Source organism: Cupressus sempervirens, chromosome 7 (genome assembly GCF_028749045.1).
Source record: "Cupressus sempervirens isolate cs-2001-9-10 chromosome 7, ASM2874904v1, whole genome shotgun sequence".
NCBI lineage: Eukaryota > Viridiplantae > Streptophyta > Pinopsida > Cupressales > Cupressaceae > Cupressus > Cupressus sempervirens.
In genome coordinates, this window is record NC_143124.1 from 515,784,285 (window position 1) to 515,856,373 (window position 72,089).

The following is a 72,089-nucleotide window of genomic DNA, read 5'->3' on the forward strand; positions in this document are numbered from 1 at the left end:
TCATATGATGACCTTAAAGCTTATAGGGAGGACCTTTTCCAACATGTCATACTGTTGAAAGAAAATGTAAAACCTTTTAGGCAAAAACAGAGGCCAATCAATCCTACCCTTGCCCCAAAAATGCAGGAAGAACTGACAAAACTGAGAGATGGTGGAATAATCAAACCAATTAGGCATTCCACTTGGGTTTCAAACCTTGTTCCTGTAAGAAAAAAGAATGGATATATTAGGCTTTGTGTGGATTTTAGAAATCTAAACATTGCATCTCTAAAAGATAATTATGGCTTACCTAATATGGAAGCCATGTTGCAACAAGTGACCGGCTCTGAATTGATGTCAATGATGGATGGCTTTTTTGGATATAATCAAGTTCTAGTAAAAGAAAGTGAATAGTTCAAAACAACCTTTACAACCCCTTGGGGAACGTATGTGTATGTGAGGATGCCTTTTGGCTTGATTAATGCAGGAGCTAATTTCCAAAGAGCCATGGATGTAGCATTTCATGAATATATTGACAAATTTATGGTTTTGTACCAGGATGATCTTACAGCGTATTCTAACAAGGTTGAAGATCACTGCAAGCATTTGGAAAAAAAATTTATAAAAGCCCTGGAATATGGGGTATCCCTAAACCCAAAGAAATGCTCGTTTGGGGTCACAGAAGGAAAGTTATTAGGACACATAGTGTCCAAGGATGGGGTAAAAATAGACCCAGAAAGGGTAATAGCTATTGATAAAGTCCCTAAACCTAAAAACGTGAAAGGTATACAGTCCTTTTTTGGCCAGGTTAATTTTCTGAGGAGGTTTGTTACCAATTTCGCTGAAATCAGTAGACCCATTTCAAAAATGCTCAAGAAAGGAGCTGTTATAGATTGGAATGGTGAACCTTCACAGGCATTTTAGGATATAAAAACTGTGATAAAAAATGCTCCAGTGTTGAGGACCCCAGATTATACAAAACCCATGCATATTTTTTATTTTGCATCATTCCATACTGTAGCTGTAGTTTTATTACAGAAAAACCAAGAAGGGTATGAGCAGCCTATTGCCTTTTTTAGCAAATCCCTGCAGCATGCTGAACTGAAGTATGAAATAAATGAAAAACAAGCATATGCTTTGGTAAAGGCTGTAAAAGCATTCAGAAGTTATTTGGTAGGTGCTACTATTATTGCCTTTGTACCTAGTGCTGCAGTTAAAGATATTTTCTCTCAGCAAGAAGTGTCAGGAAGGAGATGCAGATGGATCAATAGAATCCAAAAATTTAACATTGATATGCAGATAACTAAGTTAGTAAGAGGTCAAGGTTTGGCCAAACTTATGGCCGAAACTAACCTGGAAGCTAATCAGATAAACCTAGTAAATGATGATTTCAGAATTGATTTATGCGACATGGACCAGTGTGACTGGTACATTAATGTTATACATTACTTGCAACATATGGAAGTTCCTCCCCATCTGCCTGATAATGAAAAAAGGAATATTAAATTGCAAGCCATCAGGTATGTAATTGTTCAAAATAACTTATGGTGGAGAAACTTTGAAGGAGTTCTGTTGAAATGTGTTGACAAAGAAAGGGCAAAAGAGATTTTGAAAGAAATGCATGCTGGAGTATGTGGAGGACATTACATGGCCAAGACTACTACACATAAGATAATGAGAGCTGGTTTTTGGTGGCCTACTTTGTTCAAAGATGCTCAAGTTATGGTTAAGAAATGTGATCCTTGTCAGAGATTTGCTGGGAAGCTGAAATTCTCAGGAAATACTCCACTGAAGCCAGTTGAAACTAAAGCACCTTTTCAACAATGGGGTTTGGACTTCATAGGAGAAATTTTTCCCAAGTCCAGTACTGGCTATGCTTGGATTCTGGTTGCTACTGACTACTTTACAAAATGGGTAGAGGCTATCCCTACCAGAAATGCAATGAGTAAAGTGGTAAATAATTTCTTATTGAATAATATCATTTCCAAATTTGGATGTCCACAGAAAGTTGTCATAGATAATGCTATGTGTTTTAGGTCAGAGGAATTCATCAAGTTTTGTGATAAATATGGAATGACAAGAACAACATCTGCCCCATATCATCCACAAGGGAATGGACAAGCTGAGTCCACAAATAAAAGCCTGTTGAAAATCATTAAGAGAACCTTGGACGATAATAAAAGGGCATGGGATTCCAAGTTACAGTTGGCAATATGGGCTGACAGAGTAACTGTAAAGAAGGCAATTGGGGTGGCTCCATTTGATTTAGTGTATGGAATTCAAGCTAGAATGCCCCAGAACAATTTGATGGGATTATACAATTACATCCAGTCATATGATGAAGATACTACTGATGAAATGAAAGAAAGAATGAATGAATTGGTAGGATTGACCGAAGCCAGAAGAGAAGCATCTCTAAAAAATCAAAAATTGCAGTTAGAAGTCAAAACACTCTATGATAAAAGAACTGTAAACAAGAAATTTGAAAATGGAGACCTAGTCTTAATGTGGAACGCCAGAATTGAAGATAAAGGAAAACATGGCAAATTTGATCCCATTTGGTTAGGCCCATATCTCATTGAGAATGCTTGGGGTGAAGATTCTTACATAATCAAAGATATGTTTGATAATATTCTTGAATTGCCAGTTCATGGACAGCTCTTGAAGAGGTATTTTTCTTGAAAAAATACTTATTTTCTTCCATGAACAATAGTTTTAGGTTTTCCTGGCGTCCTGTTTTCTGTAAATCCTTGTACAGTCTGAGTTTTTGTTTTTGTGTGTTGCTCTGTGCTCTCTGAAGAAGTTGTCACTTCCCGGATGTGTGGTCTGCTCTCCCATAGATTCTGAATCCTTGCATAGACTCAAGTAGTCTATCATCCCCAGACAGAGCCACTGTTGGTCTGACTTTTTCTGCAGTAAAAAATTTTTCAGTTAAACCATAGAAAAGTCAGATGTTCTATGTCTAAGTGAAGCATGGGGTTTTGGATAAACCATCTATAAGAAATAATCGCCATATAAGCCCTATATTCATCCCTATTCATAAATGGTCAGGCGCGAAATTTTCAAATTTCAAAAGAGGCAAATATGCTTTCATATTCCTTTTCCTTTCTCCCAGGTTACCTTTCTTCCTATTTGTCCCAACCGTCAAATCCAATTAGATCTACTTCTGGCGTTACCTCGCTATTGAGAGTTGCATGCTCATTAAGTATAGCGAGATAGTGAGTGTTGAGTTTTTTTTAAGCGGTGGGACCATGAAGTGAAGATGCGACGATCAGAGATTTGCTTTAAATGTTTTATTGTGCAGGTACACTTTGCAATTCGCCATCCACAAAAAAAAGGGGGGGAGAAGGACCCACTAGAATATCTGACATCAGAGCCGGAATGTTGATTTTTCTGGAAGTTCTGCCACCTCGCTATCAGAAAATTCAAGCACTTCACCGTTAGCGAAGTAGCAAGGCCACGTGAAAATCTAAAAATGATGACATTGCATCTTGCTTGTATCATAATTACACCAGGTGGCATGACCAGTCATAAATACCGTTGTCAGAATCAGTTTTAATTAACAGAAGTAATTACTGGGTAACCCTTGCATTTTCTGGCACGAAATCTTTTTAAGTGTCGAAGCTCGCTACCTCGCTATCGGAAAATTGAGGTGCTTCACCGTTAGCGAGTTAGCGAGGCCTCGTAAAATGGCAAAAGATCGGCAAGATCTTTGATGACGTGTAATGACAGATGACTGTGATAAATTTTGACATGTGCCAGCTATGCAGAGATCTGATTCTCATTAATACCTATCTGACTAAATGTACAAGAAATCTTGAACGTCAACTTGAAGTGGATCAACGGAGCTCGCTACCTCGCTATGAAGAGTTGCAAGAAAGATAATTACAGCGACATAGCGAGTTGGGCCTGCCGCCTTCTTTCTTAAGAAGTCCTGTAGCGTATCTTTCGATCATTTCTTGATCTGATCAACGGTTGTCGCCGCCTTGTCATGGCAAGGTGCTTGTTCTTTATGCATAACGAAGTAGCGACATGCTGACACGTGTTCTCCGTCGTCAGTGGGTCTAAATGTAAGTGCCATCAAAAGAAAGAATTATGTACGTGGCAAGCTCTCATTGGGTAAAATCACTGACATGGAAAATATAACTCCTAGTTGTTCTCTTTGTACCGCATGATCGTAGGATCTTTGAAGATCAACGGCGTAGTTTTAAATAAAAAATGTAGTGCCACTCTCTATATTAATTAGACAAGAAAGCTTTGCCCATGACGAAAAACAGAGTATAATACAGAGAGATTGCATCAGTTTCATTTCACGCGAGAAAAGATTTGAAGCCATTCTTGTGTAGAAGCCATTACTGAAAGAAAAGCGTGCCAAGGTTGATAAAAAATTGTCAAGTTATCTATTCACTGAAATTTTGCAGGAATACAAAGGAGAATTGAGACAGAATTCAAGTAAGTAAAATAGCCATCATCTTTGTGAGCTTTTAAGTTTTAAAAAGGATAGCCCAAGATGCCTTCTAAGAAGGGATTTACAGGTGCAGTAAACTACCTGGATAGAAATGTGCATGATGATTTGCTTGAGTTACTTCCTGAGTCTACTGTAGAAACGGTGCAAGTTAAGAGGTTAACCTCACTCAACCCTAGGCTTAGGGTAGCTGATGGATTGTATGATAAGGGTAATTGGGTCCGGGATGCTCAAACTTCTCAAACTGGTTTGAGTTTATTTTAAAAATGGTTTGCAGAAAGGAAGTTATATGCCCCTCATGCCAATATATGGAATTTTGATCTTGGGAAGCTTGTTGTCCCCAGCGTGTTTATGGATTTTGACCTGCTTGAAGCTATAGCAAAAAACTATGACCAAGCCACTAAGGTAGTGAGAAGAATAGATGGTGAGGCTTTAGTTACCATCAGTCCTGAGGAGATTAGGAAGGTTTTCAGTCTGGGACCCCTCACCATGTATCATGTGCCCATTAATCTGATAGATTTAGAAAAAGAATATATATCCAAGAGGGATGTAGTTAGACAGGGTGCACTGAAAGCCCACATAGGCCGGATTGGAGGCCTCCCAACCATAACATCATCTTCTAAAGAGCCCTTCAAGAAATCATGTTTTAATGCCAGGGCAGTGGAGATATATAGGACCCTGTGCAGAGTCTTCGGAGAGGGCGAAGAAGATTTTATTCCGGTGAGCTTCATGTATATGATCACCCAAATCTCTTCTTTTGGTGTGGAAATAATTTTTGATTTTGCATCTTACTTGGCAAATGAGATTCATCATGGATTGGTGGGGATTGCACAGGGCAAGGTGGAAAAGGTTTGGGGTCAGTATTCCTTACTGATGCATATGTTTCTTTTTAAAGGGGCCACTTATTTTGGTAAAGAAATGGTTTTAAATAGAGAACAAGAAGGGGAAGCACTACCAGTCCAATTATGGAGTGCAGACATGACCTGGGAAGCAGAAAATGCTAGCTTCGTTAGATTTGATAGGCACTTTGCCTCCAAACTAAGGTGCCTCATATTGAGTGACAATCCCAGAATCCCTAAGGCATTAATGCACCTTCTCAGGCCTATGGACAAAACCCATAATCTAAAAGTTTCACATAATTGGGGAGATATTATCCCATATTCAGTCTCAACGGTCATCAGGGTCTATGGATTCAAAGGAACACCCCATGTGTTACCCTATCAGGTACCTTTAAAGGTAGGGATAGCTGAATTTTTATGGCAGTTGGGAGGAGTGGAGGAGGCCTTTTTGCACAAAACGGGGACAGGATCAATTTTTCCTACTTGTACTATAGCCCACCAGTTTGTGATAACTAAAGAAGGGTGGGTCTTTCTCCATAAATTTTTGGATCAATATAAAATGGCAGTGTCTCACTCTCATTTTTGTGATACAGAAGGTTTCTTTAACTCTGCCCTTAGATTGAGAATCAAGCTTCGTCCAGTTCAGCATGAATTCTATTTTCCTGAAGATATAATAAGAAATGAATATTCCCTCCATGAGCAAAAAATAAAGAAAGAAAAATGGAGAGTCTATTCAAAAGTTTTGGAATTCATTAATTGTTTTGACAAAGATTTCATTCCTCTTAGTAATGCTGCAAACAATGCAGATAAAATACATAAGCTCATGAGTACTTTCTCTAAGATAATGGAAGTAATGAATGAGAAGAAACAGCATTTTATTAATTCTTTTCTAGATAAAGCCAGAGAAATTATGAGAAAATTGGGTTTCACCCCCAACATTGGAATAGGTCCACTGGTGGTATGGAAGAAAACAAGATATACTATTGTCCGACAGCAGGTGCCCGTTGTGCATAAAGAAAAACAGATAGTTGGATCCACCAGCACTGTCCTAGAAGAAAGACCCCCTGAACCTTCCCCCAAAAGAAGGAGAATAATAAGGGAGGAAGAATCCCCTCATGAAAGTAGCTCACCTTCTCAAACCCCAATAAGAATTGAGGAAGAACAGCTCACCAGTGAGAAATTCGAACAAATGGGGTCACAAGGAGAAATTTTTGTTACACAAGCAGAGATTGATGAAGGGAACCCTCAGGAACCCCCTGTACCAAGTTTTGAATTAACTACAGCAGATTTCAGAGGAAGGGAATTGGACCCTATTTTGGAACAAGCCAGTCAGCATTTTTTGTCTGATAACAATTTTGTAAGATCTAGGGCTTTCCATCAGTTTGCGTGGAGAGTAAACATGCACATTTTTGAGCAAAGGTGTAATAATATGAAAGCAAAACATCCAAAAATGGATGAGACCTCCATTCAAAATCTAATAAAGGAACAAATGGTGCAAGAGTTCCAAAATATAACCCCTGATGAGGGAAGACAGATGGTAAAAAATGCTAATGTTTTATTATTGCCCAATTGGGACATTGCTGACGCATTAATTTTTAATTCTATTTCAAATAATTTAGGACTCCAAGATCCAAATAAAGAGGAATTCTTGGGTACAGCATTCAGCAATGATCAAGCTGCCCTTGTTATGTGGTCCCTGAGAAGAGGATCCAGAATTACTTCATCACAGCCTGATGATTCAGGATTAAGAGGGAGTATCATTGTAAGAAGAGTTGCTGACACTTCAAATGTACAGGCAGCCCACATGAATGTGGATTATTCTAAATTTTCCCTGGCTACTACGGAAAGAGGAGAGAAGGAAATGATTGATATGCATAATAAATATGAAATAGTGGTGGAAGCCTATAACCAAGAGGTAAAAAGGAGAATTGAGTTAGAAAATAGGGTATCTCAATTAGAAAAGGTACTTGGAAAGAGAAAAGTGGGAGAATCCAGTACATTAAGAATTGCATATCCCCCACAATCATCTGTTGGATTAACCCCTATTATTGAGATACCTGACACCCTTGAAAGACCCCAATTCTATACTGCAGAGGAATTTGAAGCAGAAAAAATCAAATTACATGAGTGGCAGATAGAATTTAGAAATCAGCAGGAAGAGAAATGGAGGCAGGGTGTGACATACTTGAGGGATAAAATACAATGGTCAAATTTTTATGATCAGTTGACAAGGATTGTAACCCTCATGGATGAGTTAAATAAAGAAAAGAATGGACTAGATTCTCTTGCACAGAAGTGGAGACAGAGAAATAATGATGTTACAATTATTTGTATATCTACAGTTCAAATGCCTTATCATCAGGTTGAAAGGATTTTTGATTTATTGAATCAATTAGATAATTTTGAAAATAAAAGAGATTCTTTACAAATAAAATTGATACTCTGTTTTTCAAAATATCTTACTAAAAAATTCACCCTATTTCCTTGTGCCTTAGAATCTGTTGATACAGTAAAGGAAAAGGACAAATGGAAAAAGGAAATGGATGAATTATTTGATAACAGAATAACAAACATCATCAGTGAGACTGGATATTGGTTTTGGGCAAAGACAAATGAAGAGCTGGTAAAAATACAATTATATTATGCTGATATAAGAAAAGAATTCGATGATTTAGAAGAAAATGCCAATTCTTTAATAAAGATACAAAGAGAAACCCTAAGTTTTGATTGGCCAGATGATGATACTTTTAACAGATGGAAAGATCAGTTTAGTGAACAGATGTCAGGAGACGATGACGAGGAAGATGTAAGAGTAATAGTTACTTTTGTAGTCAGCAATGATGACATAGAAAATCCCCAGGTTAAAGTGAGTTTGCATGTAACAGAAGATGATACATCACTTACAGACCTTATGGGTATGTACTCTGAAGATGAGGAATGATTGTGAGAGCAGATCATAACGACCAAGAAGCATAACAGAAAGGGACCCGCCAAGAAGTGCTATTGTAATCAACCTTTCTGTTATTCTTGTTTTTGTTTTTTAAAAGAAGGACACCTGTCACCTTCTGTAGCTTGAAGCTTGTTGCATCTCACATTATTTAAGTGAGATCCCAAGGCTAAAGATGGGTCCGAATTTGGTTTTCACTAAGTATTATGCTTAGTTCTGTTTTTGGTCCAAACATTTTTGGAAAAGAGATTTATAGTATACTTTTTCTGTCAAAACTTCTGAGATATGGATGAAGGTAGAAAGAACTTTGCTTCTTCTCTGAAGGTTTTTCTGGGTCTTTTGTAAAGGATATATCATTTTCAAAGGAAATGAATACAAATTATGAACTGTCCCCATATCTATTCTTCTCTGAATTTTGTCTCCTTTTTAATACTTAGCTACCTTGATGTTGTGTAAGTAAAAGCTTATGCAATTGATTGCAATATAGTAAGACTTTACATCCATTTGTTATTGCTGTTAATTCAATGGATTAAATAAAGGCTCTGATGAATGTGATGAGGTTTCTTGGGTGTTAATAAGGATTTTTGAATGATAAATTCTGGTAAGAATTGCTGATGAAAATTCGTTGCAAGGCAACAAATTAGATCTAAGAATTTGCTTGACTCTGAATGCCCAATGGATTAGGCACTGATCGAAATTATTTCAGCCAAAAGAGAAGTATATTATAACTAGCTTTTTTCAAAATACATCATAAAATCAATTTTCACTTATCTTTCCTGTAAGATTTTCAAAGTTGGCCAGCACTTGCCTGCATGGATTATTTTAGCTTCATTTAGCCATTGTTGTTGGAAACATCTGCAGAGCTATAGAAGATTTCTTGGCCATATCTGTTCAAGGGATGTGTTTATCAGTTATTTACATATATGTTTGAGGATTTAGAGATGAGAATCAAAATGAAACTAAGGATAATTATCATACAATTATTCCATCTTTGAACCATCCCTGGGTGCACCCGCCCTGGTTTTACAGAGCCAAAAGAGTAGAAAACCGTCTAAGGTTTTGTTGGAGTTGGGCCCTAGTACTTTGCATATGCAAGTGATAATGAGAATTGGCTATTCTTTAGGTTGTGTATGTACTGATGTCTAGGTACTAAGCCTTTTGTCGCCTAGTAGTTTTAGCACTATTAACATCAAAATAAAACACCAACAGTACCCAAAGGAATCAAAAACCCACTTGTAATCATTGTGGCAAGATAGGTCATACAACTAAAAAATGTTGGAGTAATTGTAAAGTTAAATTCAATGGCAAATGTTTCAATTGCAATCAGCATGGTCACAAAGCCAATGAATGCAAGGAGAAACCAAAGGTTGAAGGCAAGTGTCACAAATGCAAGAAACAAGGACATAAGGCATCTGAATGTAGATCAAAATCACTCAATCCAGCAAAAAAAATTGTCAAAGCAATATTTGGTTGGGATTACAATACTTGGTGAAGATGTCACTATTGTGGAGAATATGGACACATAGGAACAAACTGTAGAAGGCATCACCTAAGGAAGAAAGATACAACCATAAGATGTTATACTTGTACTGAACTTGGTCATATAGCCAAGAATTGCATGAATATAGGAAAAGTTGAAGATGAAAAGAAAACTAGAGCTGATAATATTCGAAAGCAAATGAAACAACATTGGATTCCTAAGTCTACTGAGCAAGAAAATTCAAATGATGGAAATGTCACTCTAAGAATGGGTGACTCCATCATTCCTAATTAGACTTATCAAGAAGGATAAGGGACTGCATCTTAAAGCCATATCCTAAGCAGTTCCAAAAAGAAGGAGTGGAAATGATAAATCAGTATTGCAGATACAAGTCATAATTCACAGTGTCGCATCTACCAAGTAAGGTTGATTTTCAGACTTTACCGAGCTTGGTCGGGAAAATAAGAAAGGTTTTGTGTGTTCACCGAGTTGCAAGGTTTACCGAGTAAGTCGGTGACTATTTATAAAACCTTAATTCTCAGCTACCTTCGTACCTGAGCATTAATGACAAGATTTCGATCAAAAGGGCAAAATTTGATCTCATTCTTCACCACGAATTCAGAGTTCACAGAGCAAATATATTTTCAAGTGCATCCAAGCGAGTTCAAGTGATTTGAAGCAATTTTTCAGCAAAGAATTTGTGTTACGAAATCTTTCTCTCACTGAGCAGCAATGGCATCCGTAAGCACTAGTGGCAGTAAGGCAAAGAGAGGTTCTGAAATGCTTGTGAAAGGAGTCGAATGGAAGGTGCCCAATTTCAAAATTGTTCCTGCCATCACTGAATCACTCGACCCGCATGGAGCTCAATCACAGATCCCTCCAAAGTTACTTCTTATTAATGATATTTGTACTCATTTCAAGTGTACTGTGCAAGAAATAGGGACACTAGATATGGATAGTACCCTAGCCGAGTTATGCATGGATGGAACCCTAAAACCTGAGTTTAAACATTTGGAAACCAAAGGTTTAACCCATATCCCACATCTGCCGAGGAGTTTCCAAGTAAAATGGGTGAGATATATCTTAAGCCGTGTGCATAATGGACAATTATGGTTAGAGCAACCCATCCTCATAACAAAGAAGATGATCCACAAGATCACGGGTTTACCAATGTTGACCAAAGCCAAAACCACAAAAACCCTAGGTCGAGATGAACTTCAAAAATTAACCCAAGCTGAATGGGATGGTAGAGGATTAAAGCTCAACAATGTTTCAGATATAGAACTGAAATTTGGTATTTGTGTTATTGCATACAAACTGTATAGTTCCAGCAGGCTGAATAGTGTACCCTATGAGGCTGTAGATTTGGCATATAAGATTGTAAAGAAAAATATGGAGTTTGACCTAGCTAATGTGTTATTAAAACAATTGAATAAAAACATGGATAACATAAGGACTGCAAAGACAAACCCTTGGAAATTTGGTTCTTTGCTAGTTTGTTTATTTTTCTATGTACATAAATTCTTTCCATCTAAGGGTGCAATTGTATGGAGGAAAGATACTCCAATTTTGTATCAAATAAACGAATTCATAGCAGAAATGGGTATGAATTTTGATAAGGTAATGGACAATTATTTTGAAGATTTCAAGGAAAGGATGAACAAAAGGTTCAAGATACCTCCAAAACTTATTGAAGAGTATAAGGATGATGTCTGTTTCATGGTTGACTATGACAGAGTCTACATCCAGGCAGTCAAACCCCGAGTGGCATGGGTAAAACCATTGCCCTATGAGCTAAATATTGATGATGCCAGAGATATCATTGAGGCACTAGTAAATGAACTATTGGATCCCAAGTTGCCTGCATTTGGAACCTATGAAGAGGAAAAGGTTAGAATAGAGCTTGAAATCAAGCTTCCTCAAGCAATCTCTAAAGGTAGGAGAAAGATATTAAAGCTAAAAGCTGATACTGGACCTCTCATGATAACAGAAGGGAGAGGAGAAGATGAAGAAAAGGAAGAAGAAGAAGAAGAAGAGCCTCAACGAAAGAAAGGTAAGGTGACTATCACCAAACCTACAAAGCAAACCACTACAGTATTCTCCAGGAGAACAAGACAGGGAAAGAAGGAACCTGTATTTGTTAAGCCTCCACTCACCTTTGAAGCAAGACTAAAGCAATTAGATGAAGGAGGTAGCTTCACAAACTTCAAAGCATTAAAGTTTGAAACTAGAACAGAATAGGAGAAAATGCAGATTGAGGATCTGGTACTGAACAAAATGGGTAAATGGAAATACTCCCTAGACCAAATAGCCTCTCAGATCTCCAAAGAGCTATTGGAAAGATTGCAACCAAGATGGGAAGCTGCAACTAAAATTGTTAAAGACATTTATGAGCAGACCCTGAGGAATCTCCTGCCAAGTCTCTCTAATGCTAAAGTGAAGAAATCACTGAAAGATCATGAAGGTAATATGATGATTAGATTCCACACTTGTTTGATACTTGTCAAAGACATTGAGCATGTAGTAAATGATGCAACAAACATGTGGAAAAATATCTATCATCTACACAAACCCAGTGAGGATACTGTTGAAATCACGGACAATGACAGCAGTGATGATAATGATAATGATGATGAGGGTGATGACATTGAAGACATACCAAAAGACCTGCAGTCAATAATGTTAGAAGTTGAAGAAGAAGCTAGGAAAGAAATTGAGGAAGAAGAAGCTGAAAAAGAAATGGAGGAAGAAGAAGAAGATGAACAAGACAAAGAGGAAGAAGATCCAGTAAAAATTATAGCTGATGTCATTGCCTCCCTTCCTCACTCTCCACCAAAGACTGTAAAATCTACTATGGAGATAGGATCTTCAAGCAAGATTGTGAGCACAACAGAGACATCCATTGCTCAAATTCCTCCAGTCTCCTCTTAGCTCCAGGTTTGCAATACAAGTGCCAAGCACTTCATCTACCGAGCTGGCAGTCACTTCTTCAGTTACCGAGCTTCCAAGCACATCATCAGCCACCGAGTCATCCACTGTAGCAGCTACTTCACCGAGTATATCTCTCCCACCTAAAGCTTGTACAGTAAGTCTTCCCAATTTCTTACCAATTTTGTCTTCCTCAGCCACATTGGCCCCAATTTTTGCTCCAGTCAGTTCTCCAACTGTAAATATACCAGTATGTACATCATTTTTGACTAGTACATCATTTTTGGGAAGTATATCAAGTTTTGATACAGCCAGCACTTCTCTTAGTTTACCTTTAGTTGGTCCCATTCCAGTTTTGACAGCCAGTCCAGCATCATCAACTATTGTTTCAATTTCAAAGGGCAAAGGTGCAGTCACTGCAGAAAAACCAAAGAGATAAATGTTTTCCAGTAAGGCAGTAGATGAAGAAATAGATCTGGATAAGGACATTGTCATTCCTAAGATAGATCTAGATACTGCATTAGTTGATGAAATGAGAATGATCAGTTAGCTATTAGAGCAAAAGGCACGGCAAAAATAGCTCAGGCATGAAAGAGACGAGGAATATAGCATTATTGAAAGTGCTAAAAATATAATAACAGAAGCTATAGGTGTTGAAGTAGATTCTACTCAACACATTTTGATTCAGTTGGAAGAGGCTGTATATAAATTCAATGAGGATACCTCCGGCCAAGAAAAATTAATTGAAAAGGTAGAAAAGAAATTTGACAATAAGGTGCTTGAGCACATTGCTCAGCATATTGCATTGAAACAGGCAGAATTGCTGAGAGAGGAAGAAAGGATCAAGTCTACTCTGATTGACATCCAGAATATGATCCTTCCTGTCATGAACACAATGTAGAAGCACATTGCATATTTAAAAACATTGATCCATGACAATAATTTCTCTGTTGCAGACCATGTGATTGAACTTTCTGCAGAAGTTCAAGTAGCTCTCTCCACATGTAAAATCCTGCAAGACAATTGGGATAAAACTCTGTAACTAATTCTTCAGGTACATTCTGAGTTTATCATACATTTTGGTGTCTCCATGTAAATACATTCTTTATTCTTTGGCATTATTGTCAAAAAGGGGGAGAAAGCAATATATAGAGGAAAATCAGAAAATCAGACACAAAAGGGGAGAAGGTAATAAAGTAATAAAGAATAAAGTCATATAACTCATGTAAAAACCTTGTGTATATTGTATGGGGGAGTTATATAGCCCATGTATATTCAGCACACAGCACAACAGAATCAAATCAGTTTTGTCAGATCTTGTATATAAATTTTGGCTCATAAGTGTTTTTGTCACTAATGCCAAAGGGGGAGATTGTTGGAATAATGATACATTTTTCATTAGTTACAACACTTATTTGATTCGGAATGCTTACCAAGTTCATCACTCAGTTTACAGTTCATACCGAGCATTCGTTGGTTACCAAGTATGTTCAGCAGTGTTTACCGAGTCAGGAAGGTAAACAAAGGTTTTAGTGTTTACTGAGTCAGAAAGGTAAACAAAGGTTTTAGTGTTTATCGAGTTAGAAAGGTAAACAAAGGTTTTAGTGTTTACCAAGTCAAAAAGGTAAACAAAGGTTTTAGTGTTTACCGAGTCAGAAAGGTAAACGAAGGTTTTGGTGTTTACTGAGTCAAGAAGGTAAACGAAGGATTTAGTGTTTACCGAGTCAAGAAGGTAAACGAAGGATTTAGTATTTACTGAGTTAGGAAGGTAAATGAAGGTTTCAGTGATTATCAAGATAGAAAGGTAAAAGAAGCATTCAGTGCTTACCAAGTGAATCGAAGGAGTTAGTTTCTACCGAGTGACACAATGTTTACTGAGTCACCAGTGGTTACCAAGTTCCAAGCTACTCAGAGTGATTAGTATGGACCGAGCCCCTACCTCTACCGAATGCATGATGATGTGGTATAATGTAGTGGATGCCAAGTGTCAGAAGGTCACCGAGTGAGTTTGAGGAACCTGAGTTTTCTACTATCTGGCTGACTCAGTAATGTGTTGTCCACTTGTGTTTGGCCGACCTTGTTGCTGTAAATATTGGAATGGTATATATGTAATGTATTGTGCCATTTGAAATATAAGAAAATAGATATGATGAAGAGAAGTAACAGTGAAGTAAGAGCGAATTGAAAGAGAATCAGCAGCAGAATATTCAACAAGGTTATCAAGGAGAAGCAAAGATATATCCATCACATCAAGTGATCAGTACATAAGATCTAATCAACAAACTAGTTGCAAGCAGATCCACTTCTTCATCCTAATAGGTGAATCAGTTTTGTAAATCCTTTAATAGGGTAGACTTAACAGTCTTTTGTAAATCTCCTAACAGAGTGCATACTTCATTGTATGTTTGTAAATCCTCTAACAAGGTGGATCTAGCAGTCCTACTTGCTCCTAACAGGGCAGATCACCAGAAGTGATCATTGTAAGCCTTAACTGGCCAACTTTATACTGCATTATTGAAGTTTCGTGGGCATCATCCCCACCCCAGTTTTACTTTCAATTTGATCTAGCAGTCCTACTTGCTCCTAACAGGTCAGATCACCAGAAGTGATCATTGTAAGCCTTAACCGGCCAACTTTATACTGCAGTATTGAAGTTTCATGGGCATCATCCCCACCCCAATTTTACTTTCAATTTGAAAGGTTTCTGGGTCACCAAATCAATGTATTAATCTTTTCATGCGTTCAATAAAGTAGATGAATGAATGGTGAATTTGTTATTTTGTTGAATTGGTTTAAATTTTAAAGCTTACTGATTCACCCCTCCCCTCTCAGTAACATTGTTAGACCTGAATATTTCCAACACCACTATCAATAATCCATCTATCACTCTTGTTCACATAGGACACTAGTGTAGTTGCCTCATCTTCATTAGAATCATCCTTCATTGCAACATAGAAAATTTCATCATCATGATCATCAAATTCTTAATTGGATTCCTCTTCAGTAATATAGTAGGATGTATTTCCTTTGTCTTTATAATCTGTATTGTTCTCATCTCTTTTTCCTTTGAATTTGTCTCCACTTCTATTGTTCTTCTTCTCAAGACACCTTGCAGCAATATGACCAACTTCATTATAATTGAGACAAATAGTAGGCAGATTACCTTTGTATTTTCCTTTGCCTCTATGAAATCTCTTAGGGAACAAAGCTTCAAGCTCTTCAACATCATATTCGTCTATATCACTATCATTGGAAACATGTTTTCTCATTTTAATTTTCTTTTCCTTGGGCTCTTTTAGTGACAACTTAGCTTTGAAAGAAGATTCAACATTTTTAGTTCTAAAATTATCAAAATTAGAGAGTTCAAAGGCAATGAGTCTACCCATCAATACTTCAAGGATCAAATCATTACCAGGTGTGCATCTTAGCTCTTGTTTGGTAGAGAGTCTAATAGCATAGATAGGTAGTAGTGTTCTCAATACTTTTCTTATCATAGTATCAACTTCAATCTTACTAGTTTTTCCTCTGATAGCATTCACAAAATATTTTACTCTGGCATAGTATTGAACAATATTCTCACCTTCTTTGATTCTCATATCATCAAACTTACCTCTAAGACTTTCAGATTTGGCTCTGAACACATTTTTATCTCCTTCGTAGATCTTTTCTATGGAATCCCACATCTTCTTAACAAAATCACATCCCTTGATTTCATCAAACTCAGTGTAGCTTAGGGAAGATGTAATCTCCAACATTGCCTAATTGTGCTCTTTCTTTTTTTCAGATCTTTAGTAGTAGGGGCTCTAGCAAGGTCAATATGCTCAACAAAAATAGTAGTTTGTGTATAGTCTCCAAATCTTCCTAGATGTGGCTTCATCAAACTTTTCCATGCAGGAAAGTTCTCCTTGTTAAGCTTGGGTACCTCTCTTTTAGGAATTTTGATCTTCATCTTATAGTACCTTGAAACTATTCCTCATGAGCAACCAATGCTTTGATACCAATAGTTGGAATACTTTACAATAATTGAGAGTGGGGTGAATTAGTTATCCAAGGTCCAAATATCCCAATAAAACTTTTCAGCACTTAACAAAACTCATACATATATATCCTTATCATGTATCTTGCATGCATCTAAAAATTCCATCAACTTAGTAGGTCACAGTCTTAGGTTAGAATCACTTTGCAGAAATGTAAACATTAAGCACTACAAAATCATTCACACATTTGACACAAGGATTTTACATGGAAACCCAATTTGGGAAAAATCACCAATAATATGCAACTAGTTCTCATTCTTCTAAACTGATGCCTTATGAAAGGCCAACCCTATTAAAGTTTATAGTACATAGTGTTAAATGTGACTTGGTTAAAGGATTTCAATCACCCTATTAGGAGTGAACCTTGTTAGAGGACTTTAGAACATTCCATTAGAATGCCACCTAGTTAAAGAAATCAAAAATGACTGTTAGGTCAACCTTAATCCAAAGGATTTATCCTAAACTAATATAATGATTAGAAAGTAATAGTAGTACTTGATCTAATAACAAATCACAACTCACTTGTAGATTTTAGATCTCTATTGTAGTCCTCCATTTGGCTTGGCTTCATTCACTTTACTCTGATAGCTTGTTTACCCTTCAAGCATTCATCATCTTAAGCCTTCTTGCTTTGCATGCCAATTGCAGACTCTATTATTTGGCCACCATATGAAGCAGCACCCTAGACTCCTTGTCTTCCTTGGGTTCTCGTACATGTCAACTGTTGCTTCAAGCCATATATCCCCTTATAAAGAGAATTTAGGTCTTTTTCCATTAAATAAAAATCATTCATTTTAGAGTTAGGTTAGATTCATTAAATCTGCCCTCTTTTCCATTTTGTTCCCTCTAGAAACTTCTTCTACAATCTTCTTTGAATTTTCCTCAAAATGGTTTATTTTGAATTATGTGCCTCCATCTCATCAAGCTTATCTTCCATATGCTTCACACAATCCAAGAAATCATCTTTGTTAGCTTAGATTCAATGAATCCACAATCAAACTTAAAATATTGTCACTCATAAATAACTCAAACTTAAAATATTGTCACTCATAAATAACTATCTTCTGATGCTTGACACATACTATGTTTCTTGGCATCCACTAAAGTTACTGTCACTCATCACTCACTAGAATTTACTCAATACATACTAAATTCACTCAGCATACACTAGATCTTCACTTTTCTTGGCACTAACTAATTTACTACTCAACTTGAACTAACTTTTCTTAGCATCAATTGATCACTCAATCAAGCTTAGTAGCCTCATTTTTTTTCCTTTTTCTTCAAGACTTAGCTAATGTATCCATCAACTTCATCTTTAAGTAGATAAACAATACAACATATCATCCATGTCTCACTTGGTCTTAGTACTCTTTTTCTACACCAAATTACTCAACCTTTCCTCTAGGTGATCTTGTTATCTCATCTAATCAAATCATCTTCATCAATCAAAAAAATGAAAGCATTCATATCAAACAATCTGGTGTCTCATTAGAAAATAGAAAGTTTGACATCATTGAAAATATAATGATTGTTTCATATTCCATACAAATAATCTTGTTTTCAATAAAAGTATGCTCTTTGTTAGGAGATTTTTAATAAGACTGTTAAGTACACCTTGTTAGAGGATTTCACTAATGCACCTATTAGGATGAATCTATGGTTGATCCTTGGTCTACAACTCTTTTTTCTAAATGAGATTCCTTTAAGTAACAATGATCACCTTGTTGTGATAAATAAGTCTCTTCTTTTCCTTATACTACTTATAGCCTTCTTTAATTCACACTCATGCTTCTTCTTCTTCTTCTTCACAAACTTGTTTGGATATGATATAATGTATTACATATATACTAATCTACTTAGTTATCTTCTGGAGTTGGCTACAATACCAAATTCCAACAATCTTCACTAAGTCAACCCATTGTTGCAACTCGGGTCCTAATGACAACTCTAGTGAAGTTCTTATACTCAAAAAATACTGTCAACACTTGACAAACTTTGGCACTTAGTTAATGTTGAAGCTTAGTCTATACTAATCACTTGGAATAGTAGAAACTCGGTTAGTACTAAATGACTCATTGACTACTAAAGAACTCGGTAGATACTAAATTACTCAGTTGACACTACATGGTCTAGTCAACATTGTCTTTATTTACTTCGTTAACTCTACAAGCCTATAGACATTATAGATCTTCATTAACACTATATCCTTCATTACTTCTAGTGAAGATCTTAGTAGCCTCTTCTACACTCGAGTAACTCTACACTTTGCCTTAGAAGCTCAGTAGACATTGTAAATCTCAAAAAACACTATATTCTATCTTAGATGCTAGGTAGACACTATGAAGCTCGAAATGAACTATAATCTGGCTAATTAGCTTGGTAGCAACTAAAACACATGGTTTACACTACTAGTAGTATGATAAGCTTTGTAGCAACTATAGAGCTCGGTAGCATTGTAACCAACTGACTAAGTGTTAAATCACTAATAGAAAAATGATTTGAGCATAAGTTTAACAATCTCCCCCTTTGGCATTAGTGACAAAAACATTTATCATACCAAAAATCTAAATACTCAAAATACAAGTCAAAATACCCCCTATCAATATTATGGGTTTTCAACTCATTTTTTACTGTTGTCTACTGTTGTAGCTCAGTAACCTCTTACTATGTTTTTTATTTTTCAAAATTGTTTTTGTAAACATATTTTCTATTATGTATATACATCATTCATATTGTACATGTATTTCCTTCCTTATTTCTGTTGTGTATATATATATATATATATATATATATATATATATATATATATATATATCTGGTGTATGATAATACAACTCCCCCTTTTTAACAGAAATGCCAAAGATGCAAAAAATACAAGGTAACACCAAAATGTGAATGTAAATCATTGTATACCTTCAAAAGTATGGATATTGTCTTGTCCTAATTCTCTTGTAATACTTTTGATGCATGAAAAGTGTTGGTAAATAGATTTTTGTTCATAGAAAACTTCCAAAATAACCCTTATCTACTCAATAATGAAGACACAAAAAGTTACCAATTGGGTCGCTTTGCCATTGGATTGTGCAAGCGCCCTTTTAATTTTATAGGGTACAACTCCCCAATTAAATATGCAAAGAATAAGATTAAGAAATTATTTTAACATGAAAGTGAAGGCTACCATCACTATTCTTAGATAGCAGACAAATAACTATAACATAAGCACATACAACAATGGAAACACACAGTCTCTTCACCCACATATGCATCTAGAAAGATCAAGAAATGACTAAACGAATAAGAACTCTACCCAATATATAGACTCAGTAGTACAAGATGACTCCATAATCCAATCTTGATTCAAATATAAACCACAGAAAAAGATTCAAAGTATACAACCTTTGAATAAGATATGGAGCTTTCAATTCATCCAAAATTCATTTGAACAAGTTACACTACTAAACATTCAAAATATTTGCAGAGAACTAAAAAAGACATCTAAATTAAAACTATCAACTTCAATCATAATAAAAAACTACTCCTCCATACACATTCTACATTTTTCCTCATATGCAACACATAGTCTACCTTTTTCAGCAAAAGAAGAACAAAAACTAGAACCCTTGCCCCCTCTATTTCTTTATGTTTTTATTGGAACATGATTCAGTTGCAATAACTAAATCTTGAAATGATTCCTCAATTTTTTTGCTTACCTTTTTCATAAGGAAAAGTTATTACTCTTTCAATAATCTTATGAGTGATCCTATGGATATGAATTTTCCTTTCTAAGGAAATCCACATTTTACTTTCTTTTGAATGTAATATTGGAGCACCCCAATAAACTTATGGCTCCTTGTCAAATGTATTAATGTTCTCATTCTTCCATATATACATTTTAGGCATATAAAACCAATTGACAAATGTCAATTAATGGGTGCTCCATATTACTACTACACTTGGCATATATCTGTGACCTCTACCAAAGTTTAATCATCTGCATAAGTGTAGGACATGACTTCTCCTATGCATTCACTTATCTAGATTCAAATAATTATTGCCATAATTCCTCTCGACTATTACAACCATTGTTTAGTTGTAATTACAACACCATCACAACCTTGGAATTTACCTGAGCATGGGGTCTCACATGCTTCCCTCATGGATAGATTTAGTTTTCACCATGTTTATATGTCTTAAAGACTCCACTGCTATCGGCATTTCTACATGGCAAGATGTAACATACTAATTTTCCTAAACAAGTTTTAATCTTGAATCAATTGATTTCCTAATTCATATCACATGACATTAATTTCCATTAACTATTTATAACTAAAATAAAACTATATTCAATATATTCATCTAAAAGTAAGTAACTATTATTCTTGAAATGAAATATCTAAAAAGACAAAATGAGATAATTATGTACTGTGATCATTTAACTACTTCTAAATATCTAGCTGAAATTAAATAACAGATGTTCTTGAAATAAAATATCTATCTAATTACAAATTGAGATAATTGCAAACATTTAACTTCTTCTAGTTAAGTAACAGCTATTTGTAAAGTAATTGACTTTCATCTTGAAATAAAAAAACTAAACATTTGGAGGGTTTAAGAACATACAGTATAATTTGAGAAGCTTCTTTCACTTGTTGTCCAAGCCTCGGCATTGGTGAGAGGAGAAGCATTGACATAGGTTTAACCTCCCAACCGCAGATTTAATAAAATGACCCTCCCTACCTTGGGATCAGGCTTGGGATGTTCATAAGTCCAGCCATCAAAGTATTCAGGTGGGTTGAAGTCCCAATAGTTATTCACCAAAATAATTGAAGTGTTTGGACAATCAACAAAGATCACTTGTTTGACAAATCTGCCTAATTCCACCCTAGCCAAGGATTTCAAAATGTGAGTTGACAAACCCAATCTCCACCACTCGACTTGAAAACATCTTACATAAGTGGAACATGCATGAGATAAAGTAATTTTTTATATATTATTTTTATGAATATTGATTTCAAACTCATTTTGTAGGTTCTTTACACCTCCTCACTTTATTCAGGCCACCAAGCCAGTGATTTCTAGGTATTATCGTACTATAATTGTATCAGAACATTTCACCTTCTTCACCATATTCTGCCATCATCACTTGGTGAATTTATTGGAGTTCTAATTTTGAGATATTCTATTCACCTTTATGAGATATGAATGGAAGTATTTGGATTATACAAGTTTGACAGACTACTCAATAGGATTTTTATTATATGAGCATGACACAATGTATGTATATCTATTTCTACTATCACCCTTTTGTATTTGAATGGAATTATAAGATATCAAGACATGAATTTGGTATCACAATCTCCCTTACTAGTATTACTACCATATGGAAAGAAAAACACAAAATCTAGCGGAAACTTGGAGCATTCAAATATACTCATTTTGTTGTGCATTGAACTAGCAATAAAAGAAAATAAATAAGATGTGACAAGGCCTTACATGACTCCTCCAAATGATTTGAAAGACCTGCACTTGAATAAATCCTTGGTTTCTGAACTATGACTTGTAGTAATTATGTTAAGGAAGTTTGGCAAATATGAATTCAATCTCTGAGTTCTGTTACTTTGGTTACCAGTGGTAATGGATTTGAAAGACTAAAAGAAAAGATCCAATGCATGATACGACCATGGGAGTCTAATAAATAATAAAGAGCCCAACTCTATGGCTTCCATCCATTACAAGAAACCTTTCGTAACCATTCAAATTAATTTTAAAAAGAGAAAAGAAAAGAGGAAGAAAGAAAATGGGAAGTTTAAAGGTTTTTATTATTATTATATTTTCTCATCAATGCTTATGTGTACACAATGATAGGGTGGCATCATTGGATTATTATTTATAATGTAATGGTGTCGTCTTATTATTATTTACATATGATCATATTTTAGAAAGTAAAATAATAATTGAATAATATTAATATTTGATAATTCTATAAAGGTAATAATTTATGTTTATTTTACATTATTTATTATAATGTTCTACTTTATAGCTCATGCAGTTCCACCTTGTAATATATTACCATCTCCTAGTAACCTTGCCAAGGTAGTTTTAGGTCAAACCTATCGATTCTGATGACTGAACTACTTGACCATCCCCTTCCAATGACCCTATTTAGCAATGCTTCCCCTCTCTCTTCAGTCTTCTTCCTATAATCATTCAAAACAACATTCTTGCCAAGACATCAATTCAAGATTTATAAATTGCTAATTCAAAATCATCAAGTGACCATTAGGGATTTCATCAATGTCAGAATAACTAACTCTACATGCTTATCATATATACACAATGGTTATAATTAAATAACTTACTTTCACATGATCATGAATAAATTGATACAATGGCTATAATTAACTAACTCAATTTCACATGATATGAAGAAATAAACGACTATAATTAACTAACTCAATTTCACATGATATGAAGAAATAAACAACAACTATAATTTAACTAACTCAATTTCACATGATATTGTTTTTTTTAATCAATGGCTATGTTCAACTTAAGATTTAGGGCAAAATTTTGGGATGTAACATAAGATGTCATGTCAGGATGATGTTTAAATATCAATGAGGCTTGATCACCATGAGCACACACATCCATAAAATGGGAGTCCATCATCCATATTCGTAGACAATATTAAACTCCAAAACCTATTTTCCATATCATTGATAATAGTGAACTATAGGGCTCAAGCCATTATGGAAACATGTTTAATGGGCTCGGTATTATTTTCTACTTCCATTGTTGTTTATCTATTCAATGTAGCCACTGACTAGTGTATTGATGACTCCATTGGTGCCTGTTCACATTCATGGGAGCCAATAGTTATACTATCATTGACTTTGAGCTTGTCCTATACCAAGTCGGGTTCTAAGATTGGAATGACTCCTTTCTAGACAATAAAAAAAAAAAGATCAATGCAATTAGTTACCCAAAAGCATCCCCGTGAGCTTCCTTCTTTTGACCATGACATTACATCAAATAGTTCACATGCACAGGTGTGCTCTAAATACATACTCTTGGGTTTGAAGTAACTCTATGAGAAGGAATTGATGCAGATTACCATTGAAACATCATGCAATTCTATCAAACAATTCATGTTCCCAAGACCATGTGGAATACAAATGCTCAGTTAATGAGCACGAGCATTTTGACATTTTGGAATCAAGCTTGTCATGAGGTTATTGAAAGTTTCAATTTCTGATATAAGCACATAATTTATCAATAAAAGATTCCAATTGATGATGCTCACATCCTATCAAACAACTCAAGATACATGCTTCTATCGGCACCAAGCATGCCATTGAAAATTACATGTGGCTTGAGGGCTTGGACATTTTCTAATATCATCTCAACACTACAACACTATCACTATGAGTAATGCATCAATAAAATACATGATGTGTTTCTAAATATTAGTAGAAGGTAGAAAAGATGTTTCTATGACATGGTTAACATTGATAAATCTATATTCAAGTATCCTAACCAAGGCATGGAATGTTTTATTTGGTGACACCTTCTAACATTTAGACTTGAGTCGGCCTTACTCTAGAGTTGGTGATTTATAAGTGATCCATGAGGCTTGATGATGTTGAGGAAATACACCCTAGTGGATATCTTGAAAAGTCCATATAACACTCCATGAAATGTGTCATAGAATTCAATTTTGGGAATGTCACTACTGGAAATACTTGAAGTAATTTTTCACTTGTTACAGTTCCATCAATGATAGTGATCAGTCCATTATGTCTGCACAATTACAATGTCCCTATATTCATATTACCACATTAAATAGCTATTTTATGCTATCAATATCCTCAGATCTCAATATTTACACATATTGTCTCTGATGTGGCTAACCACAAGTGATCTTTTGTTTGAGCTCTCTATGGACATGTGTGAGCTTGAAAAATAGAAGTTGTTTGGCCATAAAGAGCATTCTCAAAAACTCTATAGAGGTTTCTTCCTTCTTATATCAAATAGAGTCAAACTCTATACCATTCTACCAACATGTAATGCTTCACCTGGAGAACCTTGGAACAAGGATAAATATAAGCCAAGATTTCAAAAAAAATTAAACAAGTATGGATGTACACAACAATCAACATACAAGGATCAAAATGATCACAATGGAAGACTAACCAAACATCGAAACACCAATAGATTTCCAAACTAACACAACCAAACTGAAGAATGAAAACTAAAGACGACATCAGAACAAAAAATCTTCAATCTATCAAAGCAAGGAAACACTAGCATTCCTAAAGGGTACTCAAAAGTCCAAATTGTGCTCTCCAAAAAATAGCGAAGATGTCCCTTATATTTCATGCAAGAGAAATTATAACTAACAATCTCACATTAGGAAGTACCTCTTTGCATGATAAAGTACACTAAACCATGTGAGAAAATGCCCATTTGTGTGAGGAATTACAATTTCAATAGCAAAAAAGAATTGCACTAGTGCTAAGGTTGGAAGTACAATGAGCCATGCAAGGAACTACAGAGAACCACATGAGGAACTGTAGTGAAACACATGAAGCTTCCACAATCTCGTGCAAGGTAGTAAAAACTCATGCAAGGAACCATAACAACATACTAGGAAAAAAAGGAACAGAAAGCAAGAAAAGACTATCCCTCCACACTAGAGAGTACCAGATCCACAAAATGAGGCATAGACACTTGAATCATAACCAAAGAAAGATAGAGTTGGGTCTAACCATCTAAACATAGTAGTGAAGGAAATGAACTGAAAGAAACATCACAATGTACTAGAACAACAAACTAAGTGCACAGTTCTTCCCAACTATAATATTAGCATGAGGCCTCAAAGGTCTTAATCATCCCCCGTGCATAACATCCCAAACTACCAACTAGGTAGTTAGAGCTATCTTATGAGGATGTCACTACTAAAGCATAATATCATAAGAATAGGAAATATAACATGCTAACTAATAAGTAATAGATACTCCAACTAAGTAAATCACATCATCTAATCATGTGAAACCCATAGGTCCACTCATGCCTTGTTGATGGAGATAATTCTTAGGATAAACCATGGATAGAAATAAAAACTACATGCAAATATAACCAATAATAGAAAAATAATAGATCACACAGAAATGAACACAAGGCACCAAAATTTAACATGGTTCACCCAATCCCTAGGCTACATCCACCAAACAGCAAGTCCAATCTTATTACAATCCAGTGATTACAACCTGATTACAGTCTGTAATCCCTTATAGCTCAATACCGCTGCAAGAAGAAATTTTGCATCACAACATAATGAAAATACCTAACCCTAAACCCTTTTATACAAGTATTTTATCCATTTTAGGGTTACAACATGTCGGCCATATGTCAGCCATAATATGTCAGCTACAACGTCAGCCACAGCCCAAAAAAAAATTTAATTATGAAGTATGTACAGTACTTTCCTAATCAGTCACCATAATCTAACAATAATGATCCAAACACACACACATAAAGAAAACATCCATGGCTAACACTCACACCAGACAGTAAAGAGGACTATAACCAAGATCATGAGACAATGCAAGTGGATCAAGTCCTAGTCAGACAATCTATGGGTCACTATATAGGGACTTTTCTGGAGGGTAAATAACTTGGCATCAAGTAGCTTAAACTAGTGGTGGTAGCATCAACTTCCCAACAGAAGGCACACAATCCTAGTAGCATCAACTTCCTAATGGAAGGTGCACAATCCTATGTCCTCAAACTTAAATTGGGTGCTCACATAACAAGTGTCCTCAAACTGAATCAGGTGCTCACTTACATTTTATTATCTTTCATTTATTATCCAATTAATTATTTAATTATCACTTAATTAGAACTTCTTTACATCAACCCTTTGGGAAATAGTCACCAAGGTTGTGAGAGAATCCCCTCCATGCTACCCTACATACCCATGTTCATCACAATGATGAGTTCCCATAGGCATGCATATTCCCATCCCAACCCTAATGAACATAACTCAACTAAAATACAAATAGGATATTGGGCCCCGTAGGCCACCTGAAAAATGCATGCACATGTGTTTGTGTGTGGCACACCACCATCACAAAGATCATAACATGAGGGTTGGATGAGAACATAAGCAATAAAACACTCAACTGAATAACAGCTCGAGAGAATAGATGTGGTATGCTTCCCAATGAAATACAAAATTGCAACAATGATCTAATTGACATCCAAAGGATGATCTAGGTCCACAATCAAAGTCATAGCCAGAAAACCTGAGAAAACTAGGTAGCACAGAAATCAAGGTAAAAATCCCAAAACTTGAAAACATCAAAAATAAAACCCATTTGGTCTTTGGGCACAAAAGCCATGAAAATCCAATAAAATTTGGGTTCGAATATTGTATGCAAAAAAAACTAGCATAACAATGTAAAATCACAAACCCTCACCCCAAAAATAGGGAAAATGTTCATACCTAACCAACCAAGCAAAACCAACAAATAGAAATAGAGGGGAACACTAGTTCTCAACCTCCTAACCAATAGCTATCAAAAAAATAACCTAAAATAGAGTTGAAACATTAAAACAGGAGAGGCCTACCTAATAGCAAAAGGGGCAGAAATGGAAATCAACCATGTAAAATAATAATCCCATGAAAGATTCCAAAAACTGTGGCAAAACAAGGTCTCCTTGAGCGAGATCCAACGAGACCAATCTTGTCATGATCCCATGCCCGTAGCTCTCACAATGAACATAAAATGGATCCTCCAGAAGAGGATTTTGGAAAAAGGTCTCAAATTTGTGATTTGCAAAAGTGAGAGTGAGGAATTAATTTCATCTTTATATACTTACTCACTTTTCAAGTGAATAATCAATTAGGGAAAATAACTAGAAGGACTAGTTAGATCCTAAATCAACCCAAATGAAAACAAGTTATTCGAAGAAATTGGAATTCATTTATGGAAAAGCTACCAAAATTTGAATTCCATAAAATTTAAGGCCTAAAAACCCAAAATCATAGGAATTTCCTTAACAACCTTTGTGATAATATGAGCCTCTAAATGCACAGACATGCTTACAAGTCTAATCACATAATGCAAATGTGTTCAGATTTAATAATTACCAAAAGGTTTAATTTAAATAATTAAATAAGGATGCATCGACCATACAGGGATGACATTGACAATTATGAATAGATGAATCACTACTCCATTGTGCCACTACTAGGAATATGAATCTTGCACACTAAAACACATGACCAAGTGCAATTCCATATAATAACATAGCCAAAGCCATAAATGCATTAAACACCTAATTTAACCATGTATTCAAATATACTAAAATAATTTATTTACATCACTCACATTCACATAAGCATAACAAAGAAAGAATGAGGTAAATCACCATAGCATTAAATCCAACACATAACCAAATTAGAGATATGTCCAAATACTAAACAACTAGATATCATCATGAAACATACTATCATCTCAAAATGGGCATGCAAATATGATCAACTGAACATCATAGTAATCTAACATCTATGATATTGAAATTAAAGTATAACATCTTACCCTCATGTCATCTCAAATGTAATATAACAAGAGTACACATATCTCTCAAATCATAATACATCAAGGTATAGACTACAAACATGAGAGGCACTACACAACAAGTTGCATGTCATTTTGGACTTAAACCTTGAGTCAAGACTGAATTCTAGTATTGAACTAAACATGGATTCTAAACTTCCCTAAATCAATGAATTTTCATCTCAAACCATGAATATGAAATTTTTCTTGTATATTTCAATCTTTGAACTTCAAACTATTGAACTTTTATACAAAAATTGTAAACTTTTTGAACCTGATGATCTATTGCATGAGTTGAACTTTTTTAACCCTACTTGAACCACAATGTACCTGTCTCAACTAACTTGAATTGAATCTCTAAATCAGCAACCTTTTATGGCTTCTAAATCATTAAAACTGAGCCCCCAAAATGGATCTTGCACAGTTTTAAGTCCTTTGCAACTTGGTTCGAAGTAGACCCACTAAAATCTTGAACCACTTGTAATTAGTTCAATGGGTACAAAATGTTTTAAAAACACTTTGTACCATTTGAAACTATTCACTTGATCTTGCATTTTGGCACATGCATCCTTTGGTTTGTTGTTATGAAATTTCATCTAAACCTTGCCTTATATAATATAACTTTATACAACATTTTCAACATAAATTGGAGGGGAATCAAAGAAAACCAAGGAAAGGCCATTAGGAAGACTAGATTTTTAAGTTTAAAATTAGGGTTCAAAACACCAACTAACATTGGATCTAATTGAGGAGCACGAACTGAAAAATGCATGAATAATCCATTATTTCTTGGTAAAGAGACCAATGCCAAGTACATTGGGTAGTAGAATCAAAGCACATGAAAATAAAGAGGGGATGTTTGTGGGGAGAGTAGGGAAACATCCAAAATAAATATAAAGAAAAACAAACCAACAACAAAGCAATAGCAAACAAAAATAGGTAAAGCTAAACTACACACCACAAAAACTTGCAGAGCAAGAGCATATTTACAAACATATACATAGGTAGGAAGATCCGACCATGACACTTAGAGACATGGAATACTTATGTGAAACCATCAACATGCTAAGAGAAATAAGAGCCTTTTTGGATTAGCCAATTGCATTTGAATGCAAGATCACCATGCCATCTTTGATTGGCAAGCTCTAAGTTACAAGAATTCTAATTAATCATGAATAGGAACTTGGTGAAGTTATAGTCATATCCAAACAACCATGACTCATCATAAGTTTCAGGTTGCAATATCTTGTCATCATTTTGAGTGAAGTAATTTGTATCACAAATAGTCATGTCCTTCTCTTGGTAAAAATAAGCTAAACCATGGATGATGTAGGCATTTGGGAAGAGCCTCATAGAAGCTTACAAACCAGATCTTGGAACTAGGCCTGCTGAAAGTCCATCTCCCATAAGTTCATTAGCAACTTTTCTTTTAAAATAGAATGCCTCCAACATTTGGGATTGAGACCACTTCTCTTGAGTTGGTGTGAGATCAAACAAGAAAGCCTCATACTAAATCTTCTCATTAAATGCACAAATTCTAATTTCTAGTTAATCAATTATCACATTATGAATAGTATTGGACTCAACAAAGAAAGCACCAAGATCTTTATATTTGGAAACCAAAGACATCAAGCTTAAGATATCATTTACCTCAACCGTATATAGGTTATCTTCACCATGCACCTTGACGATCTTTCGGACATCACCCACTATGTCATCTTTAGCTATCTCAAGAAGCCATGGATTATTCATTGAGGGAACTAATTGGCCATCATATTTTTGATTGGCTATATTTTCCTTTCCTTGCTGATGCATGTTCATACTGCTAGAATTTTCAATATGATCTTCTTCTCCTTCATTATTATCACATAAACCACAAGGAATGAAGAGAGGATTATCCCTAATTTTAATATTCTTAACATTTTTAGTAGGAGAGTACAATGCATTCATGTTGCTCTAAATAATCTCATCATTGAGATTCTTTAATTGATTCTCTACTACTCTCATATCAGCCACATTCTTTCTTTCACAAGAAAAAGAAAAATCAGAATTCATAGTTTCTTCATGCATGTTACAACCTGAACTATCATCATAACATACATTTAAGAGAAATGGTTTTTCAAAACTAATTTCAATAATCATAGGACCTAGCTTTGTAGGAGAAACTTCCTTGTTTGAAATGGAATAAAAAAATTCATTTGGTGAAAATATAGTCTGAAAATCACAAGTATTCACCTCTTTATCATCACTTACCAACTGTCTCTCCATAACATGAGGTTCTTCTTGCACATACAACTCTTCTTGTTGAGTTGGTTGTTGACTTCACTTTTGTTGCTGATTGAGATTCCAAATCATGGATGATTCTACAATTGAACCACTTTGTAGGAATTCCTCTAGTTTGAGAGATGATAGAAATTTGGACATAATTTCTTCCTCTTCTAAAGGCAAAGTATTGTTTGACATCTACATTGTGGTTAATATAGGTTGAAAGTTCACTTTATAATTTCTTACCTCAAATAGATTTTTAGAATGTAAAGAAAAAATTTTGAGGTGTTTTTTGTTTGCAAGATTCATTCCCAAAATGGAAATATTCCTCCATGGGTTGGTCATGAATCCTGTGAAACCTCTTTATTCATAGTTCTAGCATAGACCAAAATTTCAGCTTCTAACTTAATGTTGTTCTACAATTCTTCACCATTAAAATGCTCCAAAGTGAGACAACTATCATCTTTTCCAGAACTCTCTATATCAAAAGACAATAAAGTTTCAAGAAAATTTTCCTCTTTATCCAAAGCTTCTTGGGGGTAGATTTGATCATGAAAGACTGAGTAGTTGTGAGATATGGTTATGATTGGAGGTTCTTCATCATAAACCATCAACTCTTATTTCATCTTTACCACCCTTTTTACACATTCTTACAAGTCCTTTAATTTTTGAAATCTTGCATAGAGACTTTTCCACAATAGCAAAGATGTGGAGTCCTCTTCCATGCTTATGTTGTTCCTAAAAACTTGAGAGACACTTTCTTTATAGTTTTCCATGAATTTGCACAATACTTTATCATTGATTTGATAAAGTTCCATGAGAGAAGGATTTGGCCTTGGCCTTCTCATGAATTTTATAGTCAGCATTGTCTTTACACGGAGTCGCCAATCTCCTACATATGGAGATAATCATAAAACTGAGGAAATAGTTACTAGGCACTAATCTTTTTTTTGATTCCCCAAAGGAGTCACCAAAAATTTATTGGTAAAAAAATTTGCCTCCACAAAAAACTTCTAAAATAACCCTTATTTTCCCAATAATGAAGACACAAAAATTTACCAACAGTTGGGTCGCTTTGCCATTGGATTGTGCAAGCACACTCTAAATTATGCAAGGTACAACTCCCCAATTAGATATGGAAAGAATGAGATTAAGAAATTCTTTTAACCTAAAAGTGAAGGGTACCCTATCTATTCTTATATAGGGGGGAAATAACTATAGCATAAATGAAATAAAACAATCTACATATATGGCAATGGAAACACATAGTCTCTCCACCCAAATATGCATTTAGAAAGATGAAGAAATGAATGAACAAGAACTCTACCCAATATAAAGACCTATAATACAAGATGACTCCATAATCCAATCTTGATTCAAATATAAACCACTCAAAAAGATTCAAAGTATACAACCTTTGAAAAAGATATGGAGTTTTTCATTCATCCAAAATTCATTTGAACAAGTTACACATCTGAACATTCAGAATATTTGTACGGAACTGAAAAAGACATCTAAATTAAAACTATTAGCTTTGATTAGAATCAAAAACTACTCCTCCCTACACATTCTACATTTCCCCTCATATGTACCACACAGTCTACCTTTTTCAGCAAAAGAACAAAAATTGGAATCCTTGCCCCCTTTGTTTCTTTACAATAAATAATTTTTTAATGGAATATGATTCAGTTGTGATAACTAAATCTTGAAATGATTCCTCACTTTTACAGCTTACCTTTTTCATAAGGAAAATTTATTACTCTTTTATTAATCTTATGAGTGATCCCGTGGATATGACTTTTACTTTCTAAGAAAATACCCATTTTACTTTCTTTTGAATGAAATATTGGAGCAACCCAATAAATTTATGGCTCCTTATCAAATGTTTTAATGTTCCCATTCTTCCATATATATGTTTTAGGCATTCAAAACCAATTGACAAATGTCAATTAATGGGTACTCCATATTACTGCTACACTTGGCATACATTTGTGACCTCTACCCAAAGTTTAATCATCTACATAAGTGTAGGACATTATTTCTCCTATGCATTCACTTATCTAGATTCAAATAATAATTTTCATGATTCCTCTCAGTTGTTACAACCATTGTTTAGTTGTAATATGAACACTATCACAACCTTGGATTTTACCTGAGAATCAGGTTTCACGTGCTTCTCTCATGGATAGATTAAATTTTTTCCATGTTTATATGTCTATAAGACTCCACTACTATCGATGTTTCTACATGAGAAGAGGTCATGTTGGGATGATGTTTGAATATCAAGGAGGATTGATCACCATGAGCACACACATACATAAAATAGGAGTCCATCATCCATATTCATAGGAAATATTAAACTCCAACACCTATTTTCCATACCGTTAGTCATAGTGAACTACGGGGCTCGATCCATTATAAAAACATACTTAATGGGCTCCGTATTGTTTTCCACTTCCAATATTGTTTATCTATTCAATTTAGCCACCAACTAGTGTATTGATGCCTCCATTCGTGCTAGTTTACATTCATGGGAGTTAACAATTATATTGTCATCAGCTTTGGGTTTGTCCTATACCAAGTGAAGTTCTAAGATTGGAATGACTCCTTTCCAGATAGTCAAAAGAAAGATCAATGTGATGAGTTACTCAAAAGCATCCATGTGAGCTTCCTTCTTTTGACCATAACATTTTGTCAAACTTTTCACATTCATGGGTGTGCTCTGGATACATGCTCTTGGTTTTGAAGAAACTCTACACGAAGCAATTGATGCAAATTACCATTGAAACATCAGGCCATTCTGTCAAATAGTTCATGTTCCCAAGACCACATGGAATACAAATGTTTACTTAACAAGGAAGAACATTTTGAGATTTTGGAATCAAGCTTCTCATGAGGTTATCGAAAGTGTCAATTTTTTATATAAGCACATAATTCATCTAGAAAAGATGCCAATTGATAATACTTACATCCTATCAAATAAATCAAGGTACATGCTTCTATCGGCACCAAGCATGCCATCGACAATTACATGTGGCTTGAGGGCTTAGCCATTTTCTAATGTCATCTCAACACTATGACACTACTAGCATGAGTAATGCAATTATAAAACACATGATCTCTTCTTGAACATTAGGAGAAGGTAGAAAAGATGTTTATATGACATGGTTAGCATTGATAAATATGTATTCAAGTATCCTAACCAAGGTACGGAATGTTTTATTCAATGACACCTTCTGACATTGAGACCTAAGTTAGTCTTACTCTAGAGCAAGTGATTTATAAGTGATCCATGAGACTCGACGATGTTGAGGTGATATGCAGATATATTAAAAAGTCCATACGACAGTCCATGAAAATTGTCATAGAGTTCAGTTTTGGGAATGTCACTACTGGAAATACTTGTAGCAATTTTTCACTTGTTACACTTCCATCAATGATAGTGATCCATCCATTATGTCTACATAGTTACAGTGTCCCTATATTCATATTGCCACATTAGATATCTATTTTATGCTATTAATATCCTCATATCTCAATATTTACACATTTTGTCTCTAATATGGCTAAGCACAAATAGGATGTACTTGGTTATCTAAGTGATCTTTTTCTTAACCTCTTTTTGGACATGTGTGAGCTTGAAAAATAGGAGTTGTTTGGCCATAAAGAGCATTCTCACAAACTCTGCAGAGGTTTCCACCTTTTATCAAATAGAGTCAAACTCTATACCATTGTACCAACAAGCTGCCTACCATTCTAAACTTAAACCTTGTGTCAAAACTGAATTTTGGTATTGAACTAAACATGGATTCTAAACTTCCCTAAATCAATGAATCTGCATCTTGAACCATGAATCTAAACTTTTTCTTGTACATTTCAATCTTTGAACTTTGAACTATTGAAATTCTGTACTAAAATTACAAACTTGTTGGACTTGAGGATCTGTTGCATGATTTGAATTTCTTTAACCCTACTTGAACCATAATGTACATGTCTCAACTGACTTAAACTAAATCTCTAAATTGGCAGCCATTTCTAACTTCTGGATCATTAAAATTGAGCCTCCAAAATGGGTCTCGTATAGTTCTAAAGTCCTTTGCAACTTGGTACAAAGTAGACCCACTCAAATCCTAAACTACTTGTAATTAGTTCAATAGGTACAAAGTGTTTCAAAAATGCTTTGTACTATTTGAAACTATTTGCTTGATCTTGCATTTTGGCACATGTGTCCTTTGGTTCGCTATTATGAAATTTCATCTAAATCTTGCCTTACACAAAATAACTTTATACAACATTTTCAACATAAATTGGAGGGGAATCAAAAAAAAAAACCAAGGAAAGGCCATTAGGAATATTGGATTTTCAAGTTTAAAATTGGGGTTCACTATACCAACACACACAAAGCAATCTATACCTCAACTAATAGCTCCATCATGTGATCAACTATAGAGAAACTATTGTCATGGATCAATGTTTTTGCATGTGCAATATGTTTTGGAACTGCATCCATGTTAGGAAGTATCATGCCCTATATTTCTATTAGTGTGGCCCTTATCCTATCTTCTTCCCTCAACAATTCAGCCTGAAGATCTATCAAATACCTTATCTTTACAAAATGTTCAGAGCTATAGCTAGGATCAAGTGACAATTGATGTGTACTTGCCTTTATATCAGCATCTATTTTGGATAACTTATCATTTATCTCCTTAGTGAAAATTTATCTTTCACTTAACTTTACAAACAAAGTAACAACATTATTTACAAAAATTTCAAAATTTGTGAAAAAAATAGACAATTCTACTTGATCAATAGCTATCTTCTGAGGCACCTTCTACAAAACTTTATTCTCAAATTTTCTTTTTTCCCTCTATAGAATTTTTTATTATCCATTCATTTCCTCATTATGCTTGTGAACTACTTCAACAATTTGATCCAAAAAATGTTATTTCTCATCAACCTCAATGCTCAATGCATCAATGAATATGCCTTTGATATCTTCAAGCACTTGGTTTTTTGGTTTTCCTTTCCTCTCTAAGCTTTTGTTGTTTTGCCCTCTTTTTCCATAGCTCACCAAGGGTATCCATTTGATTAGGATTCAAATTAGAAATATCCCAATCTGGTATCATAATGTCCCCCTCTAGATCAATTTCATCAGTAGAGGTTTCTGCCTCTTTACCCTTTTCTTTTTGTACAATAGAAGGAACAATTTCTTTTCCTTTCAAAACCTTTGTGCTTGGTTGAGGCTTAACCTCAATAGTCATTTCACTTATTGTTGATACACTCAATAATGAAACAATAGTAGAAATAGTAAAAATAGCAATAAATATAGGAGAAACAACACTACAATAGGAATACTTGAAATATCTTATTGTTGCTCGATTAGGCCTGATGTGATGTTAAATTTGGGGTCATCTTCTGCTCATTTTGTTTAATGATTCCTTCACTTCCTTGTCTGACACATTACTTCCTTGTCTAACACATTAGGCACAAGTTGCCTGAAATTTTTTTCTCTCATTTCCTTTCCAACATTAAGTGCACTATCACATATAGGTGTAGCTTCTTTCAGAATGACATCAGGAACTTGCTTGGTCTATTCATCAGGAGAGTACTTCCATTTTCCCCTTTTAGCCACTATGGCTTCCTCTATTTTTTTCTTCTCCTCTGCACTCCTATTGTCATATTTCAAAGACTTGAAATATGTCATACTTCCTCCTTCTTGAAGTCTTCACATTCTTTCTTCCAAGGCAGGGTTACTCTTCTAAAATATAATTTTTTCAACTTCATCTTCATCTTCATCATCCCTTAACTTCAATTTTTTCCTTGATATTATAGTCCTCCTAGTAAATACAATAGGGGAGGATTTTCTAGGCTTAGGGATGATAACCTTTCCTTTCTTCTTTGGAGGGTCATCCTCTTTAAGTTCCTCTTCCTTTGTATTCAATTCATCATCTTTCTCTTCTTCAAGATCATCTCATTTTTCTTCAATCAGCAAAAGAGGGGAACTGAATGATTTATTGTCCTTAAGTATTTTCTCAACTTTCTTTTTTCCTCTTTTCATAGCTTGAGACAATTTGATTTCCAAAGCAATTTTGGCCTTAGCTTCTTCATAAGTGCCAAAATATGGTGCCTTGGGGCCCATTGGCACATTTATAAGGGATTCAATTATATCCCTTGTGTCATTTATGTTAACCTCATATCCTAGAGGCTTAACCCATGCAACCCTTGGCCTTACTACCTCAATATGAACTTGATCACAATTAACAAGAAAATAGATATCTTGCTCATAGTCTTCCACAAGTTTCTTGGGCATTATGTATCTTTGCATTTTCTCCTTAAATGAATCAAAGGAGGCATCCATAATACTATCAAAATTATCACCCATTTATGCTATGAATTCATTAATTTGATACAAAACTGGTGTATCCTTCTTCCACACCACAGTACCTTTTAAATGGAAAAACCTTTGTGCATAAAAGAATTAAAAAGTCAATAGAGATCTGAACTTACATGGATTTTTCTTTAAAACTTGGATTTTGTCCATATATTTGTTGAATTCATTCAACAACAACTCAGCAAGGTTAAAGGATAGGTTATTCTTTACCACCTTGAATGTTAGGTCAACAGCTTCACATGGAATGATGTTTAGTCATCTTGAGCCATATATCTTATGTTAAATCACATGGTTACCAAAATTTATCTCCATATCTATAACTTCATTTAGTTTCATCCCTTTTTAATCCCACTTGACAAGAGGTCTCTTGGCTAGTTCAACTCGACCTAGGGTTTTTGAGGTCTTTGCCTTATTTAGCTTTGGTAATCGTGTGATTATGTGAATCATCTTCTTGGTGATCTTAGTTGGATGATCCAACCACAAATGCATATTGTGGACTTGGCTTAGGATATACCTAATCCATTTCCCTTGTAAATCCCTTGGCATATGTAGGATATGTATTAAACCTTTTCTCTCCAAATTCTTGTGCTTGGGTTTCAAGTTCCTATCCACACATAGCTTATTGAACATCTAGTTCATTTCTAGGGCTCCTAGTTCTTGGATTGAATAGTGATAATATGATCAAATATCATGAATGAGAAGTACCTTGGGAGGAATATGTTATTGCGCTCCAATTAGGTCAAGCTCTTCTAGGATTTCTAGACACAGATTGAATGTTGGGGGCTTTACAATCAACTCCTCAAACCAACATTTATGAACCCTTCTTTGTCTTGCTACTAGAAGATGTCATTCTTTCTTGGTAATGCTTCAAACATGAGAGTAAACTTCAACAATAATTTCTTTGAATTTCTCAAGGCTCTTGGAATGCTCTTCACTCTATGCTATAGAAATTCACAATAAAATGAATCATTTGATTTCTTCTTTTTAACAAAATTATGTCTTCAAGTTGCCATTAATGTGTCATACCAAAGTTCTCTTGGTGATAGGTTGTCCACCACTCAGTTAGGTCTTCATCACTTAGAAGAAACCTTCAACTTGGTAAGGACTCTTAAATCAATAGTAACCATCACCATTTGATCTAAACTTGGTACTTGGTAGAGTCACCAACTTAGTATCTGTATCCAACTTCGTAAGGTTATGCAACCTAAACTTGCTTAGTAAGGTCTTGTGACCTTACCTTTCTTAGTAAGGTCTTTAGTTGTCATCTTAACTTGGTGATCCTTATGCATCTTGAATGCTAATATGGATCTTTTACTTGTTTACTGGAACTAATGTGAGATGTCTCCTTTTAAATCATAGTTCCAATAATCTCCATAAAGAACTATGTTGAAATTGTTGAGTCACCCTATGAGCATGAAATATGGCCTCTCAATTCACACACACTTCAATATGATCTTTGTTTGTGCACTATCACACAAAATTGAACATTAGGTTGTTCAATTGATGTGCATACACAAGGTGATCTATTGCCTTCTAACTAGAAGGGGCAACTTGATACTCTTAGACTCGAGAGCCCAATAACCATACACCATGCTTAGAATGAAGTATTTGAATGGAGGATGAGTTGCAATGCATTTACTCTAGATGAATATGCATGTTCATTCTAAATGAAGATAAGCAATTAAGTGAGCATGTACGCAAGCATTCTAGAATTGAAAAAATGTAAATGCAAGCTAAGCATGAAATCTAATGATGTTTCAATAGCATTTCACTACTTCTTCTCCCCTCTTTTCTTCCCAAATGAGTCTTGCATTTATAGGTTTTGGCAAGGCCCTGTGGTAGAGTTTAATCTAACCATGGTGAGGTTGGGAGTTGAATAAACAATTTCAGATGTAAGTTCCACTTAGAATAAACAATTTCAAGTGTAAGTTCCACTAGAATAAAAAAAATTTAGGTGTAAGATCCACTAGAATAAACAATTCCAGTTGTAAGTTCCACTTAGAATTAAAAAATTCCAGGTGTAAGCTCCACTAGAATAAACAATTCTAGGTCTAAGCTCGACTAGAATAAATAATTCCAGTTGTAAGTTCCACTTAGAATAAACAATTCCAAGTGTAAGTTCCACTAGAATAAACAAGCAATATCCTTGTCCCCCATAATGAATAGAATATTCATTTATGGATAGGGGGTCCCTTATCAATATTAAATTGATTTCCAAAATAATGACTCATTAATGCTTATTCTGAAATTAATATTCATGTGTCACAATTGAATGGGTTCAAATTAATTTGACTTGTTTGGCTTTTTTGAACGTATTCCATTTCAAGATGTAATTCTGCATATAAGGATGTGACCAATTTTGCATTATTAAATTTTGCCCCTCTTTGAATTGATGTGTGAGCAATGCATTGATTTAAAGATAATAATGAATTTGAAGTGTCGGGCAAGAACTAGATTGATTTTAGATCTGAAGACACTGAGACCAATTGATGAGATTCTAGGGTTATCTCCAAAATGAAGCTTAGCCCTTCAGAGTCCAAATAGAACATTTGGATACCATTTATAGAATTGTTTTCAGAGCGAGACTCAATCCTCAGGACTTAGGGTTAGAATGCCCTGATAAATATTTGGCTCAAAGATTGTCATGATTTGTTGAATTGTCCTTAGAATGAGGCTCAATCCTCAAGAATTAGGGTTAGAATGCCCTGGTACATGTTTGGTTCAAAGATTGTTGTGATTTGTCAAATTGTCCCCAGAATGAGGCTCAATCCTTGGGAATTGGGGCTAGAGTGCCCCAATACCTATTTGATTAGCAATTCTTGAATGACATTCACAGAATCATCTCCAAAATGGAGCTTAATTCTCTAGAATTCAGGTAGAACACCTAAATACTAGTTCCAAAATAGATAACAATATCATGTCATAAGTTGTAGGACTATCCCCAAAATAAGGCTTAGTCCTCAAGAGTCTAAGTAGCATACCTAGATACTTGTCCATCAAACTATGACAATGATTATTATAAAATTGATTGAATGTATAGCGTATGATGCCAGATGGGAGAATGATGCTACCCCAAGTGTTGAGATGTCCCGACTAGTTAGGACAATATGTTCAGATTTGAAGTCCTACTTGAGATATTCAATAAGGATTCAATGATGATATCATGAATGATGTTATAATCATACTGCCCCCTTTTGGGAGCAAAGTCGAAAGATGACGCCTCAACAGGAAGGTGATTCAAAGTGATTTGGAGGTCACAATTGACCATAGTTGATTTTTTGTTAGAAAATTAGGAAGAAGTTGAAGCAATGGTGTTTTGGTGATATGCCAAGATTTGCATGGTATCAGGAAATTAGATTGTGCAAGCGTGCAGCTGTTTTGGTCCCAAAATTTTAAAGTGTGATTTTGAGCAATTTATAGGCATCAGATTTTGATTTTGGTCTCGAATATGGATTCAAAGCTATCAAATTAGCTAGGGGGTTATTTTTACCTCGATTGGAGCACTTTGAAAAATTAGGTCAACTGCTATGTAAGGGCCCAAAAGGGTCATTTTCAAATCATTTGTGCATTTCATTTTTCTGAAAAGAGGAGCTCTAAGGAAGAAATCATGGTGGTCCTAGTGTAGTCACATAGATTTGAGTGTTTGAGGAATCATAGTCAGCCAGAAAACTATTGGCCTCCAATAAGTACTCAATTAACCACTATTAAATTTCAAATTTAATGCATTTTAGTTAAAAATTTGTTAATTTTTATCCATTTTTAGGAATTTTTTGTCGAGTTTCTACATGAGGAAATAGTTTTCTTATGCATGCCTAGGAGAAAGCTCGCACAAGGAAGTACCACAAAGGCACTTTCTTGTATGGGTCGCTAGGTTTTCTCAGGTGAGGGCCACCTAGATCTTGTGCAAGAAAACCCTAACAGGGCTTTCTACCATGTGCAAAAGCATTTCCTTCTCCGAGGAAAGCAATTTCTCGCGCTAGACTGTAAAATCTAGCGCAAAAATTGGCAACAGCAATGAACAATTTATGAAGTTTTAAAATGCCAATTTAGTGTTTAAGTGCATCATCAAGCATCTTTTTGGCATACTTTGTGATTTTTTAGATTGTAGAAGTAGTAGTATGCATTTCACGTATATCAAGTATTGATCAGTTTTATGTTGATTGTGTACGCAGATGGTCTTTTAGGACATCTCTTTCAGATCACATTATTCGGCCATCAGGGCCTTGATCAGACAGTTAAATGCAATAGAGCTCACTCATATTGATACTCTTGGTCTTGCATATCTCTTTGATATCCCCTCACTTGCAGTGAATAATGGATTATTGATGGCCCTTATCAAGTATTTATATTCAAAAATGAATACTTTTCATCTACCACTAGGAGAGATGATGACCACTCCGAAGGATATATATAGGATACTCTAGATTCCCTTCCATGGACTGAGGCTTGAGTATGACACACAACCACATATAGGTACAAAGGCACTTAGAGCTATATTCCAAGAGGATTTCATCATATGGCAAGCCATCATGTGGGATGATCTATTATAGATGGTTGGTCCTACTCATAGATTGGCCACCATTCTTAGATTTTTCTTGAGTTGCTATCTAATGCCAAACTAAGGGCAGCATGGGCTCAAGTGTGGATGGGGTCAAATGTTGCAAAGGATGTTAGAGCACCCAGCACACTTTGGATAGGGTCAATGTATGCTAGCCCATATGTACCATGAGATGCATGAGATCACCTACAAGGAGGCAAAGTCCATGGTTGTAGGAGTATATGTACTATAGGTATGGGCATGGGAGTACCTTCCCATCACTAAGCCCATATGTGAGGATATGAGATAGCCACATGAGCTGTATATTTATAGGTACAAAGGACAGATGACCCAGATGGCTCTAGGTAAGATCGATCAGTGGTGTGGGTAGCTAGATGATCTTGTGGTAGTAGTATGGTGGCCCTAGAGAGAGACAGAGGCTTAGGATGACATGCAAGCAGAGCTTGGATACATGTTTTCCTCTTAGCCACCATTTGGCCATTCATTTTAGGTGATCGAGATATTTTTGTTGACACGCATGTGGTGGCAGTATGGCTGGCCATAGGATATCTCCTAGGAATACTGCACCTATGCTCACTTTTCCTCAAAGGAGGTGAGGGGATGGTCTATCAGATTGGACACTGGGTGATCTATGATTGAGATGCGAGCTCTGACCATTGTATGATGGGATTATATGGCCACAGTTGTAGATGGGGGTATGACGCCAGCATATAGAGAGCACTTTGTGAGCTACCCCTTTCCTAGGTTCACAAATCCTATGGGTACGGCGGTACCAGTGCAACTAGTAAAGGCTCCATTTCCATAGCAGCCATACTGATAGGAGCCATGACAGAAAACTACACAAATCCTAATCCCTCCTTAGTAGATGAGAGTGGATCCTAGTTTTAGTAGTAGTGGGGCTACTCATAGGAGATCTTATGGTGAGATGGTGCCCCTACGATGAGTGGCAGTGATACACGGAGGCCACAAGTTGAGGAGCCATCAACTCAGTAGGATATGAGCAAGGAGGAAATGCCAAACTAGCCTCTGATAGATCCACAGTACAAAGACCTACTAACATGCACCTAGAATACCATTAGGAGGGCTAGGGATCGGGCAAGGATAGTGCAGTGATAGCTGGTAGAGATGCAGATCCAGCTTGCAGTGAGGGATACATGCCTAGCAGAGTGAGATTGAGAGATCTGCTTGCTACAAGAGCTATTGGAGCACTAGAAGGATGAGACTCATCTCCAATTGTCTAACGCAACTTATTATTATGTTGCTTACATTACAGTAGAGCATGATCCATTAGTACAAGTGTCAAAATTCTCTAAATATGCGAGAGAGTTTGGTGGTGCATGCCCATAGGCAAGACCAAATATGTCGCTTCCTCCTCCTCCTCCTCCTCCTCCTAGAGATTAGGGAGTCAGGGAGAGTTAGCTTGAGTTCCTCTAATTTTGTACTAGCTATGTATCAATTGGTGTTCCAACACCATTTTTGGACCATTTTTGATTGACAGCTCTTGAGTAGTGCCCATTTTTTGTATTGATGTATTATTTTGATCTGATATATATATATATACAAGATTTTTAGTCAAGTATCATGTGCATGTGTTACACCATTATCTCTAATGATTGTCCATTTATGAGTTAGATAGATGTGATTGATATCATTTACTTTGATGATGCCATTAAGATATGTGACTAACATATGATGCAAGTTTTCATGTGGTCCCCTTGTGCAAGTAAGTGAGTAGATTTACCAAGATCGATTAACGAATAGAACTCTTGCGATGCAAAGATGGGTTGTGCCATATTAAGACTTACTTGAGTTGAGAGATAGAAGTGAAGTTGTATTCCATGTTGTATCAAAATGTAAAGCTAAAATGAAATGCAACCTAAGCGAAATGCAAGCCTTAGGACTAGTTATTAGACCCATAATATTTTTTCTTTATCATCATAGAGCTTTGAGTCAGACTAACGCATGTCCTTCTACTCACGCTGACATTGCAATCATGTGGAGATGTATACAACATGTGTCTAGTTTGTTGGGATTAAATGTAAGAATTTGAGGCACAAGAAGCTAGAATGACTAGAATATTTGTCCCTTTTCATGTAGCAAGTCAACATAAGCATCAAAGCATAAATTCTAGGATGACAAGAATGTTTCTTGCATGAAATACATGCTAGACATGTGGGAGATCTCTCTCATGCTAAGTAATTAGTAGTATTCTATCTACCATGACCCTTGCATTTGTAACCTAAGACAGAAGTATGCTATATATACTCACAATGACTTGAACATTCACTTAGCAAGATAAGTATCAATATTTACTATAGCATAAAGAGTTCACTCCAACAAGAAAGGATAAGAACCAGCCAAATCAAAAGTATTCATATAAAAGGAGATGAGGTATACACGGCCATCTAACACAAGATAGAGGCTCTTATAGTAGACACCCATTTCATGTGTATCCTTTAGATCCTTAGGACTAAACCAACAAGCAGAAAACAAAGAAAAATCATGCCCCCAGCCCTTGCTACTCTTGTCCAAAAGAGACATCATCGAGTCACTCAAGGGAAAATGACAAAGAAAAAACCCACACACAAAGAAAAGCTCAGTATTGGTCAAACAATGTTATTTTTTTTAGTTCAAAGTTGTTAGAAGATTGATATGATATGATGAAATCTCTTCAAGAAAAGGACAACACTAGGTAGACATAGTTATAGGACAACTGGTGACTAAAGTCCAAGAGACTAGGCGACATTAGATAGACACATCTAGGACAACTGGTGACTGACACAAAGAGGATCTTCTTGGAGAAGAATCTTAATAGTAAACTAGGCAACAATAGGGAGACACGATTAGGACAACTAGTGACTAAAGCTTGAGGGATTCTCAATAAACCCCACAGTGTTGCCCCCAGGATGGGGATGAACTCGATTCAAAGAAATTGTGCATAGAGTATTGACTAAAACTAAGAGCGTTGGTGGTTCATTTTGGTCTAAATAGTGTCTCATGTGGTCATCTACTAAGGGGACATGTCAATTGAGAAGATCATGACTGTTTAGGAAATTTTAGAGTTTTGCAAATGTTTTTGGTTTTTTGAGAGTATATGGATGTTTTGGAGATTTTTAAAGTTTTACAAAAATTTTTGGATTTTTCAAAGGATTAGCTTATGTATAGGAAAGAACAACACACCAAAGAAGGAAACGCACAAAATGCAAAGCACTAAAAGTAGAAAAAGTGACAAAGGAAATATTTTTGGTGCTACCAAAGCATCCAAGGCTAAGCTGTTATTGAGGTAACCAATTTTTCAAGACATTTTGCAATTTATTAGGCTTTTTCAAGACTTGTAAGTATGTACAGAGAGCTTTGGGAATTTGATCAACTATAGAACCGCTTCATGTGGAGAGTGTTGATGGGCTCCTTGAGCATCTCTCCTTTGTCTATAGATATTTGGTAAGCACTAGACCCAAACACCGTAGTAATTATGTATGGACCAAGCTAGTTAGGTTTGAACTTCCCTTTTTGTACACATTGTTGTTGATTCTTAGGATTTTCACTCAAAACAAGATCACCCACTTGGAAGTTGTGTGGCTTAATTTTCTTACTGTAGCTTCTAGACATACACTATTGATAAGCTCAAAGATGATCACACGCCACTTGTCAATGTTCATCTAATAATTATAGCTCTTGAAGCCAAGATATTGGATAGTCATCATCAATAATGAGGCCCTTCATGGAGATTCTTAGAGTGGGGATCTCAACCTCAATGGGAAGCACAACATCTGCTCTATATACCAAAGCAAAGGGTATTGTACCCATTGGAGTTTTGATACTTGTTCTATAGACCCATAAAGCTGGATTAATCTAAAGGTGCCAGTCCCTTCTAGATTTGCTAACTGTGTGATGCAAGATTTTAAGGATCACCTTGTTGGATGCCTCTACTTGACCATTACCCTAAGGGTAATAAATAGAAGACCAATGTTGCATGATTTTAATTTTTTTTCATAGCACCTTAATATACTTATTTTTGAATTGTCCTCCATTTTCAGTGATGATGGAGGAAGGTACACAATACCTACATATAATGTAATTCATAATGAAGAGAGCTACAGTTTTTCCTTTTGCTATAGAAAGAGGGACTGCCTCAACCCACTTAGTGAAGTAGTCAGTAGTTGTAATAATGAATTTATGTCCATTGGAAGATGATGAATGAATCTGACCCACAAGATCAAAAGCCCAATATTGAAATGGCCACGGTGTGATAGATGGAATGAGCTCTTTGGCTAGAGCATGAATTAGATTCCCATGGAGTTGGCATTGTTTACAAGACTTAGCATATTGGATTGCATCTTTCTCCATTTCTGGGAAATAATAACCAACTCTAACAAGTTTATGTGCTAATGTTAGGCCACTTGATTGATTCACACAAATACCTTCATGTATATCTATTAATGCACATTTTGACACATTAGGTTCTAGACACTAAACAGTGTTCTATCAAGACCTCTCCTAAACAAGTCGTTAGCAATGATGTCATATTGTGAAGCTTTACGAAATAGGTGACATTTTTCATTCTAGGTTAGGTTATCCAAAACTATTTGATCACGAAGATAGGAGAAGACATGAGAGTAGTGAGATAAATCATGTCCTATGATAGAATAGATCATCCGGGAGTTAGGTGAATCATAGGCTAGGTAGGATAACGTTTCCACTAGGTACTCATGTAGCGAGGGTAGCCATTACATCAGCAACCTTATTTCAAAATATGCAACATGTGCAAAATATATTTTCAAGTCATCACCATTCTTTTGTAAGATACTAGCTTTTCATCTTTGGTTTGATAAACATTATTAACTTGATTGATTACCAACTATGAGTCACCAAATATTTTGAGTTGATCTACCTACCATTCAACAACAATTTTCATTCCATTGATTAAGGCTTCGTATTCAGCAATATTATTTGCACAAAGGAATAAAATCTTATGTTTCTTTAGTAGCAAGTATATTTGTGGTGTCAAAAACAAGATTCCCACACCAGATCCTTGTTGTGTGAAAGAGCCATCAAAGAACATCCCCCAAGTGTGATGTGTTAATGATAAGATTGACTCATTAGGAAAGTCAATGCCCAGTGGAAGAAGACTCTACATTGGTGCTTCCGCTAGCTAATCAGTAATTTCCTACCCTTTAATAGCTTTTCGTTCAACATATTGAATGTTGAATTCACTCAAGATCATGACCCATTTAGCTAACCTTCTTGTGAGAGTAGCCTTACTAAGTAAATACTTCAATGGATCAATTTTCACTATTAGGCATGTAGTATGGCCAAGCATATAGTGTCGCAACTTCTGGGAAGCAAACACTACTACTAGGAAAGCTTTCTCAATTGTGCTATAGTTTATTCCATACAAGATCAATGTTCAACTAAGCTAGTAAATAGCTTGTTCCTTATTATTGTTATCTTCTTGAGCCAACAGAATACCCAGAGAGGAGTGTGTCATGGTAATATATAGAATCAAAGGCATCCCATAAATAGGAGGCATCAACACCAATGGATTAAGAAGATATTGTTTCACTTATGTAAAGCTCTTATCACAATCAACATTCTAGTCATATTTCACACCTTTATGCAAAGTTTTATTAAAAGGTTTTGTTTTTGTAGCCAGTTGTGAGATGAAGCGATGGATAGACTGAATTCTTCCTTGTAAGCCTCTCATCTAGCTAATGTTACAAGGTGGAGGCATATCTATGATAGCTTGAACTTTCTCCTGATCCACTTTGATTTCCTTTATAGATATAATGTAGCCGAGCAGCTTCCTTGATGTGACACCAAAAGCACATTTCTTTGGATTCAATTTGACACTGAATTTCTCCATATGATCTAGGATAACCCCAAATCTTTGATCTAAGTGATTCTTTGTGCACTTTTGACTAAGGTGTCATCAACATAGTCCTCCATTGTCTTATGCATCATGTCATGGAAGATTGTAGTTACTGCTCATTGATATGTGGTGCCTGCATTTTTAAGACCAAATGGCATCACATTCTATCAAAAGGTACCCCAAGCATATGTGAAAGTAGTTTTCTCTTGATCTTCTAGTGTTATTTTTATCTAATTATAGCCAAAGAAACCATCCATGAGTGAGTACATTTGATAGCCTTCTATCATATCCATTATCATGTCAATGTTGGGGAGTGGAAAATCATCTTTTGGGCATGCCAAGCTGAGATCTCTAAAATATGTACAAACTTGGATGGACTTATCATGCTTGGAAACTAGCACTATGTTTGAGATCCATTCAGCATAGTCAATGGCATGGATGAAACCAACTTTTAGAAGCTTTTCCAATTCCACTTTAACTAGCAATGCCACATGCAGATGCATTTTTATGAGCTTTTGTTTGATCTGTTTTACCCCTAGTGCAATGGAAAAATGATGCATCACCAGATTAAGATCTAAACCTGGCATATCAGAGTAATACCTTGCAAATTTTATCTTCTTTTCTCAAAAAAAGGCAACAAAATCTTCTTTTTCTTCTATAGACAAGGATTGTGCAAGATGAATAATCTGAGGATGCTATTCCATTTCGAGATTGACAAGATGCATTGGTTCTATCAATACTGGTGATCTTTCCTAAAAGTGACTTGGAAGCGTATCAAATATCCCATCCTTAGGTGCACAAGAGAGGTTTTCACCCTTGGATACATCTATTTTCTTTACTATTTTTGGTTTTGATACTGTCACAATGTGGTTTTCACCATCAGAATGTCTTTTTTTTTTTCTTTTAATTGTTTGACTAAGATATTTGATGTCAGCTTCAATCATGTTGACACTTTTTTCATTGGTTGAAGATGTTACCGGTTTGACAGTGTTTAGGTAGCAAGCAAGAGCATAATCATTCTAGAATATGAGGACTTCAATAGGTGTAGATTGGGAATTCTAGTCTATTAACTCAGGATGTGTGAGTGAAAGAGAAGTGACAGTTCAATGGCATTCATAGTATAGTCATGAAATGCATGGACAAGTAATTCAAGGCCTAGAGTGACTTTGTCCAAAGATGCATTCAAAATCCTTTGAATTCCAACCCCATTAATTGAAGACTCAATGATACTAGAAGGATATGACTCATTGGACTCAACCCTAGGTTGTTCACCTACTTTGAGTTGGTTTTCATATGTGTGTGCTTGATCTATATCTTTATCAAAAGTTTCTTCTGAGAGAGAAAGAAACTCATACTCATGGGATTATATGCTACTTTGGTAATTATCATTAGTATCAGTGGAACTATCATCATTAACCTTAGCAATACTGACATGGCGGACCACATCATCTGGCTTTGCAAAGAGTGCAGCAAGGTCTAGTGGAATAAGATGAGGGAAAGTATCCTCATCATTAGAGCTCTTAATCTCATCATCTAACTTAGGTAAAGACTCATGTTCAGATGAAAGGTCAGTCACTATAACAAACTTGTTGACCCCTAGATGAAAGGGGATTTTCTTGAATCCCAAACTTGTTGTGTCAATAGGTCTCCTAAACTTTTCTTCAATAGGATCAATAAGACCATCATTAGTTTGGTCGATAGGACCTTTTCCTTTGTAACCAAGGTTCTTGATCATCTTAATACCCTATCGATATCTTTCTGGTGTTATCTCATGAGCCTAATCTATGATATCAGCTGGGGTTTTATCTTTGAATAACCATGCTGCAATAGCTCTATCTTCATCTTTATTTTCTAGGGGTATTGAAGCTTTGAAAAATGACCCATTGAACTTAGTTTTAGGTGCAAATATGAAGGGTTTCCTTGTCTCAAATGGTCTCCCATAATGGTGAGGATATTCTAGAAGAGAAGTTAAGGATAGGAACGGCTCCACATTGTACTCTCCCATCCCTTCTTCAATTAGTTTGAGAGTATTCTTTATTTCTTGTAATTTAATGACTAGGTTATTTCTAGACTCTCTATTGGTAGGCACAAGACTATCATTGGATTTTAAAATTGTGTAGGTGTAACTAGGAGTAGTTGGTATAGTAACTTCAGACCCTTGGAATGGGAATTTTATGCACTAATGGTACATTGAGGGTACTACTTGCATTTCATGAATCCATGGTCATCCTAACAAGATGTTATACGCTAAAGAGATGTCAAGGACCTAGCATGTAACATTTATTTCTATAGGACCTACCCACAAAGGCAACACCACAAGACCTATGGATTTTCATTCTACCTCATCATAAGCTTTAATATTTATTTTGCGATGAGGGCCAATGGATTCTTCTGCATACCCTAGTTGTTTAACCAAGGAAGTAGAAGAAATATTGAGACCAACTCTATTGTCTATTAGCACCCTTGAGACACACTTTTGATATATCATTACTTCAATGTGCAATGGTTGATTATGAGGATGACTCAAAGAGTTATCATCTTCTTCTAAAAAAGATATGTAGTGAGGTGAAGTCAAATGATGCATTATCGATTGAAACCTATCAAGATCAAGATCTTGAGGTATGCTTGCCTAATTGAAAGCTTTGTCAAGAATCTTCTTATGGGTAGGTGAGATTTTAAGCAATTCAAAGATCAATATTTGTGTGTTTTTTCATTGCAATTGTTTGAGTATGTTATAACTGGCAGTTGTAGAGGGTGTCATAGTCTTGGTGTTTCTAATAGACATACTAGAAATAGCATTGTCTTCACTTCATTTTTCTTTGGAAATGGAAGGCACATGGCCTTTGAGAACCATTTTAGCTCCCAAGCATGTGACTACAATGACACATGGTTGAAATCATTCTTGAGTAAATGTTGTACCTTTTAGGACAAATGGAGTCTTGATTTTGGCACTATCTTGTTTTCCTTTAATTGTGATAACATCACAATATTCAAATGCTACAAGTTTGACCATGTGGACAACATCTTCATCAGCATATGTGTAATTAAACTTATTATCACCTTTTTTTAGAGCTTTCTCCTTTATCATAAGGTGGAAAAGGTTCTTTAAAATCTTTTTGATTAGAATTCTTCCTATTCTCATCCACAACTAGGTCACCATCATCAATGAGATCTTGAATCTTATCACATAGGTTAATACAGTTACTAGTTCTATGTCCTTTGTTCTGGTCGTAATCATAATAGGCATCCTCTTTCTACCAAGTAGGCTAAGGTTCTGGATCATAAGAATGTGGAAGCTCCAAAGGAGTAAGAATTTTGTGTTTGAGTAATATTTTATAAACCACATCGAGTGGTTCACCTAGAGGTGTGAATTCTTGTGGGGCTTGAGAGACCCAAGAGTTGTTTTTCACTTTGTTTCCAACTGTCTTATTGCTTGTAGTCACTTTTTTGACATATTTAGAGGCTTTCAAGTTATTCATGAGGTTAAATGTGGTTTTAGATGGTTTGGGAGTGATATTGTCCACCACTCCATCATGTACTACCTCTAAATTTTTGTGGACAAATTTACACTTATCTTTGTTATAGGAGTGTCCTTGTTTAGCATCCTTTTGGAGAGTAAGTTCTCCCTTTTTAATCATGAATTCCTCAATGCCTATGGCTTGTGTGATCATGTCTTTAAAGGTGTGTGGACCTTCAAGTTGCATTTTATACCCAAAATCTAGTAAGAGATTATCCATTAAGATGTCTAACTTTTTAGTCTCAGGGATTTTGCGTGAATATTTAGTATATAGTTGCCACCATATTTGAAGGAATGATAGAAAATATTCTCCATTCCCTTTTTTGAGGTTGCACAAGTCTCTTATGTTAACAAGATGTTGTATGTTATGTGAGTATTGTTGAATGAACATGTTTGCAATCTCATCAAAAGTTTTGATTCCCATAGGCAATCTCAAAAACCATTCCATGGCTTGACCACCTAGACTCTATGGGAAAAAGTGCATAAGATATGTTTGGTCATGCATGAACTCCATTGATAGAGCGCCAAATTCTCTCAAGTGATCTTGAGGATCAAATGTCCCTTAGTATTTGTCATATTTAGGTAGCTCAACTCCTCTAGGAAAAGGATACATATGCAAAATCCTTGTCAAAAGGAAAAGGAAAAATACTATCGAGCGTGAATTGTTTAGCCGGTTTTTTTTTATCTTGCAATACTTGAGCCAATTATTCTTGCATGATTAGTAGTTGTTTTTACAATATTGAGGTCTCAGTTTATTCCTCTTGAGTGACAATCATTTTGACATTGAAATGTCAAGGGAGTTTCGCTCCTTCCTAAGTGAGTTTGAGAAAATATTTCTCTTTCTCTTCTTGGAGCAAGATATCCATCAATTTCTAGAAATTCTTTTCTTTATGGCATCATTCTATCACTTCTAGGGATATCTCTTCATTATCCCCATCACCGTTTGTATATGTGTAAGGACAAAACGTCCTTTCATTTCATTGAGAATCATCTTGGTTCATTCTCGCACTATTTTTGCCTATTTTTGTATCTTGATCTGCCATTGTAGGGATGGGGATATGTTCAATATGTGTAGGTTGCATAAACGTTTCAAACAATTGTTCAAATGGAATGTCTATAGGTATCTCATAGGTGTTTAGATCTTCTTGGAATAATGGATTCATAATCTGTTGCAAGTTTATGTCAAATTTTCTTCGAGCACTAGATGAGTTCTTAGGAGAATTAGATCATCAGGATCTTTCCCTATACTTAGTCTGAATGTGACTTCTACTACAGGTGCAACCTCTACCTCTACCCCGTCTCAATCTATAAGGAGGAAACACATTTCTACTTCTAGTTGCACTAGTCATAGACAAGGACTAATGACAAAGTTTGATCAATGATCACACTAGGATGTTGTCTAAAAGTAAGTGAAGTATAGTAATCATTTCATGAGCCCACGTACAAGTAGTTAGAGAAATAGCTAGAACAGCCAATAATTTTTTACTATCATGACCCAAGGTACAACAAACACTAGAAAGAAAGATAGGATGATGAGTGACAAGACTAATCCATGTGTAGATCTCAAATGACAAGCTAAGTAAGAAGTCTAAGTTTTGAGACTATTGCGACTCAGAGGAACAGCATAATGCATCTGGCAAAAGATCAAACTTAGGTTGAGTTTGAACAAGGAAACTCAAAATAGCTCACTGTTTCAAGAAAAATCCAATAGTTTCATGTGAGAAAAGGACATAGAGGTGAGAAAATGCAGAAATCCAAGTGAGGAGACACTTATGAAAAACCAGTCTAATAATGTGAAGGCAAAATCTTGCGTAAGGATTTAGACTGATTAGTGCGAGAAAGTGCACAGTATTGTGCGAGGATTCATAATAGCATTTTGCATGGAGTTTTCTCATGAAAGGATTCTATTAGAGTCATGCAAAGAAGTGTTGGACTAACACATAGGGCAATTTTTTGGAAATTTTGACCATAGAGGTCAATTTCTTGCACAAGGATTTTCCATGAACTGCATGAGGAAGTGTTGGTAATGGCATGATAAAGTGTTGGAAAGGAATTTTCTCACACAATAATTTATAGAAAAGGAGGCAAACTTTTGACCAAACTAGTAGTTTTGGACTTCTTGAAGAGATTTTGATGATTCAGGCAGTTTTCCAAATAGATTTATGACAGTGTTTGATAGTTTTCAACCAGATTTGAACGTCATTTTTAAGCTTTCAGATAGTATGTAATGTTGTAAGAAAATAGTTGAGTTTCATACAAGGGACACATAGAGTACTTGAAAATAATCCAACAGAGGACAAGGCAACTCAAAAGGATGAGGGGAGTCTTGACCTTTTAGTCTGAATGTTTTGGACAAGTTTAAGACTCGATAACAAACACTCTCTATCCCTATAACTAAAAATGGCTTAGTGACCAAAACCCTTTCCCACACTAAGTATCTCAAAAAACTAACATTTTGTGGGATGAGTGAACCTCAAGTTCATAGAAACCCCATTCATGTTTGCATAATTGTGGAGTACAAATAGTGAGTGTAATTTCTTCGGGCAATCTGGGTAATCCACTTGGATCAATCCCTACACAAGGATTATGACACTTTTGGAGGTGAATTGGGTAGAAACTATCTATAAAGTGTTTAATAGGCTTCCATTCATATTAATCCTCGATGGCTTCATGAACAAAGTTGAGGCTAGCAGCCCACACTAGCATCTGTATGCACAAACACTTGACTAGCAAGACTGGGAGTGGCATAGCTCAGTGCAACATACAAAGCCTCTTCTTGATCTGAGATATCAAAATGAAGAAGAGGAAATTAACATGGCTTTGGAGTCTTTCACTCAAAAAATATTCTTTATTATAATGAGGTGGAATCACCGATGAAAGGTATGTGCTCACTTAGGTCATTCCTAGTGGTTGGATTTCTCTGGCAGGCCCTCTAAAGGATGACTCAGACTGGAGGTCAGATTCAAGGGTCAAAGTTTCTAATTTTCCCAAAAGGGAAAAGAGCATACTCCTCTACCTCATCTCTTCACTCAAAACACATAGAACATGTTCAACACTAAGCTATCTTATCAATCCCAACTTATCTGTTAAGACTCATTTAGGAGAACCACTACCTTTCTTGCCTCCCTTGAGTACCTTCTTTGAGAGGCTTCTAGGTTTCTGATTTACTCTTGGGCATTACTTCCAAGTAGTAAAGAGCATACTCCTCTATTCCCCTGTCTTGCACACTATGAAGTTCACAAGCCCTATTTAGACTATGTTTTGAAAGCATTAAAAGACACAATGTTTGCTTGAATTCTCTTTGGCACACACCCTACAATCAAACCATTAGAATTTTTTGCATCACTATCTTTTTCAAGCATCCTACAATCAAAGTGTTAGAGTCATTGTTTCATTGTTTTGAAAGGCATTTTCTGGCACAAGACTTTATAGAAAAGGAGGCAAACTTTTTCCAAACTAGCAGTTTTGGACTTCTTCAAGAGATTTTGATGATTCGGGCAGTTTTCCAAATAGATTTATGATAGTGTTTGATAGTTTTCAACCAGATTTGAACGTCATTTTCAATCTTTCAGATAGTATGTAATGTTGTAAGAAAATATTTGAGTTTTATAGAAGGGACGCATAGAGTACTTGAAAATAATCCAATAGAGGACAAGGCAACTCAGAAGGATGAGGGGAGTCTTGACCTTTTAGTCTGAATGTTTTGGACAAGTTTAAGATTGGATAACAAACACTCTCTATCCCTATAACTGAAAATGGCTTAGTGCCAAAAACCCTTGCCCACGCTAAGTATCTCACAAAACTGACATGTTGGGGGATGAGTGAACCTCAAGTTCATAGAAACCCCATTCATGTTTGCATAATTATGGAGTACAATTAGTGAGTACAATTTCTTTGGGTGATCTAGGTAATCCACTTGGATCAATCCCTATGCAAGGATTATGACACTTTTAGAGGTGAATTGGGTAGCAACTATCTACAAAGTGTTTAATAGGCTTCCATTCACATTAATCCTTGATGGCTTCATGAACAAAGTTGAGGCTAGCAACCCACACTAGCATCTGTATGCATAAACACTTGACTAGCAAGATTGGGAGTGGCGCGGCTCAGTGCAACATATAGAGCCTCTTCTTGATCTGAGATATCAGAATGAAGAAGAGGAAATTAACATGGCTTTAGAGTCTTTCACTCAACAAAGCTTCTTTATTATAGTGATGTGGAATCACCAACGAAAGGTGTGTGCTCACTTGGGTCATTCCCAGTGGTTGGATCACTCTGGCAGGCCCTCTAAAGGATGACTTAGACTAGAGGTCAAATTCAAGGGTCAAAGTTTCTAATTTTCCCAAAAGGGAAAAGATCATACTCCTCTACCTCATCTCTTCACTCAAAGCACATAGAACACGTTCATCACTAAACTAACTTATCTGTTAAGACTCATTTAGGAGAACCACTACCTTTCTTTCCTCCCTCGAGTACCTTCTTTGAGAGGCTTCTAGGTTTTTTATTTACTCTTAGGCATCACTTCCAATTAGTAAAGAGCATACTCCCCTATTCACAAGCGCTATTTAGACTATGTTTTGAAAGCATTAAAAGACACAATGTTGGCTTGAATTCTCTTTGGCACACACCCTACAATCAAACCATTAGCATTTTTTGCATCACTATCTTTTTCAAGCATCCTACAATCAAAGTGTTGGAGTCATTTTTTCAAGTTCTTTGTCAAAAAATCTTGCAAACCACTGGCACCAGAACTCACATGAGGATTCTCTACATTGCATGTGAAGATTCTCTTTGTGTTGCATGATGAAGTGTTATTCTTGTGCGAGCATATGAGATCTCATGTGAGAAAGTACATAGAGGCATGCAAGAAAGTGCATTAAAGGGTGTGAGGACTAGCTTCTTCATGTGAGTCACCCTGTTTCTTTGTGGGGTTCAGTGAGTTTCTTCGCACAAGAAACTAGTTCCATGCGTGAGGATCTACTACTTTACATGAAAACAAGTTAGAAAATCATGAAAATTTCAATGAGAGAGGATAGAAAAATTAATTTTTTTAGGCCCCATGGTGGGCACCAAAAATGTGAGTGTGAAATACAGCCTCTTGGATCATACACACTTCAATATGATCTTTGTTTTTGCGCTATCACAACAAAGTGAACACGAGGTTGTTCAATAGACATGCATAATATAAGGCCCACATTAATAACTTATTAGAGATCTTGATGAAATAAATATGATTTAGGAGTTAATTAGGTTATGATTGACAATTTTGTTACTAATAATGATTTATGAGATCCTATTGGAGACTAAAGCAGATTTTGGTTATTATAAGTGTAATACTTGTTCAATAACATTAGGTTGAATAGATAAGATCATGTGAAAATGAGACTCAACATATTCAAGCTGAGAACCTAGTCACAAGATTCAAGGTATGATTTACTAGACAATTAGGGGAGATGAATTAACATTCTCTCGTAAGAAATAACAATGAATATAGATCAGATGATAACAAAACATAATGATTGCACTTAAAGATTGGTTTTAAAACATGATGACATAATTTGGAAACATTCAATGGCATGAGAAATTAACCCTAGGAGCACACACACCTCATAACAAGATAAAAAGGACATTGCTAGAAATATTACTTTAGTCAGTTGATTTGAAAGGATACTAGTTAACAAGTCTATACAAAAATGATTTCCTCTTATGACATATACACTAAGATCCATTTCACATGTTTTAATAATTTAATAGATATGACTTTGGTGTTTCATTGTTATGATAGACAAGGATTGTGATGGTATTTAGAATGGTAATGTTGTTATGATTAGAAAGATTAATGTTATACATATCTTGGTATTTTAATGTTTTGAATATTTTATGGAAATGATTAAATGAAAGTTAATTGAATATATTAATACAATATAGTGATATTGGATTATTCTACACTTATCGACATGTATTTCTATATTATTTCATTGGGCTACTGACATTAAGTTGAGTGTGAAGGAAAGTTGAACCATGGAGATTATTCAGGGAAACAAGGTTCCAACCTATGTGAACACAGTAAAGCCAAGGTGAATCTTTGGAAGATTCAAAACCTCATTGTATTGTGTTTATTTCATAACATGATTGTGCATGGGTGTTATAAGTTCAAAGATCATGATTAATTAGCGACATCTCACCATGATGTGTAAAGTATTTAATGTGTGTGTGTCATTTGACACTTGTGTTTTCTATGTGTAAATGACATGTCATATAGGATTTTTGGGCATGAAGTCACTTAACCTAAACTTAATCCCATTATGAAATTAAGTTAACCCACCTTCGAGAGTGTTAGGATGAGTCACCTTCATGATGGATTTCAATTTTATTTTAGAGGAACTTTAGAGAGCCTAAAAGTGGTTCCCAAGTGTTATTTTGGTGAAAATAAGTCACCCACATGGTAGTAGTATAGGTTGGGGGTCTAAATATAACCATAAGTTGACCTAGGGGACTTAGGAGACCCTCTAAACTAGTCATTTTCAAACCAATTCGAAATTCAGAGTATCACATGACTTCTTTCCTCATTCCACCACTTGGTTAGGTTCCTATTTGTAGAAAGGTACAAGGGTGTAAGAGGGGTAGGTGGGGATAGAAGTGGAGGTCTTTTTACGGAGCTTGTGCCAAACTTAGTTATTTGTTCACCCATTGTCTAATTGTAGAGACACTTAGGGTTTGGAGGAAAAAAATTGGAAGCAAAGAAAGGAAGCTCTTCATCACCATTTTCATAACCCTACCTTGGAAGGAGGCTAGTGCCTCATGCCATGTTTTCCCTCATCTCATAAAAGTTGAAAAATGGAAATTGGAAGAATGTCCTTGTAAGATGTATGTGTTTGCATTTGGTGTATGTAGAAGTTGAGGTGTATGTAAATGAGCATGTTGGATTTACTTGCATTTGATTTTGTTTCTTGATTTTGTTGTGGTGGATTGAATGTTGTGTTGGGTGTGAAGGCTTCACTCACCTTTGGGAGGCAAGAGAAGCCTTGGGGTGAAGGGGTTAGTTGGGCTTTAAATTGGAGTTGAGAAATCCTTCTCTTGGAGAGGGGGCAGTTTTCATGGAGTATGGGCTCCATTGAAGCCATATGCCTTTCTATTGTTGTATGGGAGGTATAAGTGAGGATATGTGAAGAGCAGTAAGAGTTAATAGCCTTGTGGAGGCATGTGTTATTGATAGCCTTGTTGTGGCATGTTTCTTGGAAGCCTTATTGGAATATTTCAATTGCAAGATTTGTTGTTTCACAAGGAAATGGAATTCTCCTCCTTGAAGAGCCCACCTTCACCCAATGTTTTTTATTTTATTTGTGAATCATTGTGCAAGCCTTGGTTGGGGATTGTAAATTTGTTGTTAAACTATGGTATTCATGTTGGTTCTTGTTATTGTGATGTTTTTTGAATGTATCCTAGTTGAGCCTTGTTTCCCCTAGCACGGGGGTGACCTCCTTGAGGCCTAGGTTGGGAGGTGAGCCTCCATGGTTCCAAGTTTTGAGTTGTTTTGCAGGCTATGTGAAGATGGATTCGTTGAAGATGTTAGGGTTTCACCCTTGACAATGTTGGAAAAATCCAATGTGTAAAGAGAGACCCATGTTTTATGTCATCTCAAATGTATTGTGGTCTTCAAGTCCCATTATGATTTCATTTCTATAGAAGAGAGTATTGTCATCATGGTGTATTTTTTGAAAATGTGGAAGGAAATATAGTGATGTTATATACTTTACTTGTAAGAAAATATCCATTGTGAAATTTGATGTAATATGATGAAAATTATGTATTAAGATTCATCTTCTTATCTTATTTGTAAATCATTGGGAGGAAATGTTTCATATATGTTGGGTGGAAGAATATTGTAGATATAAGGTGATCAATTCAAAAAAAATAGATGTTGCATTGAAATTTCATAGGTTATGCAATGGAAGATTGTCGCTATACTTGATAATTCATTGTTGTATGAATGAAAATTTGAGCATCACGCCTTCAAGCTTTAAATAAATTCATAGATTGAGTAACATTGTTACATCCTTAAACATGATCATCAAAATATCATGGTAGGATGAGAGGAAATATATAGTTTGGGTATAATACATATTTTCGAATCTATGAAAAAAAAAAAACTTGGCTGTAGGTATACATTTCCTCTTTGGAAAATGTATGGAGAAAGTAAATAAATCCCTTCTCATAATATAGAGTAATAAAATAATCAATAGGATATACTCTAGAATCAAGTATATTAGATAATAATAGTATAATATAACTCCTATAACAAAACATATACATAGTTAAGTTACCACTCTATCAAAGCTAAGCTAGTACCTACCCCCTTAGTACTAGGTCCCCTAAGTCAATTTCTAAAGTCATCATATTTCTAAAACTGACATACATTATTATACTATCCAATATGGTACCGAAACTTTTTTTATAAAAAATTCATCAATGACTCAAATCCAAAAAAAAAAGACTAATATATGTATAAGCAAGTCTTCAACATTATTAAATTTTTATCAAACATAGAGAGACTTCCCAAGGTTGACCACCTTGGAAGTCTCCCAAACCACCCCCTTCCTCCTCACACATGAGAGGACTTGGAAAATGTGCAGATTTCAAATTTAAAATAGAAAGAAAATAAAGGGTAATTGATGGGGATAGAGACAAAAGTCTCGACTTGCCAACTTTCCACATCACCCAATACCATAATGCCTAGGGAGGAGTAGGGAAGTACTTTGGATAGTGAACCATTTTGGAGGAATGATGTATTTTGAATTTTCCTTTGGATTTTATACTAGCACATGCTATGATTGAAGATTTGACCATCTACCTTGGGTTTGGTTAAAATAAAGGGTGCTTGCATAAAAGAAAAGAGAAGTCCACTTTTTTAAACAATTCATTTCCATCCCAAGTACACAGGGGAAATAAAATTGCAGCAAGGTGTCCCTTAAGCCTTGTCACGTGGACCTAGGCAGGAGGTGGGTGAGTTAGTGGGAAGCCATGAATGTTGGGAGTATCCATTTAATATGAATGTTTCTTTTGATGGTTAGTAAAAGTTAGATTAGTTAATGTTAATAGTTTTAGTTAGGATGTTTTTGGTGAATATTTTTAGAGGTAAGTTACTAAGAAGAGTAGGAAATTAGGATAGGATTTGATATGATAGTTGATGGGGATTAGGAATATATAAATATTAATGTCATTGTTTTTCTTATATATATTAATTTCAATTATGATGTTAAGCATAGCAAGGAAACTGTATATATATATATATATATATATATATTTTTTTTTTTTTTTTTTTTTTTTTAAATTTTTTTAATTTATTTATTTTTTGTTTCTCACATAGATTATAAATATATATATATATATATATATATAATTTTATATATAAAGTATGTTGCTAAGATATTAACATTTTATTACCTAGATTCATCTTGTTAAATGTGAAAAGAATGTTATGAGGGTATATAAAAAATATGAAAGTAAATTTAATGGCATTCCTATATTCATGTAATCTTTGGAACTGGTTACGTGAGAGTCTAGAGATCTTCGAAGGGGAAATGTGATTTTATCATTTAGCAAATGGACTCACAAGCAAAATTTTAATTAATTACTTCAATATATGTATTGACTAGGGTTCTCATGCAATATTAGAGATTAAATAATAAAGGTGGTTGGTAATTAATACGTAAGAGTAAATTTAATTGAATATTCCATACAAAACTTGTATTGAAGTCAATCTTATCCATAGATGATGCCAAGTAAACTGGGAAGAGATTTTAGTGGATCACATTATGGAACAAAATGCATGTATGGATTTTGTTATCTAATATCTGTAAACATATAGTAGCCTTATATAAATGATTCTAGAAAAACACATGTCTTGTAGAACATATTGGAAGTCCATTTTCAACATAAATGTTGAGTGATCATTGAATGCATAATATTTACTATATATTATGTGATGGTTGATACATCATGACTAATTATCAAATGTAACTATAAATATAAAACATGATATCTAATGGAATTGTCTAGAAAACATCTTATTGTCAAGTAGTATGATATTTAGCCCCACCTAAAACTTATATTGGGTACAAACATATTATATATATGTCAAGAGATCAAAGTTGTTATATATGCAATATATATGATATACTACACAATCAAATATGATAGGTATGTACTACCTCGATCTATAAGGAAACGAGTATTGGTGAGTTACTTCTTACCAAAACCCACCCACATTTCGGGATGCACCTTTCATCTGAACTTGTTTTACTTAACTAATTAGGAATATCTATGAAATCTTAACTCATCTTATAGACATCTGGATCTAAATTATATTTATCGTTGACTCCTAGGGCTTGGTTGATTTAGTGGATGTAAGCATGACAACAAACTTGACTAGGTGTGTTGGACTTCTATAATGCAACCATTCTAAATTCAATGTCATGTCTATTCAATAATTCATCATATTAATGTGTTGTTTTACTAAGTATTTTATATATATATATATATATATATATTTGGGGATGTGTTTTTGCCATGTAAAATTTAGGGCATGACACATACACAAGGCAATCTATTACCTTCTAACTAGATGGGGTGACTTGATACTCTCAGACTCGAGAGCCCAATAACCATAGACTGTGCTTAGAATGAAGGATTTGAATGGAGGATGAGTTGTAATGCATTTATTCTAGATGAATATGCATGTTCATTCTAAATGAAGATAAGCAATTAAGTGAGCATGTATGCAAGCATTCTAGAATTGAAAACATGTAAATGCAATCTAAGTATGAAATATAATGATGTTTCAATAGCATTTCACTACTTCGTCTCCCCTCTTTTCTTCCCAAATGAGTCTTGCATTTATAGGTTTTGGCAAGGCCCTGGGGTAGAGTTTAATCCAACCATGGTGAGGTTGGGAATTGAATAAACAATTTCAGATGTAAGTTCCACCTAGAATAAATAATTCCAGGTGTAAGCTCCACTAGAATAAATAATTCTAGTTGTAAGTTCCACTTAGAATAAATAATTCTAGGTGTAAGTTCCACTAGAATAAACAAGCAATATCCTTGTCCCCCATAATGAATAGAATATTCATTTATGGATAAGGGGGTCCCTTATCAATATTAAATTGATTTCTAGAATAATGACTCATTAATGCTTATTCTGAAATAAATAATCATGTGTCACAATTGAATGGGTTCAAATTGATTTGACTTGTTTGATTTGTTTGAACCTATTTCATTTCAAGATGTAATTCTACATTTAAGGATGTGACCAATTTTTCATTATTACACACCCAACTCATTGACTTCAGTGTCAACAATTTTAGGACTCTAGTTTGAATCCTCAATAGATTTCCTTATCCATTGCTACCTCCTCTAATTTCTAATATCGTCAGCTTTGGCTTTCTTTTCATCTTCAAATCTTCCTTAGTTCATACAGTTCCTAGCAAGATGTCCAAGTTTTCTACAAACAAAATATCTCCTTGTAGTGTCTCTCTTCCTTGTGTGATGTTTTATGCAATTTTCTCCAATGTGCCCAAACTCACCATAGTAGTGATATTTGCACCATGTGTTGTAATCCCAACCAAATATAGCTTTCACAATTTGTTCTATTGGTTTCCATTTCTTGGTCTTTCATTCTGAGTATTTGTGCCCTTTTTTGTTGCAATTGAAACATTTTCCTTCAAACTTGGTTTTCTAATTGCATTCACTTGCTCTATATCCTAGTTTGTTGCAACTATAACACTTTCCACTAAATTTTTATTTCTCATTGCTCCAACAATTTGTTTATGTATGCCCTATCTTTCCACAATGATTGCAAGTGGGTCTTTTATTCTTTTGAGCTCCTTGCTAAGATGATTCACCTTCTTCTATGTATCCTAATCTAGCTTTACCTTTATGCCTAAATTGATTTTTCCTATTCAATTGATTCATGCTTTCTTGTGATTTCATCATCCTCTCATTGGTTTTCTTTTCTATCCTAAGATCATTTTGCAATATTTCATTCTATGTTCTCAAGTTGATAAGAACTTGATTTGCATCATTGAATTGATCAACAAAATCTACTTGCTAAAGGGGTAGTTGATGAATTTCATTGTCATTTTCTTCTATCTTTTTAGTAAGCAATATCTTCTCTTCTTTGGCTTTATCCATTTGTTCCATATTTTCACACATTCTAATTGATTGAATTTCTTGTTCTCTTTTCAACTTTTTGACTTCTTCATGAAGAGTAAGATTCTTCTCAAGTAGATCTTTGATTATGACATCAGCTTCATCTGAACTTTTGTATTGGCAAATATCTTCAATTCTTTCTTCAATGTAAAGATTATCATTCAATTGTGTTGTAATATTTTTTCTTCTTTTCAAGGATTGAGAGAGATGCTCCTTCACTTTCTTGAATTGATTCATGGCTAATTATAGATCCAACTATTCATTGTCAATATCTTTATCCAATCTATACACTTTTATTGCATATGATATTTTCTCAAGATACTAAACTTCTGATGTGAGAACCAAACACTCTAATACCAATTGTTGGAAATGTGGTATAGACTAGGTGACTAAGAGGAAGGGTGTGTTGGATACAATTGTCTAATTGTCTATTGTCTTTTATGTTACACAAATGTTATATTAGTTATTAGACAATTCTTACCAAGCTCACTTGATCAGCAAGGAAATTTTATGTGTCTATTGAGCATTCCTAGAAATTACTCTACATAGATAGTGTCTACCAAGCTCACTCAAGTGTCAAAGGAGATTATGGCAAAAAGTAGTGTTAACTAAGTTCTCATGGTTAACAAAATAAAGTTGGTCAAAGTTAGTGTTCACCAAGTTCACTCAGTTGCCAAAGGATTTTGCAATCTTGTAGTGTTAACTAAGCTTCTATTGGTGAACACATGAAATCATTTTAGGATCAATGTTTACTGAGCAGGGTTGGCCAATGAATGATTTTGTTGATTTGAGAAATGAAGTTTAATTATTTCAATTATTGATTCTAGCTAACTGTGGTAATGATTATTGGTAATTGTAACTTGTAATTGAGCTGACTTGATAATCTGAATGGTATAAATGAAAGGTCAAGTTGAGATTCTAAAGTGTATGAGCGAGTATGCAAGTGTTTTGATTGATTGAGAAGGAAAGTGTCAGTGAATTTGAAGGATGATCAGATATCCTTGAGGAGAAACAAAGTTATATTTGATCAAGAAGGATCTAGCATGAAGTAGAATAGAGATCTATAATTAGATAATTTAGTTGCATCTCATTCAAGTCATCTCATTATTACTTTCTTACCATTGTAGCAATGATTCCAAAATCTCTTAGTAGAGTTGGTTTAATAGCCAGTTGTAAATCCTCTAACAAGGTGACAGTTCCATTGAATTATTCCAAAGACCTCTTGCAAGGCCACTCCTAATAGGGTGATTAATTCCACTAACAAGGTCACACCTAACAGTGTGTTTTGTAAACTTTAACTAGGTTGGCTCCTAACAAGGCTCACTTCAGAAGAGTAAAAATCAGTAGCTAGTTACTTGGTAGTTTTTCCCATATTGGGTTTCCATGTTAAATCTAGTGTCCTATGTGTTCATGTTATTTATTTTATGCTTGCATGTTAATCAGTGTGAATGTTTAAGATCTATTAAAGTATAACATACACTACATTTACTGAGTTACAGCATTTTAAGTATGTTTATCAAGTGACAATACTAAATAGTTTTATCAGGCATCTAAAGGATTTGTGAAATGTTTTTGGGATAATTGATTCACCCCCCCTCTGAGTTACTCCATCTATATTTCCAACAATTGGTACCAGAGCTTTTGGTGCTTGCATGAAAGGTTTCAAGGACCTAAGCTAAAGATCAAGATATCTTACAAGAGAGAAATTCCAAGGCTTAATAGAGATAAATTTTTAGCATGGAAAGTTCTCATGAGACTTCATCTGGCTTCCATTGGTGATTCAGGATTTAAATACCTCGATGAAGAATACATAACTCCTTTTGGTACATTATCTGTTGGTGACATTGCTGAGAAAAAGACTCATAACACCATGATAATAGACATTGCATCTACTCTAAGCTATGAAGAATTTAATGATATCAAGGACTACTAAACCACCTTTGAAATGTGGAACAAGCTAAAATATATCTATGGTGGTGATGAAAATATGAAAGTAGAAAGCCTTAGAGGACAATTTCATTAGATGAAAATGAGAGAGGATGAAAACATTACCAAATATGTTGAAAGGATCAAAGCAAGTGTCAATGCAATCAAAGCTTCTGGAGGAGAGATTAAGGAAGAAATAGTTGTAAGTAAAGTTCTTAGAATCGTGCTTCCCATTTATGCAATTAGAGTATCTGTAATTTAAGAAAGAAGTTGTGAGACAAATCATAAGATAACCTTGGATACCTTAGTAGGAAGATTGACAGCCTTTGAGCTAGATAACTATGAAAATTATGTTCCACCTTCCAAGAAAATTGAATCAATATTTAAGGCTAAGCTTTCACTTAAAGAAAAAGGTAAGAAAATTGTTGGTGTAAATAAGTATTTACTTATTACACTTACTTAAGTTTACTTAGGTTAATGCATTAGTTAGTTATTTTGCATTATTTTATTTGTGAGACACTTAGGAGTTTGTACACTCTTGTGAGTTGTCTTGATGACATCACAGGGGTCCACACCTCTTTTAAGCACATGTTGTCTACAACACAAGAATCTTCTACACACATATGACACTTAGTCATTCTTATCCATTCATCTAGAATGTTGGATAAGGTGCTTAGTTGTCTTATCTTTTGCTTGTTTCTAGAAACATTCTAGGTGCTTCCTGAGATGCCTTTATATATAGGAACTCCTAGTGTGTTTCAATATCACATTCTAAACAGAGAAATGTATTCAGGCATACTATACTCTAATTAATTGATCATATCCATTTTTTGTCTACAGTTGTGCTTGTGTTTGAGTTCTTAGTTCCTAGGTGAATTTTTTCCTTAGGCAAATTCTTACATGGTATAAGAGCCTTCGTGGAGAATTTCTCATCGCAAGCCATTTGAGACCATGCTTGCTTCATCACCTCAGCCTGAATCTAGAGTGCTGTAGAAATTGGGAGCATCTAGAACTAGATCTGACCTCTCCATTGCATCTGAAATTCTGATTTGGTGAAAATTGGCTACAAAGCTGCCTACCCTAGGCCAAAGTCGATTGAGGCAAAAAAAATTGCAAACTGGTACCTGAAGGATCAATTTGTAGAATTGGTTTGATCATTTTAGATCTGTATATTTAATTCTCAGATCTACTTTTTTCCATCTGCATCTCTGCTTTTTTTTTGGATCTGCATTATTTTTTGGAATTTTTTTATCCATGGGGCCATAGGAGAGATTTTTTGCAGGTGAAGATTGAAGCTTGTTGGTGCAAATCTGATATTTGCATCACATTCAAAAGGTTCAAAAACCCCTAGATCAGATTTTGTTTCATCCAAATCAGACATCTAAGGCAAAATCTAGAGCCATTTGTTTTTTGGAGGCATGGCGGCGATTCAAAAAAAAAACAGCAATAGCAATTTTCAAACAGTGATATCTTCCTCATACGGACTCCTTTTTGCAAGCATTTTTTTTTTGTTTTAGGGTAGGATTTTGTGATCTACACATTGGTGCAGGTGGTTTGAGATCTTTTTTTCTGAATTTTTCTACAACTCCAAATTAGGTTCCATTTTTTTTGAAAGTGCATATTTTTTTTCTACTTTCTAGATCTGTAATCACATTATAGGTTTTGTAGATAGAAATACTACTTTCAGAAATAAGCCCTAAATTGGCAAGTGGCTTTCAAGTGCCAACAGCATCTTTTCCGGGGGGGTTCTTCTTTGTTTTGGAGGTTTCATTGATTGATCCATCATGGAAGAGGAAGATTTGATTGAATTGACCCCAAACAACTATCAAGAATGGAGTCAACTTGCTATCACATATCTTCGTCAGCACAATGTATTGCCTTATGCACCAAATCTTGAGTTTACTTTTGATCAGCAAGACATCATTTGGCATACTCTCTATTCATATATGGAATATAAAGTTCTGAAAAGGCTAATCAAAATTAAGTCATCTAATCCATATTTTTTTGGATGTATCTTTGGGAGCATTATGGAGATCTAGCTATTCCTCCATTCCCAGAAGATCTTCTTCCACCAGTTGCAGCTGACTCCTCTTCAAATGAGATCACACCTCCAGCTCTTGTTGCTCATACTAATCCTATTTCAGCCACAGATGCTTCAAAATTAGTGCAACAAGATACTTTATGTCTTCCTACTCTACCTTCATGTGAAGACTTCCTTTCAAACATTGCACAGTTGTTCCAAGAGTCTCACATTGAAGATGTGGGAGATATTCCTAATGACATTCATCTTCTATTTGAGGTAGATACTTCATCCTTTGTCGCAGTGATAGATTCATGTACTTCAACACTACAGGGTATTCATGGTCTTCCAGGTGATGATTTCTTGCCAAAAATTTCAGCTATATTGTTGGAGTCACACATAGTAGATATGGGAGAGTTTCATGATGATTTATCGCTTCTCTTTGTTGAGGCAAATTCTTCTACAATTATTGCACATTCTCTACATGATCAATCCTTCCAGGTTGGTTTGATTGTGGATTCTTATGTACAACATCTACAGGAGATCTCTTCATCAGTTGAGAAGACAGTTGGTTTCCTGAGATAGGTTCTACCACATTCCTTGTTTGATCTGTACTTCTCTTCAGCAGTTTTGGACAAAACCATCATCAGTATTGGCACAGGAACTTTTGAACAAGTTTCAGAGATACCAATCATCATAGATATTCCTTCTCTATCTAGGAGATGTGTCTCTTAGGTACCCTTGCCTTTGTTTCTTCCAAAGGGGAGGAACATCATGCAAAGGTCATGGATTAGCTTCTACATAGGAGCATTCTTCGCTGATCAACACACTACTTTTAAGAGGGGGGACTACCTCATCTCCTTCTTCTCTTTTTTGGGGGGGACTTTTTCCTCATAGGAGGTTTCTTCCTTCTCCATTCTTTCTTGTATATACATGGATGTATGTCATAATGGGGGGGTCTTGATTACTCCATCCATCGATGCATCCTTATTTATCTCTCTTTTTGGGGGAGGGTTTTTCCCATGAGATTTTCCCTCTTTCCCCACTTTATGGGAGATTTGCATCTTCATTATGTACATGGGTACCTAACATGGCCTAGTAGCTGAGACCCATTTTGTGTCTTCATCCTAGTTTCGTAAGCTTAAGGGCATTTCCATAAGTTGCACTTAAGGGGGGGTGTTGGTGTAAATAAGTATTTACTTATTACACTTACTTAAGTTTACTTAGATTAATGCATTAGTTAATTATTTTGCATTATTTTATTTGTGAGAAACTTAGGAGTTTGTGCACTTTCGTGAGTTGTCTTGATGACATCATAGGGGTCCACACCTCTTTTAAGGACATGTTTTCTACAACACAAGAATCTTCTACACACATATGAAACTTAGTCATTCTTATCCATTCATCTAGAATGTTGGATAAGGTGCTTAGTTGTCTTATCTTCTAGTTGTTTCTAGAGACATTCTAGGTGCTTCCTGAGAGGCCTTTATATACAAGCACTCCTAGTGTGTTTCAATATCACATTCTGAACAGAGCAATGTATTTGGACATACTCTAATTAATAGATCATATCCATTTTTGGTCTATAGTTGTGCTTGTGTTTGAGTTCTTAGTTCCTGGGTGAATTTTTCCCTTAGGCAAATTCTAACAAAAATAAAAGACATTCAGTTAGAAAGTGAAGAAGAATCAAAAGAAAGTTTTGACAGTAATCTTGAAGTTGTTGAAGCTCTACTTGCAAGGAAATATTCTAGAGGCAGAGGAAAATACAAAGGTCATGTTCCCCTAGTTTGTTTTTCATGTGAAGAAATTGGTCATATTGCAGCTAGGTGCCCAAACAAAGGATGCACGAATGAGAAGAAAGGTCACAAGTGCAATGGCAAGAAGGATATCAAGTCATTCAAGGATAAAGGTAAGAAAACATGTTTTATGGCTATATATTTTGATAAATTGAAGATGAAATAGTTGACATTGTTGTGAAAGATGAATCTGATGATGAAGAAGAAGATAAGATGACACTTATCTCTCATGTGAGAAAAAATGATACATGGATCATAGACAGTGGATGTTCACATCATATAAATGGTGAAAAAACAAAGTTGGAACACTTTGAAGACTATGATGGTGGTAGTGTAAGGTTTGAAAATAATGAGCCTTGTTGCATAAAAGGGAGAGGTCAAATCTCATTAACCAAAGAACTTGTATGTGATAATGCCTATTGGGTTGAAGGACTAAAACATAATCTGTTGAGTGTGGCATAGTTAATCAACATTGGATTCAAGGTGGAATTCATGAATGGCAAGGCAAGACTGCTAGATGACAAAGGAAAATTGATTGGATCAAGCAAACAGACAAAAGGTAACTTGTTTTATCTTGATCTTGGTGAGTGCTCATATTTTATTTCTCAAGTTGAAGAAAGTTGGTTATGGCACAGAAGGTTATCTCATGTAAATTTTGATAACATGGTGAAAATAAGAAAATTTAGGAAAGTAAGAGGCATTCCTAGTTTGGAGAAACCTGATGTTGGTCTATGCAAGAATTGTCAAATTGGCAAAATGGGAAAGACTAGTTTTAAAAGCAAAAACTATCAATCTAAAGATATCTTGGAAATTGTGCATATTGATTTATGTGGACCTATTGGAATAGAAAGCTATAGTGGAGAAAAATTCTTCATTCTTTTTGTTGATGAATACTCTAGAATGATGACTGTTATGTATCTAAGAGAGAAGTCAGAAGCATTTGAGAAATTCAAATGGTATTTGGAAAGACTAGAGAAGGAAATAGGGAAAATATTGAAATGCTTAAGATTCAATAGAGGTGGTGAACTCATCTCCAATGAATTCAATAACTTTTACATTGAAAGAGGAATCAAAACACAAGTATCAGCCCTTGGAAATCTCAAGCAAAATGGAATAGCTGAAAAGAGGAATAGATCTATCATAGATTGTGCAAGGACTCTAATGATTGAAAAGAACATTGCTATCAAATACTGGAAGGAAGCTATCAACACTACAGTTCATACCTTAAACTAAGTATAGTTTAAAAAGGACTCATACAAAACCCCCTATGAGCTATAGTATGGCTATAAACCCAACGTAAGTTACCTGAAAGTATTTGGAAGTAAATGTTATATCTTGAAAAAATCTAGAAAAAGAAAATTTGATGTGAAAGGTGATAAAGGTATATTTTTAGGATATTCTTGCAAGAGTAAGGCATATAGATGTTTGAATTTATCTACTCATAAAATCATAAAAAGTTCAAATGTGAGAATTGATGACTTTGTAGAAAGGACTAAAGAAGAAAGTAAAAAGGAACCAAAGGATTATAGGAGATTTGTTGACACTGAACCTGATACATTACCAGACACATCTATCAATCAGGAGACTTCTACTCCTGAGTCTTCCTCAGTCACTGAGTTATAAGAAGTTCAAACTGAGTCATAGGGACCCGAGTCACATTCTGAAGCTACCGAGCCAATGCCTACCAAGTTTGAGCAACCAGAACCTAAAGTTGAAGTTCAAGAGGATCACAATGTAATTCATTCAAAAGGAAAAGAACCTATATTGGCCAAGTATTTCAAAACGCATCATGCACTAGATCAGATTATTGAAGATAAATCAAAAGGTACTATGACAAGAAGTAAGCTAAAAGGTACATGTTTACTTGCTGATTTTAAACCTAGAAATATCAAAGATGCATTGGAAAATGAAAGTTGGATTGAGTTATTAATGAAGAAATAGAGAAAATAAAAAAGAACAAAACCTAGACTCTTGTACGTAGGCCTCAAGATAAAAATATGATTGGAACAAAATTGGTATTCATGAATAAGTTGAATGAAGATGGTAAAGTATCAAGAAACAAAGCTAGATTGGTGTGTAAAGGATATTCTCTAGTGGAAGGAATTGATTATGGTGAGACTTTTGCTCCTATTGCAAGATTGGAATGTGTCAAGACCTTACTTGCATATGTAGCACATAAAGGATTTAAGGTATATCACATGGATATTAAATCTGCATTTCTCAATGGTATTCTTGATGAAGAAGTCTACATTGAACAACCTAAAGGTTTTGTTGATCTAGAAAAAAGGGACATGGTCTACAAATTACAAAAAGCATTGTATGGTCTAAAACAAGCTCCTAGAGCATGGTATGAGAGAATGCATAACTACCTTATTCAGATTGGTTTCCAAAGAACTAATGATAACAGTAGTTTGTACATCAAGCAAGGATTAGATAACAAGATTGTTTTGGTAGAAATATTTGTGGATGACACTTTATTTATAGGGAATGATGATCTATGCAAAGAATTTTTAGAGCAAATGAAAAAAGAATTTGAAATGTCTATGTTTGGTGAGATTAGGTTCTTTGTTGGTCTTCAGATAGCAGAGCAAGAATGGTATCTACATCACTCAGTCTAAGTATATCAAAGAGATACTCAAGAAGTTTGGTATGGAAGATTCAAAATTAGTTGGAACCCCCATGTGTACTAGATTAAAGCTTACCAAAGATGATGATTCAAAAAAAGGTAGATCAGACCTTATATAGATCAATGATTGGAAAATTATAGTATGTAGTTCATACAAGGCCTGATACTGCTCTTGTAGTTGGTATAGTGGCTAGATTCTCTACAAACCCAAAGAAAATCATATGATGGCAATCAAAAGAATCTTGAGATACTTGAAAGGTACTAAAGATTATGGCTTATGGTATAAACTTGGAGCAAATATGGACTTAAAAGTGTTTACTGATGTTGATTGGGTAGGAAATATTGGTGATAGAAAGAGTACAAGTGGTGAAGCATTCTTTCTTGGAAAAAGGTTGGTATCTTAGACAAGCAAAAAGAAAAATTGCATATCCCAATCTATAGCAGAAGCAGAATATGTTGCAGCAACAATGAACTGTTCTAATATTGTTTGGTTTAAATAATTGTTGGAAGGAATGAAGGTTGAGATCAAAGAACTAGTTGTCATGTTTTGTGATAATACAAGTGCAATTAACATATCAAAGAATCTAATGATGCATTCCAAAACCAAACA